The following is a 72,089-nucleotide window of genomic DNA, read 5'->3' as shown; positions in this document are numbered from 1 at the left end:
CACCCTCACATCACATCGGTCACTGAGTGTTCTTGGTTGTTATTCTACTTTTTTTGGCTCTTTGATCTTTGGTCTTTTGGGGACCCATCGCCTAGCTCCCAAATAAATCACACACAGGCTTATTCTTTCTTATGAATGCCTGGCCTTAGCTTGGCTATTGTTAGCCAGTTTTTCTTAAATTATCCCATCTATGTGTTGTCTCTGGGATTTTACCTTTCTCCTACTTTTTTTTTTTTTTTTTTTTTTGATTCTTTGAGACAGGGTTTCTCTGTAACTTTTTGGTTCCTGTCCTGGAACTAGCTCTTGTAGACCAGGCTGGCCTCGAACTCACAGAGATCCGCCTGTCTCTAACTCCTGAGTGCTGGGATTAAAGGTGTGCGCCACCACTGCCCGACCCTTTCTCCTACTTTTATACATTGTGCTTTTACTCTTACTCCATGACTGGCCTTGTGGCTGTGTGGCTGTGTGGCTGTGTGGCTGGGTGGCTGTGTGGCTGGGTGACTGGGTGGCTGTGTGGCTGAGTGACTGGGTGGCTGTGTGGCTGACTGACTGGGTAGCTGTGTGGCTGGGTGGCTGGGTAGCTGGGTGACTGGCTGGCCCTAGCATCTTCCTCTCCTTGTTCTTGCTCCTCCTTCCTCTGTTCTTTTTCTTCTTCCATTTATTCTCTCCACCCACCAGCCCTACCTATCTCTCTCTCCTGCCTAGTTCTTTATTAGACCAATGAGGTGTTTTAGACAGGCAAAGTAATACACCTTCACAGAGTTAAACAAATGCAACATAAAGGAATACAACACATCTTTGCATCATTAAAACAAATATTCCAAGTATAAACAAATGTAACACATTTTAAAATAATATTCTACAATACCTGGGAGTTCCTTTCTGTCTGAAGATCCTGACATCATTTTTCAACTTAAATATACATTAATTTTAAAAATTCACCTCAATTTTAAATGTAGCAAAAGTCTAGATTAAATTGATCTCTTTCCTCATAGACAGGTTTTAAAAGACCTAAGCAGAACATCAACGACATGATGTGCGAGTTGTGATTTAACTTTTGGGAACCAAAGCTTGTTTCTGTGTAAAACTGATGTTCCGAGTCGAGAAGGATTCAAACCACAGACAGGGAGAATAAAGCTGGAGGATCTTCCCTGTCATCCAAACAGCATGTATAAGAGGAAACGTTGCATGTTATTAACTACTAAGTTCAAACCTGTGCTGCAGGACTGGGCATCTGCAGCAGACTAATGACCACACTGAAAAGAAACACAGGCACACACCACAGAAGCACAGCATGCAGGACTCTCCCACTTTCTGCCTCTGTGGGTAGCATGAGCTCTGGCAATAAATGAAAATAAAAAAAAAAAAAAAACTTTTCTCTGTGCATAAAATTTGCATTTGGAAAGCAGAGGGCATTAACATCCTGTCAGCTGACACTCACTACCCACACACCATCTCTTCAGAAGTGTGTTTACCTCCAAAAGAGAAAGTCAAATATGTACAAGCCAAAAAATAGAATGCCAAACATAAGTCCCCTGCCTTGGAGGTTAGACAGTGAATGGCAGGGACAAAGGACATCTTGAAAACAATACCTTGAACTGTTGCCACGGGGACGTAATGAATTCAGCTAACCATTAAAATGTTCTTCTGCAAGAAATGACTTTGTGAAGCTATTCCCTGGGAAGGATGCAGAGTCACGCCCTCCTTCCATCACAGAGAATTTAAAACCCACTCGTGTTACCAGCTAACAGGCGCTGGGAGACGAGGCCTCTGCAGCCAGTATAGCCACTGAGTCCATCACTTTATAATGACAGAACAAGGGGGGAGCCTGTGCCCTCCAGGTTCCATCACATGGCCACAGGGAGGTCGCTAGCTCACAGGGAAGGCAACTGAGCTGGGTAGCCTCCACTGTGGGGACAGGATATTTGTCAGCCGGACTGAAGGCTCCTGGGGCTGGACAGATGGCTCAGTGGGAGAGAGGGCAGAGTGGTCTTCCAGAGGAGCCAAGTGTGGTTCCCAGAAACCCTGTCAAGTAGCCTGTAGGCTGGGTAGGTACTTAGGGGGTAAAGTTCTTACTGCAGGAACATGAAGACTGGAGCCTAGAACCCAGCACACGCATAAAGGTCAAGCAAGCTTGGTGGCCCACCTGGAACCTCCATGTTCAGGGGTGGAGACAGGGGGTCCCCAGGAAGAACCCCAGGGAAAACTAGACCAGCTGATTCTGTGTGTCTCAGGTTCAGCAAAAGACTCAACCTTAGTTTAAAAAAAAAAAAGTGGAGAGCAATGCAATTGCTGACATACACCCCTAAACCTCTGACTCCACAGGCATGCACAGACAGACACACACATACCATGCCCCCACACACGTGAACATGCGTATATGCACACATGCACAGCACACATGAGCCTAGACCAGTGATTCTCAACCTAACTCATGCTGGGACCCTTTAATATAGTTCCTCAGATTGCAGTGACCCCAGCCATAAATTATTTCATTGCTACTTCATAACTGCAATTTTGCTACAGTTGTGAATCATAATGAAAATATTTGATAAGCAGGATATCTGATATTTGACCCCTATGAAAGGGCTGTTCACCCCGCAAAGGGGTTGTGACCCACAGGTTGAGAACCTCTTGCCTACATAAATAATAATAATGACTTTAATAATAATGACCCTTGATCTCAATTTCCTTCAATAAATCTACCCACTTATAGGAGACTAACAGAAATCTGTGTCACCGCCACATTGTTGTAATTATACGTGAACTTTATCTGAGGGCCACAATGTACTAAGGCACATTGTATGGTACAGTTCGACTTTCCTAAGCGTCGCCTGGCCACATCTCCTCACACGTGACATCCCACGTCTGCAGTGGCCTGAGCAGACAAATGGACATCCTCCTCCCAGCGCAGAGAAGGATGTGATGGAGGAAACCTCCTGCCCAACAAACGAGAAATGAAGCCAGGAAGTCCAGCCTGTAGGAGCCACATGTCATCACCCACAGCACGGATGGACATGTGACAAGCGTCGGGGCTGAAGGAAATGAAAATACCAGGCTGGTTCTCTTTCGTTGTCTGCGTATGTTGGAGGTGACTCTGAAACCCTTCCATAACCACACTTCCCAGGAGTCTGGTCTCTGCAAACAGGACGAGATTTGAGTCTTCCTCTGCCTCCAGAAGGAGAGTGAGGATGAACTCAGAAACCCCGCTTTTGGGGTCAGTGCCTAGGCAAAATTATAAGACAGTGGGCAGTGTGATCCAGCATCATCCCCTCGTTCTCCTGACTTGTCTGGGAACGTCCTAGTTTGAACACAGAAAGTCCCATTTTCTAAAAGTCCCTCCGTCCTACACGAGTCATGTCTGTATGCAGCAGTGTTGGAAGAATTCCGTCTTTACGGAGATTCGAGCACACTCAACACCTCCCCACCAAAACAAAAGTTCACCCTGGAGAACCAATGAATTTACTGGGCTTACTTACAGAGCATAGATAAGGGGTTACTCACAGGAGTCAGTGACCCCAAAGAACTTAAAAATCTTCACTCAGCTATAATATGGCTTCACCATAGCTGGAGCCCCCCCCCCCAATTAACTTCCCTCAGCCCCTGTACTTTAGCAACTCCTGAGACACAGGCACCCCAGACCACATGGAATCAGGGCAGAATTGCGTACAAATGGCTTGAAAGAGCAGCTGGAGTCTCAGATGGGAGTCCAGTGGTGGTATGGGAGCCCAGTGGTAGTGTGTTGCTTTTATTGGTTAATGAATAAAGCTGCTTTCGGCCAATGGCATAACAGAGTAAAGCCAGGCGGGAAATCCAAGATGTAGAGAGAGAGTAGGCGGAGTCAAGGAAAAGCTATGTAGCTGCCTGCAGGAGACAAACACACCAGAACCTTGCCAGTAAGCCACAGCCACGTGGCGATACACAGATGAATAGAAATGAGTTAATTTAAGATATAAGAGCCAGAAATACACTTACGCTATCTGCCAAATAGAATTGCAATTAATACAGATTTCTGTGTGACTGTTTCTGGAATCTGGGTGGCCAGGACCAAATGAGCGGCGACCCCTTCCTCCTATTCCTTCCTTCTCTACAGGAGTTTCCACAAGTAGTATCTGCTCCTGATGGCCACTCGCAAACAGGCACAACAGCTGAGCCGATGAAGATGGCAGTAGCTGTGTTGCTCTGAGCACAAGACCCTCATGAGTTCCTGATAACAAGGAAGTGGTTACTGGTGGGCTTGCAGCTGAAAAATCCTGAGAGCTAGAGCATGGCCATTAGTCAAGGAGAGCGCTATATAAACTGCCCCAGAACACAATAAATTCAGCATTCTTGTTTCATGTGACCCACTCTCTGTGTGTTCTCTGCTCCCCAGACCCTTGCCCGACCGTGGTTCCAGGTGGTGCAGGCGCCACAGAGATCATGCTACCACCCTTCTCCCTGCACCCCACATGGAAGTGGAGACACCAAGCTTAAAGATCATGCTACCGACCTCCTCCCCGCGCTACCGACCTCTTCCCCGCACTCCCGATGAAAGTGGAGTCACGTGTCCGCTGCCCTCAGCCACACTTGAGCTTCTAGAACTGGTCGATAATGTGCCTGCGTTCTCAGCATACAAAATCAGTATGAAGATAACCAACGACACTGAGGAAATTTATGATAACTGTCAGGGAAATATGTCCCGTCTGAACGGGAGATGCAGATGCTAAGGTCATGTAGAAGGACTTTAAGACATAATCGATATGGTCTGTTTCAGTATGCTGTGCACTTACCCCTCAAAGCATCGCAGGTGAGCAGAAAAGCCCCTCAGCCCCTCCCTGATGACTGGTGCCTGCTTGTCTCAAATCTCCAAGAGTTGGAAAGTGGCGGGCAGTCTGTTATTCGACCTGGCTCAACAGAAACGGGGGTAATCTCAAACTCAGAACATTTGTTAGATAAGGCTTTGTCTCCAGATTGGGATGGAGAACTTGGGAAGGGGTTGTCCTAGAAGATTCAGGAGATTATAATTCTCATGAGTACCTACTGGAGAAGGGGGCAGAACCGGTCTTTTGCCTTTGCTCCATGCTGACATCTCTTTCTGCACTCTGTTGTATGAACACTGCCTCCTAGTGCCTAGACCGCCTTAGTTTATTACAGAGTGTGAAAGGCTTGTTTTCCAGCAGGACCTCTGAACTTCAGCCGTGATAGCTGCTAGGCCGCTTGGTGGCCTGCTTGCCAAGCATGCGCACAGCTCAGGGTTTGACCTCATCGGTGCTGGTGTGTGATGGTGGAAAACTGAATGTAGGACACACAGGAGTCTCTGTACCCGCTTTGATACATTTCCTGTCAATCTATAATCATTCTTGTTCGCCGTCCTGCCATGTGACAGCATCTGCCACCAAGTCACCAGAGCCAAGTGTGTCCCCCACTTCCTTGAATATTCATGACTTTGAGATAAAGAGGTGTCCTTACTTCAAGTGTTCAGACTCAGGTACTTAATTATACCAACGGAAAGGAAGCTAATGTAGCAAGCGCACAAAATATAAAGAAGTTGTTTCAGGAAGCAGGAAGATGGACAGAGAGGAAGAAATGGGAGACAGTAGGTTGTGTCTATAATTGAAGTAAACCTGTTTATTTTGGGTTTTTTCTTTTATATTTGTTTTTTTGTTTTATTAGATTTTTTTGTTTGGTTGGTTGGTTGGGGGTTTTATTGTTTTGAGAGGGGGTTGGATTTTTTTTGCTTGTTTGTTTTTGAAGGCAGGGTTTCTCTGTGTAGCAGCTCTGGCTGTCCTGGAACTTGTTTTGTAGATCACGCTGGCCTTGAACTCACAGAGATCCGCCTGCCTCTGTCTCTCAAGTACTGGGGGAATTAAAGGCATAAACTACCACCACTTGGCTTGAAGTAAGTTTTTTACAGTTTAAAACAAATCATTATGAGATTTTCATAGTGACACCTAAAAAGAATCTTCATTTTCTACATAATTAAACTATTATTTCTATAAAGGCAGAAAACTTTGTGTAGACTGTATAGACAGTAAAATCGCAGTAATTGATAACAAACAGTGGTCTCTAAGCCAAAATGTTTCAGACCATAGACTTGAGCATTTATTGTGTGAGGGCAAAGTGCAAAGTGTTCAGAATTGAGGCTACATGAAGCTGTGTGGTGTCACAAGGCGAATGTTACCGGAAACAGCTCTGATTCATCATACATTTGACTTGATTTGATTTGATTTTTAGTGGTTGAACATTCAGAAACCTTTGTCTCATGCCAAATTTTTCATAACCTCCACGTTCAGTTTTACAAAGGACTCACTCTGAATGTAAAGACACACACAGGTGAAAAGTAAAAGAACTAAAGTCATTCCACACAATGGGAACCATGGGAGATCAAGGATGATCACAGTCCACAATTATGTTGGGAAAAGATAAGAGGCTACAAAAGCAAGAGGTAAGAATGCTAAAATATAACAATATAAACTCTTTCAACAGAAAATACAGTGATTATAAACATCTATGTACCAAACATCACAGCACCTAAATACATAAAGAAAAAAATGGAATTGAAGACAGAGACAGTAACACCTTCATAATAGGACATTTCAATACCCCAACACTTTCATTAATGAGCAGAAAAAAGTAAGCAGGAGATAACCAGAAAACAGAAAATTGAAACAACACTATAGAGCAAATGAGGCTAGCAGACAGAATGTTCCCTCCGACAGCAGCAGAAAGCATATCTTCTAAGCACACACGGTACTCTCTCCAGACCACGTTAGGCTGCAAAACACGCTTTAACAGATTTAACCATCTTTTCTGTCCATGATAAAGTGAGATTAGGGTGGGAAGTGTAGCGATATTTCATTTGTATTTTAATAAACAAAGCTTGCCTGAAGATCAGAGAGTGAAACAGCTGCCCTGGTCAGCCTTACAGACCAGGCAATGGTGACACACACCTCTAATCCCAGTAGCCACAATAGTTTGCCATAGAAGCCGGGTGGTAGTGGTACATGCCTTTATTCCCAGTCCTAGAGAGGAATATAAGACAGGAAGAGACAGCTCTCAGGCTCAGGATCATTCTCAGGATTCCTGGATGCAGGATTGGCATTTCGGACTGAGGTAGAGGTAAGAGCCGTGGCTGGCTGTTTTGCTTTTCTGACTCTGGGTTTTATTAATTAATATCTGTCTCTGAGTTTTTATTAATTGTGCTAGATGGAAGCGCTAGATATGGCTCACTGGTTAAGCATACTTACCTATTGCTCTCCTAGAGGACCTGGGTTCAGTTCCCACCACCCACACATGATGGCTCACAACCACCTGACACTCGGGTTCCAGGTGATCTGATGCCCCCTTCTGACCTCCAGGGACTCCTGCACACATATGGTACACATATACTCATACAAGGTCACATACATACACATAACTCTTCAATAAATCTTTTTTAAAAAAATAAGTGAAATATGACACTGGAAATCAAAGCTATAGGAAAGCCAGAAATTTTACAAAGAGACAAAAACCAAACAGAAAACTCTTGAGTAGCCCATGACCCCAAAGGAATCGCAAGAGAAAATGTCTGGATGAGAACTGAAACCACAGCAAACTGTGGAGGGTGTCAAAAGCAGTCCTGAGACGGAAGTTCACGGTGCCGATTGCCTCCACAAAAATGAATTTTATAAAGCCAATAAAATAGCTTTATGACTCATGGAACCAAAACAGGAAAAAAGCTAAATCCCAGAGTTAGAAGGGATAAAAAGGAATACTAAAGATCAGAGCATACATAGAGTAAATAGAGGAAATTGTTATTGAACAAATACCATTTACACTATTACCAGAAAAAATCGGTACAAATCTAACAAAATGTGTCCAAAAGGTAAATGAGGAAAACTACAAACTTCTGATGAAAAAAATCAAATAACTAAGTAAATAGAGAAGTATTCCATGTTCATGAATAGGAAGAGTCAATATTATTGATACATCAGTTCTTCTTGACTTAATCTATAGATACAAGGATCCCAGCAAAGGTTTTTGTGGATGTTGGCAGATTTATTGTAAAGTTTACACTCAGCGGTCAAAATTCAGAATAGTAATTACAATACTGAAGAAAGGCTGACATTACCCAAATTTAAGGCTTTCTATAAAGCCATGATAATCAAGATAGTGAGCTATTGGTGAGAAACAGATCAATGGAACAGAATGCAGAGCCTAGAAACAGACATCAGTCAACTAGTCTTTGAGGAAGGGGAAAGGTAATACTTGAGTCTCCTAACAGACGTTACTGAAACCAGAGGCGTTATGGAATATTTGATTTACTGTGAAACTCTGAGACTGTGTTAATAAAATCAACCTTGGATGAGGGGGTAGGGCCAGTGACTAATTGACAAGGATTAGTCATAGAGATCACAGAGGACCTGGTAAGATGGTAGAGAGACACACAGGAAAGAGGAGGGAGAGACTAGAAATTTAAGGCCCTTTTTGGTTTGGGATGGCATGGAGAGATGCTCTCTTGCTGGCTCTCTGGCCGAAAAGGAAGGTCAGCTGGTTGCTTCTCAGCCTCTCTCTGAATTAGCAGGTTTTCACCCCAACATCTGACTCCCAAGTTTTTATTGGTAAATAGAACAACTTAGATAAAAACAACACACTGGATATTCATATGCAACAATAAAAAAACACTGTGGACACAGACCTCATAGACCTCATAGGAAAAAAGTCAAAATTGATTGCATACTTTTTGTTTTGTTTTGTTTTGTTTTGTTTTTTTGGTTTTTTTGTTTTGCTTTGCTTTTCGAGACAGGGTTTCTCTGTGGTTTTTGGAGCCTGTCCTGGAACTAGCTCTTGTAGACCAGGTGGTCTCGAACTCACAGAGATCTGCCTGCCTCTGCCTCCCGAGTGCTGGGATTAAAGGCGTGCGCCACCACTGCCTGGCAACATCATCCATTTATTTATTTATTTATTTATTTATTTATTTATTTATTGGTTTTTCGAGACAGGGTTTCTCTGTGGTTTTGGAGCCTGTCCTGGAACTAGCTCTTGTAGACCAGGCTGGTCTCGAACTCATAGAGATCTGCCTGCCTCTGCCTCCCGAGTGCTGGGATTAAAGGCGTGCGCCACCACTGCCCAGCTTGATTCCATACTTTAATATAAAATGAAAATTACAGAACTCTAGAAGGAGGCTAAGAATGTGGCTCCATCAGCAGAGTGCATGCCTCCATGCAGGAAGCCCTGGCTTCTATCTCCTGTACCTCATAAACCCAGCATGGTGCCACAGGCCTGAAATCCCAGGAGGTAGAGGCTGGAGACTTGGCAGTACAAGGTCATCTTAGCTACATACAAATTTGAGGTTAGATTGGGATCTATAAGAGCCTGTCCCAACAGAATAGTTATTAAAAATCTCTGAGAACATAACTCAGGAGAGAAATCTAGATGCCCTTGGGTTTGCAGATGACTTTTTAGATATACCAGAGAATCTATGAAAGAAAGAATTGATATACTGGTCTTTGCTAAGGTTCAGGTTTCCTGTTTGAAAGAAACTGTCAAGAGAGTGAAGAACAAGCCACTGTGAGAAAACATTTGCAAGAGTCATATCTGATAAAGGACTATTCCTGAGTATAGGCAGGAAAATCAACATGAATATAAATAGCTTGGTTTATAATAGGACAAAGAGTTGACTGGGTGCTCAGAGAAGCTGCATAGCCAGAAAATGACTCTTCCATGTCATTGGGGAAGGACAAGCTAAAACAACAATGAGACTCCAGAACTTCATGTGTATGTGTGAATACAGAATAGAATAGAATAGATACCCATTCCTTTGGGATGGAAGGCAAGGTACAACCCTAAAAATATTAGATGCACATGCTATTTCCCTGTGTATATAGCAGTTAGTTTGCTTCCTGTAGAATAGAAAAATCTATTATTTATTTGAACTAAAAGATTTTGTCATGGGCCAGGCAGTGGTAGCGCACGCCTTTAATCCCAGCACTCGGGAGGCAGAGGCAGGCCGATCTCTATGAGTTCGAGACCAGCCTGGTCTACAAGAGCTAGTTCCAGGACAGGAACAAAAAGCTACTGAGAAACCCTGTCTTGAAAACTCAAAAAAAAAAAAAAAAGATTTTATCAGAATCCTAAATCCTGTAGGACTAAAATGATTATTATAGTTCTAAATTATTTTTTATATTTTCTTAAAAATTCAGGGTGTGGGGTGATGGAGAAAGGTCATTGGTTAATTAATAAAGAAATTGCTTGGCCTCATAGGTTAGAACATAGGTGGGTGGAGTAAACAGAACAGAATGCTGGGAGGAAGAGGAAGTGAGCTCAGATGCAGGGCAGCTCCTCTCAGAGCCAGATGCGATGCAGCCAGCCGCCACGTCAGACATGCTGAATCTTTCCCGGTAAGCGCACCTAGTGGTGCTACGCAGATTATTAGAAATGGGCTAAATTAATACATGAGAATTAGCCTAGAAGAGGCTAAAATAATGGGCCAGGCAGTGTTTAAAAGAATACAGTTTCCATGTAATTATTTCGGGGCATAAGCTAGCCAGGCGGCCAGGAGCCGGGCGGGAATGCAGCCCGCAGCTCCTTCAACAGTGGGGTCTACACATCACAACCTGATAGTTCCCTGAAATAACTATCTTAAAGAAAACCCAATGTAGAAGAAGGCTAATGTGTATATAATTATTTTTTATGTATTTATTTATTATGTTAACATTATTCAGCATACATGAGATTTTGCTTTAAACTTTGTATTTACTTTATGTGTGTAAATATGTGTGCAAACACAAGCATCACAGCACACTTGTGGGGGTCAGAGGACAACTATAGGAGTCGGTTCTCTCCCTCTACCACATGGGTCCTGGGACCTGAACTCAAGGCCCTGGCCTGGGTAGAAGATACCCACGGAGCTGTGTCATCAGCCGCCTTGTTAAACAGCACTCTACCTGGTTACTGTACAAGCCTGATGCCTGCGATTCCCATCCAGCACACCACGTCTATTAACCCTCATCATCCAGCGCATTATTATATCGCTATCCTGCTCCTAAACCATCCGTCCTGGGTACTCTCACTTGCCGTTCTGCAGCTCTTGGAGAACTCTTCTCTGCCCTGCTCTGGACTGCAGAAGGACCCACGTAGAACTTTTCGGCCTGTGACTTCTGCTTGGGGTTGGCAAATTTAATCACTAGTATAAAACTAAATGGAAGGGGAAAGGAAGAGAGACGTGTGTTTGTTCTCTGGTTCCCTACCTGCCATCCAAGGCCACATTTGAAAGGGGACAGCATCTCTCTAACAGCAATAGCTGTTGTGGGGAGCTGAGGGCTGTGTTCCTGCTGCCCCAGCTCCTGGTCGCCTGGCTAGCTTATGCCCCGAAATAACAACACACAAACTGTATTCTTTTAAACACTGCTTGGCCCATTATATCTAGCCTCTTTTCAGCTAGCTCTCGCACCTGGACTAGTCCATTTCTAGTAATGTGTGTAGCACCCCAAGGTGCGCTTACCGGGAAGATTCTAGCCTACGTCCATCCTAGGTCGGAGCTTCATCGCATCTGGCCCAGAGAGAGGAGCTATCAAGTCTGAGCTCACTTCTTCTTCCTCCCAGCATTCTGTTCTGTTTACTCCACCCACCTATGTTATAACCTATGAGGGCCAAGCAGTTTCTTTATTTTTTAATCAATGACCTTCCTCCATCATATAGCACTTGGCACATTCTCATAGCCACTCTCACCTCTGGCCTGTTCTGGCAAGCAGAAGCCATAGTGTCTTGAAAGAAACTGTCAAGAGAGTGAAGAACAAGCCACTGAGAGAAAACATTTGCAAGAGTCATATCTGATAAGGTCTACTGATTTTGGTCCCTATAATGTCTTGCTCACTATTCCTTGTTGGAGTTCTTCATCTGTTGCTGTGGGATAATGCTCTTGTACACTGTAAGATTTGTCACTCGTATGAGTTTAATAAAATGTTGATTGGTCGGTAATCAGGCGAATAGTATAGTTGGAGCAACCAGACTAAGAAAATTCTGAGAAGAAAGGCAGAGAGTCAGTCACCAGCCAGACATAGAGGAAGCAAGATGAGAATGCCTCACTGATAAAAGAATACCAAGTTATGTGGCTGAACCTAGACAAGAACTATGGGTTAATTTAATCTGTAAGAGCTAGTTAGTAATAAACCTGAGCTAATAGGCCAAACAGTTTGTAATTAATATAAGCCTCTGTGTGTTTCTTTGAGACTGAACGGCTGCAGGAACCAGGTGGTACAGAAACTTCCCTTTACAATCTGTTTATCTTTACCCAGCCAACTCTAACTTGGCCTAAGTTGTTATCTGCATGCTTGCTATTTCCTGACAAGCTCACCCAAGACAGTCTGGGCTATATATGGGTGGAATACGGTCTATGTTACCCAGAAAACCAGGATCTGCACCACAAAATGAGCATTTCCATTCATCCATCACTTCATGACCATTTGCATCATGGAAGCCAGAAGAAAAGAACTGCTTGTGTTGTGAGGTATGGCCAGGATACAGTCTACAAGGAGCAGGAGTAGCTGGGAGTCAAGCAGAATGCAGGATCAGGTACTGTCAGAGCAGGCTGGAGCCACATGTGAGAGGTTAATGTTGGCCTCTCTGAAAACTGACCCCGACAAAATAGGCAGGTGCTGTTGGAGCAATTTGCAGAAGAGAGGCTCCCGTGGGGATCAATGGGTCTTAGCCTCAGATGCTCCTAAACTCCCAAAGAAAACTGAATTTCCCAGCAGATCTTTCCCAAACCCAAGACCAAAGAGATACTATTGTTCAATCTTTGTGGAATGCAGGTTAAAGAGCTGTCCCAAATAAAAGCAGTAGTAATAATAATAATAATAATAATAATAATTTAAAAAGCATTCACTAGGGGGCCTGAAGAGATGGCTCTGGAGTTAAGAGCACCAGTAGCTGCTCTTGCAAAGGACCTGTGTTCAATTCCCAGCACTCACATTGTGGCTCACAACTGTCTGTAACTCCAGTTCCAGGAGCTCCAATGCCCTCCTCAGGCAACAGACACTTGTATGGTACACAGACATACACAAAGCCCAAACACCCATAACGTAACTGTTTTAAAACACCATGTGCTGGGGATGTAGCTCAAACAGTAGAGTGATTTTCTAGAATGCACAAAGTCCTGGGCTTGATTGTCAGCATAGCATAAGACAAGTGTTGGTGCTGGAATCCTAGCACTGGGAAGGGTTGGGATTAAGTTTAGAATTATGATTGGCATTCAAGCTTCCTTAGCTATATAGCAAGTTCAGGATCAGATAGACAGACAGACGGGGGTAAAGAAAGGAAAAAGGTGCAATTACCTAGATTTCTAAGGCTACCTCACCCTTCTCCAGCTGGCCCACAGAGGAGGCGAAGGGAGAGGTACCATCTGTCCCGATCCTCCTGCCACAGGCTGGGCATTCAACCCTCTGGACCCCTAAAAAAAGGCTTCTTTTCTGAGTGTACACAGGACCTCAGCAGACTGTGGGATGCTTCGTCATTGTGTCTAGTCTCCAGACCACTGAGGAAGAACCACACAGGTGTACACTGGCACCCATTCAGCAGAAGATGATGAGGTTATAGGACTCACAGTGAACTCTCGTGGCTCCTTCACCTGAGAGCTGCCCTTGGCATTCTTTCTTCTGATCCTTTGGGCTGTTTACACGAGGCCTATACAGATTCAAAGGGCTCTGGGGACAGCAGAGGAGAGAGAGAGACCTTGAGTGCTGCTCTGAGTAAAGGCAGGAGACTGTCCATCATGGACATGATCACAGAAGACAGGTTCAAAGACATGGTGCTTCGCAAACCTCGGTTATCTGGGTACCAGAACAATTATCATTTCAAAAGTAGAGAAACAGAGTCAATAAGGCCAGGGGTGTTGGCCTTCAGTCACCCTGAGATTTCTCAGTGTTTAAAAAAAAATACTGGAAGTTTAATTTCAGAAACACATTTTTTCTTCCTTTTTTTTTAGATTTGTTTCCATGGTTTTGGAAACAGGAAGGAATGTGGGTTTATTACATTTTATTTTAGTGTAACTGTATGTACATGTGGTGTGCTGGAGGGGGTAGGTGCATGCTACGGCAAATGCACGTAGGTCAGAGGGCGACTTACAGAAATCGGTTCCCTCCGTCTATCACTGGAGTACTGAGGCTTGAACTCAAGTCACCAGCTTGGCAGCAATTGCCTCTGCCCACTAAGCCATCTCGCTGGCTGTCGAAGGAGTGTGGTTAGCACTAACTCCTCACCTTGTCTCACAGCAGAAAGGGGTCTGTGAATAGTGTGTAGCTGCAGACCATTTTAAACACTGCAGAAACACATGGAGAGGGGCTTTGCAAACTAGCGTTTGGTAGTGGACCTTTTTTTCTCCCCAGAGGAAATCTTATGGGAAACATGGAGGAGAGGCAGAAGTCTCGAACTTCATCACTTGAGAGCTCAGATGGGGCCTCAGTCCTCTCAGACGCTCTTCTGAGAACGCCTACAATGCTACAGAGCACAGCAGCAAGTCCCTAGTTAAAGAAATGCCATCAGCGGCCAAGATGCCTGCCCCGGACTGACATCTGTCAGGTTGTCACACTGAGTGAGCCCTGTCACCTCTCAGGGACACAGGGGCTCGTCTCTGACCTGTGGTTCCTTTGGCTCTGGAGTTAGATTTTCTCTCAAACACGGGGCAGGTGTTCTCTTTGCTGACTTGCAGCTGCGGGTAAAGGCGGTTGAAATGCAACCTTGCCTGTTGTGGTTCCCTCCCCGAGTGTGAGTCCCACCACCTGGGCCCTCACCATGTGTCTGTTGCTGATCTGTTAGCACACTTTTTTGTGTGTCTCCTCATCTGTCACAGTAGCTATTAGCTGAACACGGGGACAAGGCTCAACAAACCTCGTATCTCTTGTTTGCAATTTCCCTGGAGAAACAAAGGAAAAACATGATTAAAAAAAAAAAAAAAGACACAACTAGATGCTCAATCTACTGAGCAGAGACCAGAGAATGTCAGCAGCCCCAGAGGTCCATGGATGCTGGGCAGTATCGGGCAGAAGAACATTTATCAACTGTCTGAGTCGTCAAGAGTGAAACAGCCTGACACCTGTGATGTTTTAAAATTGCCCAGCAGCTGGCGAGATGGTTCAGCAATTTAAGTGCTTACCATACAAGCACTGGGGATCAGAGTTCAGCCTCCCCACCCCCAGAACCTATGTATATATCTAATTCCAGCCTCAGAAGGCAGAGTGTAGGATGGCCGAAAGACAGCTAGCAAGACTAGCCATATCAGTGAGATCTGGGTTTGATTGAAAGGTCTTTCCTTGATGACTAAGGTAGATGAGTAAGGGAGGATGATTGCAGACACCAACACGAAGCCTCACACGCTTCACATGTGTGCACACTTGCATACGTGTCTGCATTTACATATGCTCACACGCATGCAAAAACATATCTTTACACATAGGCACACCAAATGCGCGCATGCATGCGCATGCACACACACACACAAATAGAAAAGAGAATAAAATAATAAAAATTAAAATCACCCAACAAAACAAAATGTAGGAAGAACAATAAGACAAGAAATGGGAAATGTTGCCCACTATCAGCTCTAGGTGGGCACAGGGATGTTTGCTGTTCTCTCTATTTGGAGTATATCTGAAGGGTTCTGTCACCTAAGGCTGTTTGTTGTCAGTTCACATATGCGATGCCCACCTTAGGCACTGGGCATATTCTCCCATGTGCACTTTGTATTAAAGCAAAGGGCCACAGAAACTGTGTCACTTACCAAAGGGTAATAGAGAAGTTCTTGTCCCTGACTCTGAGAAAAGCCTGTGGAGAGATGGGGGCAGAACAGGGTTTCAACTTCTAGGCACCTGGAAGCTCTCCAGGAGTGGGAAGACCGGGTGAAAACACCCCGAGAGAATGCCAGGACAGACGCTCTGAGGGAACAGGCTCATGACTCAGACACGCACTTCATTATCCAGTTAATACTAACCAATTATCCTGCCTCTTAATCAGCTCTGGGTAAAGCAATAAGGGGCAGATCGATGGGGCTCAGAATCAGGTATTAACCAGAGTGATGAGGTACGTGAGTATTGGGGCTGTGATTTGGGACTTGGTGCCCTCTAGTGACTTGCTCCTCAGAGAGGTCCAAACATGAGCAGGAGATGACAAGGACAGAGCAGGCTGGGCTGGTGACAAATGAGGCAGGAGATCTGGCTTCCCAGTTCTAGAAGAGCCAGGGTCCTTTCCTTCTCTTGCTCTTAGGTGCTGGGCACAAAGATCATTGGCTGACCAGCTGGTGAGCCAGCTGCTGGGCCAGAGGCTGGGGTTCAGAGTTGCCCTAGACTCATAAACACCTCTCAGAGCTCTGAGGAAAATCAGTCACTACAAGAGACGATCAGTAATGTGAGTTCAGAAGAAGTCTGTACCAAGTTGGGACATCTGCGTACAGCTGTGAAGGAAGGGGAAGACTCAGGCATACTAGGGAGGGCTACCCGGAGAAAGGTGGGCACACATAAGATTTGTCTGTATTGGAGGTGGGGTGGCAGGCTTTTTTGGAAGAGAGCATCAAAGAAGGTTCTAGAAGATGGTAAAAGACATTGACTTCTGGTGTGAGTGTCAGGCTAACGGTAACACAGAGAGCAGCTTTCTGATCAGTGCACACTATTGCATGTGGGGAACCAATTTCCTACACCTCCCCAGCCCATACCCTGCCCCCAGTCTTTGAAGTCTGCCCCCCGCCAAGGTGGGCAACAGTGAAGTCTAGTCCTTGCTCTGTGGCTTTGAGGCCAGCAATAAACTTGTTTTGCCCATTGAAAGCTGGGCCTATAGATAAGGTTAGAGATACGGGTTTGCATTGGGGCTTACATGTGTGTAACCCATCACTGCCGTGACAGAGGTGGACCTGCACAGGCTGTTGGTTCATGGAAGATGCAGACCCTGCCCAAGAGACCCTCAGTCTTAATGAGAATTTTCCCCAGTTACTGCAGCCAAGGCTGGACAGCACAGCCATGTCCAGCTTTGGCCAGCTAATCTCTAGCCACAACACATTCAATCCGTACATCTAGATGTCCTGTCAATGCATGTGCTCAATAAATCTGTATGTATGCACATGTTTGTGCACATGGAAGGCATATGTGTGTGTCCACACATACATGAGGAGTCTGGAGGCCAATGTCAGGTGTTAATCAGGTCACATGCTGTAAGGACAAGGTTGACTCACAAAAGTCGTTGCCTAGTTTCTACCTGTGTTGCAGCACACATCTGCCCACATGGTCACACACCCTTCCACATCGCACACACACAACAAATAGCATTGATAACTTCAAAAAGATTTTTGTAATCCCAACCCTGGGGAGGCAGAAGCAGGCAGATCTCTGTGAGTTCAAGGCCAGCCTGGTCTGCAGAGTGAGTTCCAGGACAGCCAGGACTGTTACACAAAGAAATCCTGCTTCAAAATCAATTTTTTTAAGAAAAAAAAGTAAGTATTCTAAGTTGCCAAACTGTGACACCTTAGACCACACATAAACACAACTGCCAAATCTAAATGATTGGATTTTTACATTTTTATTTATTATTTATTTATTATTTTATATGTATGGGTGCTTGACCTGCATGTCTCTCTGTGCATCATGTGTGTGCAAGGCCTAAGGATGCCAGAAGAGGGTTCAGATCCCCTAGGATGGAAGTTATAGGCAGCTGTGGGCCACCATGCCTGTGCTAAGAATTGAACCTGGGCCCCCTGGAGGGGACAGTGGCACAGGTCTCATGACTGTCCACAACTGTGATGGGGACAGGGGTAAAATATGAACATTTCAGTTCCAAGACCTTATCTCTCCTTCACAACGGCCAGTTCTAGGTTGATTTAATCTGAACTTCCCTGACCAAAGAGTTGGGACTAGGGTGAGGGAGAGAAAGGGCAGTGAGGAGGAACAGGGAAGAGAGAAAGAGCCAGAAAAGGAAAGAAAAAAGTAAAGAGCAGAGAAAGAGAGGGATTCTCCAGGGCTAGTGTTCAAGCCCAACCCTTCTCTATCTATCTATCTATCTATCTATCTATCTATCTATCTATCTATCTATCTATCTATCTATCTTCCTATCTCACTTTCTGCCTCCTCCCTTTCTCGGGGAGCAAGCACAAATGAACCCAGAGGACTTTAAGCCCTTGGTATGGCCACAGTTTACAGCTGGCTCCATGACACCTGTCTACCACCCTGACAAAGAATCTCTGCCAAAGATGGAACCCAAAATTTTTCCCTAGTGAAGCAAAAAAAAGTCTCAAGAAGCAATTTGACAAATTCTTCTAACTTTGAGAACACGTCTGTCTTTTTCTATGTCTATAGCAAAGCAGACATCATCAAAATGCAAATCATATTCTTGTACTTTTCTGTGAAAGTGTTTTCCTAAGCCCCTTCTGCAGCCCCACGCCGATCATCAACATCCTTCCAACTGTGAACCTTTTCTCATGACAGCCCCCGCTTCTAAAATCCTTCTCTCTGGTCCCTGACTCCAGCACAGCCCACCCTGGGCCTTGGTCCACCCAGCCTCGCTCTCACTCTGCCCTAGGAGAGAATCAGACTACACCAGGGCTGACCAAGGTAAAGGCTTTTTATCGCCACAAGCAAGAACATCTTGTTCTGATGACAGAGTCCTGATCTGTCAGACAGAAATATCCCAGTTTGAGACGTTAAACCTAGCAAGGCAGAAAATGAGAAAGATGCTAAGCCAGATTGCCAGAAAAGCATTTGTCAGAAACCAATATAGCTACAATCCCTGGGGTACAAGGTCAGGAGTATGAGAAGCTAGGCATTGTTGTGCACAAGCAAAACTCAGGCCCTCCCTGATCCAAGCAAAGCTACTGCCACAGGCCAGACACATCTCAGCTACTGACCCGGGAAAGGTGGACCGCGAGGCTGCATGCAGCGCCACCTGGTGGTTGTTTGGTGATCTGCCGGGTCACCCAGCCTGAAGTCCACATCAGTCTGAAGCCGTGTATTCCTTCCCACACCTGCTCTCCCTTGCTCATTTGTCAAGATGTCACGGAGCCTAGGTGTGAAAAAAAAAACTAAAACATAAAAACCTAATTCAATTTCAAATAAAGCAATGTACTCACTTTCTTCGCCATGTGGAGGTCACAAGACCTCAAGTGAAAATAGGGCAAAAATGTCAGGGCTTCCAGCTTCTCCAGACCCTGAGGTGCCCTAGGGATAGACAGTGGGTGGGTCTCAGTAGTGACCTGTCCCTCGAGATAGAGACGCCCACAGGTAAATATAAAATAGAGACTGAGGTCAGAGCCTCGGGAGTAAGGAGTTGAAACCAGGCATCCAAGCTTCGCTTTGTCCTTTAGCTGGGTCAGGAGTGACCAGGTGTCTGAATGCTACTGGGGAAACTGAGGTCCCCTTTGGGGGTTCTTAGTCTCATTAATAAAAGAATGTAGAAGCAGAATGTGGACTACCCTGTAGTTGGGGTCCTGGATTGAATTAAACGGAGTACGCGGTCGGAGCACCTTGTTCGTCTCTGCTTCCCGACTAAGAATGCAATGGGAACGGCTGCCTCATGATCCTGCCGCTGCTAAGCCAGGAGCCGAAAGAAACCTGTCTTCCTTTAAGCTGATGTCGCCAGGGATTTTATCACAGCGAAGGCAAGGGGCTATTTGCCCCTGCCTCCTGGAATACGTGCATTTTCCTTTTCTGGGACTACACGATTAGCTGTAACCCGGTATAGTGATCCCTTCGCTTCCAATTTTACAATTCCGTTTAATCTCCCCCCCACCCCCGCAAAAAAAAAAAAAAATCTGCAGGGTTCTCACCCTAAACCTTGCAGGGCACTCGTCCTAAACCATGCAGGGCGCTTGCCTTAAATCATGCAAGCAGTCTGTCCTGTAAGTGCATCTCTCAAAGATGCTGCTGCCCTGAGTCCTAAAGCAAAACACAACCACCACATGTGACATTCACAGGGCCCTTCGTCTGACTGCAGACCTCCTCACCCTCACTCTGGCCCTAGAGCTGCCCATCAGCCTCCAACGACAGGGGTAGAATGGCACAAAGCCCTGTCTGCTTGTATTCAGGAGCATTTAAGAATCTCCACCCCCACACCCACCCCCCACCCCTGCTAAACCACCAACCAGTGTGCTGGACCTAGAACTACTTTACATTCTAAAAAGAAAAAATACAGAACATAGTCGAGCAGCCCAGATCCCTGCCTGAACAAGTGTGGCTGACCCCGTGACCTCGTAAACAAGTGGAGGCAGAATGGTGCACACCTATTAGCCCAAGACTGGAGTGGTTGCGGCTGGAGAATCACAAATCTGACATCGAATGGCTATAGAACAAGACCTCGGCTCAAACAAAATGTGAAGTTAACAAATGCATTGCCTCCTGTCCACTGCAATGCACCACCAGCAAACTGATCCTAGGATCCACCAGAGGACTCTGCGGTGCTGCCGGTGTGATTCCAAATGCTCGGAGCGCCACCTGCTGCTCAGAATGTGGAAAGTCTGGTTTGTCCTTTATCTTCAGAATAACAAAATCAGGGTCTCTGCAATTTCTAAGTGGTTTGAGGGTGTTTGCTGTCACGATAATCCAAACATAAGTTAACACAAATGCATGCCAAGTTATCAGATCAATAATGGGATAGAACTAGGTCCCATTATCAGGTTTATTTTGCACCTCAGGAGATGCTGGGAGATTCTGCCAGAGGTGAGCCAGCATCTTAAGGATTCAGGTACAAGCTGCACACATTATAGAAAGGGTTGTAAGAACGGAACCAAAGTGTATCAACCGTGTCGCACACATACCTAGTTCAGAAGGACCTGGGACAGAATAGTCAGGGTCGTGTTCACCATGCAAAAGACGTTGTAAGAACACAAACCATCACCCAGTCCATTGAGCTGGCATGGATCATAGATGTGACTTTGTGTGAAGCTAATTTGTGATTTTCTTTTGTCCATATGATGGCCCATGGGTGACAGGGCTAAGAAATGTGCACCTGTTGCCGGGCAGTAGTGATGCACGCCTTTAATCCCAGCACTTGGGAAGCAGAGGCAGGTGGATCTCTATGAGTTCGAGGTCAACCTGGTCTACAAAGCAAGTTCCAGGATAGCCAGGGTTACTCTGTGAAACCCGGTCTCAAAATACCAAACAACAACAAAAAAAAATGCAAGAAAGAAAAAGAAAAGAAATGTGTCTCTGGTATTGCTGCAATGTTTAACATTACAGTTTAATGTTTAACATGCATTTACAATCTACAAGATGGTTTCATTCTTTCTGGTTTGTTTCCCTGTCCTTCTGGCTCTATGTCTCTCTCTCTCTCTCTCTCTCTCTCTGTCTCTGTCTCTCTCTCTCTCTCTCTCACTGTTGTGCAGCCATTTCCTCTGAATTTAAACAATCCACCTAGGGGCCAGAAACCCTACAACATTCTGTCTCTATGTCTCTGTCTCTTTGTCTCTGTCTCTCTCCCTCTATTTCTGTGCGTATCACTCCGTTTCTCTCCCTCTCTCTGTCTCTGTGTGTGTCTCTCTGTCTCTGTCTCTCTTTGTCTCTCTCACACACACATACACTGCTATTTGGTGGGTGTTTGAATGGATGGATGATGGATGGATGGATGGATGGATGGATGGATGGATGAATAGATGAGGTCCATATAGAGGAAGTCTTGGTTCTTGTTGCTGTGATTTTAGAAAACAAAATGCCCTGATAAGAGCAATGCAAGGGGAAACTGGGTTATTTTAGCTCCCAGTTCAAGGCACAGGCCATCATGGTGGGAAAGTCAACGCAGCAGCAGCTTAAAGCAGGCGCTCCCCCACACCCACAGTCAGGACAGAGAGGGAGCAGTCCCACCACTCGGGTCTCCTCCTCCCATTTCACATCCCAGGATCCCAACCAGGGAAGTAGTGCTGCCCACAGTGCGTGGATCTTCTCACCTCAACTGATTATCACGATACCCACCCACAAGAATGCCCAGAGGCCATCTCCAGATGAAACTAGGGTCTGTTAATTGGCAATCAACATTAATCATCCTCAATGGTTTACTAGACCCTTCTTTCTCCAAAGGGAGTGCTTACATGACTCACCATTAGTCTGCTGGGGTTGATTATGCTGTGTCTCATGACAAACAATCCAAGTTTCCATGGCTCATAATCACAACCCTCTGTTGCTCTCTTCAATCATTCGGAAGGTCAGATAGGGCCACTCCATTCCTGTATATGGGCCAGCTTCTGGTCCCTTCCAGGGGTCTATCTTCTTTAACTGGGAATTCCCGGGGCATTCACTTTTTGTGGCAGGCGGAAACAGAACTGGGGCCAAGCTGGACAGGCAAATAAACCCACAGCTGCCGGTCACTGACTTAGGTGCCTGAATCCCATTGGTAAATCAAAGCATATGACTACCTACTTGTGGCAGGAAGGGGTGGTCTCCCAGAAGCTAGAGGAATCTGGAGCAAGTATGGCAAGACAGGTAGGGATGTAGATAAACCATAGACTCTACCACAGATTAAAACTGGGTGGTAGGGTTGGTTGGTTGGTTGGTTGGTTGGTTGGTTGGTTGGTTGGTTGGTTGAGTCACATGGATGTCCCTAAGCTGCCAGCTCCAAGCTTCCTGATGCTTATATTGTTTTCACAGCGAAAGAGGCTGACTGGTGCTGGCAGCAGGTCAGTGGGTGTGGACACTTTCCATTGGGGAGTGATATTGGGGGTGTGGTGGGTAGTGTCACCCTGACTTCTGTTCCTCTTTCTGGGTCATACCCTACCAGCTGCCATTTCAAGTGACACTCGGGTGAGGTGTCCTGGATATGGGCTGTCCTGCAGTGTGTGGGGGGGAGGGATGAGAGTGCCCGTCCGAGGCAGGTGACCGCTGGGCTTACACAGTGATGATTCCCAGGGAGAAGACCGGGGTGTGTGGTCAGACCAGCACTTCCGTGGAGATGTGTGTCCAAGAGGACGGCTGCTGGTCCTGCTCTGTAATCCAAGCACGGGGAGACTGAGAAAGCAGGGTTATCACGAGTGGAGGCCAGTCTGGGCTATACAGTGGGTTCCAAGCCAGCCTGGGCTATAGAGTAGAGACCTTGTCTCTAAAGGAAAGGAAAAGAGACAGAGACACTGAAAGAGAAGAGGCAAAAGACAAGGAAGGAGACAAGAAAGGGGAGGGAGGACGAGATGTTAGGAGAAAGAAAGCAGGAGAGAAAAATAGAGGGAAAAAGGAAGGAAAGGAGGTGGGGGGAGAGAGGAGGGAAGAGAAGAGGAAAAGAGAGGAAAATGGAAAAGGAAAAATATGAAGCCAGAAAGTGTGGTTCACCTTACAGGAGATAAATTGGCCCCTTGCTTGTCAAAGGGATAGTCAAACTGAGAAAAGCCTGGTGTTCAACCCTTGAGCAGTGCTTATGGGGCTGAGAGAATCGGGCCATGCAGTTCAAAGTGTCCACCTGGCAGGCGCAAAGCCAAAGCCCATTTTATCCCAGGCAAATCCACTCTGCTGGCTTTGCTCAACCTTCTATTATCTCCTAACGATGAGTTCCCCTTTATGGGAGCGATGAAGCCAGGAGCACAGCAAAAGGAATCACTCTCTTGAGGCTGAAGGCTGTGGGAGAATGCTCTTGTACACTGTAAAGATTTGTCACTTGTATTGGTTTTAATAAACCACTGATTGGTCAGTAGCCAGGGCAACCAGACTAGGAGAATTCTGGGAAGAAGAAAGGAAAAGACGCAGTTGCCAGCCAGATGTAAAGGAAACAAGACAAGAATGCCTTATTACTGGGAAAAGGTACCAAACCACATGGGTAAGCATGGAGAATTATGGGTAAATTTAATTCATAAGAGCTAATTAATAATAAACCTGAGCTAATAGAACAAAAAGTTTATGATTAATATAAGCCTTTGTGTGTTTATTTGGAACTGAACAGCTGCGGAACCAGGTGGGACAGAAACTTGCATCTACAGCTGAAGGTTTGACTTCGGGTGTTTGATGATAGAAACAGATTCACTCATCTCTTTGGGGAAGGATGCTCTTATAGTTTTGTTTTGTTTTAAGTGTTTTTTGAAAAAAAAAGTTGGGCCCATTCCCACTCTCTTCCCTAGCACTCCTCTGAAGAGGCTTCTCTCTCTCTCTCTCTCTCTCTCTCTCTTCTCTTCTCTCTCTCTCTTCTCTTCTCTTCTCTCTCTCTTCTCTCTCTCTTCTTTCTCTCTTCTCTCTCTCTCTTCTCTCTCTCTCTCTTCTCTCTCTTCTCTCTCTCTTCTCTCTCTTCTCTCTCTCTTCTCTCTCTCTCTTCTCTCTCTCCTCTCTCTCTCTCTTCTCTCTCTCTCCTCTCTCTCTCTTCTGTCTCTCTTCTGTCTCTCTTCTCTCTCTTCTCTCTCTCTTCTCTCTCTCTCTTCTCTCTCTCTTCTTTCTCTCTCTTCTCTCTCTCTCTTTCTCTCTCCTCTCTCTTTCTTTTTCTCTGTCTGTCTTCCCACAAAGCCACTCTGCGCTCCCCTTCTCTCTCCCTTTTCTTCCTGTATCCCCCCCAATAAAACCCTCTACATGAAAAAGAATTTGGGGGAAAAGAGCTGGGTGGTGGTAATGCACAGGCCTTTAATCCCAGCACTTGGAAGGCAGAGACAGGTGGATCTCTTTGAGTTCAAGGCCAGCCTGGTCTACAGAGGGAATTCCAAGACAGGCTCCAAAGCTACAGAGAAACCTTGTCTCAAAAAAAAAAAAAAAAAAGTTTTTGCTTCTTTTCTGAAAGAGTACAAAAGTGAGGACCAGCCAGGTACCACAGCTGGGAAGAGCTGAGCCCCACAGGGGTGCAGAGACGATATGTCTGTGCTGTGTGCCAATGTTACTTCTGTTGTGATTTTTCAAGTCTTTTGACCACGCCTCTGCTGCCACAGGATTCAGTGTAATCCAGCAGGCGACCTGAGATGATGACTCAGTCTGTAAGGCCCTTACCTTGCAAGCCTGAGATCCTAAACTCAATACCTGTGTGAAAGTTGGGCAATGGAGTGCTGTGATCCCACTGCCTGGGGCTCACTGACTAGCCGCCTACCCTCTTTGGTGATTTCCAGGCCAGTGTCTCAAAACACAGGATGGATGGTACCTGAGGAATGGCACCTAAGGGTGCCCTCGACCCCCACATACCTGTGCACCTGCACACACACAAGGGAAACACACACCTGTGGTGAGGACCATTACCTCTACCTGCAGTCACAGACCACAGCCTGGTCATCTCCATGATGCAGGAAACAGGGGTACTAGAACTATCACAAGGCCTTCAGGGCGAGTCTGTGCCTCTCTGGTAATGGGGTAGTAATTCCTGGTTTCTCCTCCTCCAGTTCCTCCTCCTCTCCATCCCTAGCGGGAATCAAAGCTTCAGCTCCTCAGTGAAAGGAATGCAACAAGAGCAGAAGGGAGGGACAAGACCAGGGGGTGGGGCCGCTCTGCACAGCCTTAGGTCCGCCTCCAACAGCTAAGATTGGTTTTGTAAACTAAATAATGATGAGCAAACCAGGCCCCTCCTCACCCCAGTTTCTCCATCTGTAAAGTAGGGTGGGAATTGGTAACAAAAAACATACAGTCCTTGCTCCAAAAAGAATAAGAAATTATTTATTCTGAGCCAAACAAGAGTGATCACGGCCTGGCAGCACACATTCATGTTGCCCTAAATGATGAATCATCCTGGAAATTGTGATATGATTTTTTTATTATTATCACCAAATAAAACAAAGTCACAAATCAATGAATTTGCCAAATATACTGGTGATAGAATTAAGTAGGTGGCTGATGGCAAGGCAGGGATGTCTTTTCGGTGGGCTCTGGACGCTGTTCCATCTTAGTTTGGGGGTTAGTAGAAGCTAGCAGTCGGCTGAGTTAATATGTTCTAACAGCTTTATCTGTTAGGTCAGATATAGTTTGGTGACACATAACTATTAAGGGGAATAAAGAAACCCAAGATAATTTTTGGCTCTCGGTCTGTACATTCCAATTTTCCATAATCATGAAATTCTAACCAACCAGCCTGCAGATGCTTCCCAAAAAAGTGCTGTTGTTTTTTTTTTTTTCATGGAATTTCAGCTCATAGAACTACACTTACTGACTGGTCTCTGCTGTTCTGAGACGAAAATAAGATTTTCCCACAACTGTCAAAGGTTAAAACACAGCTGTGTTGAACTCTATTCCCCAGCTCTCCCCACCACCATCACCACCACTACTGAACAGGGCAGTTCGTTCTCTATTCCTCAGAGTATGCTTTATTGAAATAGAAAAGCCAGGATTCACCTCATTCTTCATATGGGGGGAGCTCTCACAATGGAAAGCACACTCATGTAGCCCACTATGAACTTGACTACAAGGAGGAAACAGAACTCATTGCTATTATCAAAATTCTTCATTCTTGGCAATTCTTACCCAAAAAGTATTAAAGACTTTAGATATACAAATCTAAAAATATCATAGAGCAATTAACAGTAGGACTTGCTTTTAAACCACTCTTTAAAATATGCCAGGTGTCTCTTCTCTTTCTCTAGTCCTTGGAGAGAGGGCTTGCATGGTCTTCTTGTAGATGCCCGCCCTCTTCTGTGTCAACAAGGAGAGAAGGTTGGCTAGGTGCCCCAGACATGACTATGACACCTGCCCTGCAACCTTCCTGTGTTGGCTCTGGAACCGACCCTCGCTGCTGGGGGACTCGTCCTTCTGTGGGTTCACTGTGCTGTGTCCTGCCATCTCAATCCAGGGATGCTGAAGGACCTGGTGGGCTGTGTACCGCTTCTTGGGGTCCACCACCAGCAAATGTCTCACCAGATCTTTGGCAGCTGTGGAAGACAGAGAGATTGGGGAAAGAGTAATGGGTACAGGTGGCTTTATGGTATTCTTTCCTTTCAAGCCATGAAGTGGAAGCCCACACATACATCAGCACCGTGGGAATGCTAGCAAGCTTTCCTTGTTTGGAATAGAAGGACAGGAGTTGGAAACACCCCAGACATGTTCCAACCACTCATAACCCCCAGCACTAGAGATGAAGTTAAAGCTAAAGTAGGAGGCTGGAGTACTTGAGTCCGAGCTAGCCCGGGCGAGCTACATAGTGAGTTCCCAGATAGTCTGGGCTGCAGAGTGAGGTCCTGTCTGAAAAAACATAATTTAAATAAAAGAAAAAGAAAAGAAATAAAAAAGAACAGGAGAAAGAGAAAGGGGAAGGAAATAAGAGCCAGGGAAGGGAAAAGAAGAAAAAGGAGGAGAAAAGGGGAGGGGAGAGGAAGGGAAGGGAGGATAAAAAGCTGCAGACAAAAGGAAAAGGGGAGGAAAGAAAGAGGAAAGGGGAGGGAAGAGGAAATGGGAAAGAAAGAATAGGGAAAGAGAGATCCGGCTAGTGGTGCTGAATAAATGAAACCTTACTTTTTGACCCTTAGAATTAGCCAAGGGTGAACAGGGCTAGATAGCGCAGCTGTAGCAGACAGCTGCTTGCTTTTTCCAGGCCCACTCCTGACACCCATACATCCAGGCCAAGGAAACAGAGCGGGTACCACATCTACACACTTTAAATTTTTATAGCAAACTAACCAAGTTTTAAATAAAACATGTTCACTTTTCCTAAGCTGATAAATATTTCTGCTTACTGACAAAACTGAAAACCATGCAAAGAAACCTAAGCAGCCGTTAGCACTAACTCAACTGAATTTCACTTTCCACTCAAGTCCATGCTAAGCCTAGAGAGATGAGGACTCTGTTGGAAGTCAGACCCCACCTCCTACCCCACCCCTACTCCCTTATCCCCCACCTCCCACCCCCTTGCCCCCCATCTCCCACCCCACACCCACACCCATACCCTTCCACCTCCCACCCAACTCCCACCCCACCTCCTTATCCCCAACACCCCTTACCCCCCACCACGGGCCACAAGGGAAAAGCCTCACAGATCCGGCCCTGCCCCACTGCAGTCTCCTGTGGATGATTGATAGTCCACATCCAGCTGCTGTAAAGAGACTCCCAGCAGCTGCAACCCTCTGTCCTCACTAAGGGAGCCCAGCCCCTTCTCCCCTGCCTGGGAATCAGAGGCAACAGGAATGTAGGCACATAGCATAGCTTACATATTAACTAAGCCTGCTTCCACAGGGTCCAGAACCACTGCTACCCCCCACCCCTCTCAGAAACCTTTAAATAAAGAGACCTCCTTTGTCTGGTAGAACTTGAAGACTCTTGCTTCAGCCCTCCACCGTGCCATGCTCGTCCGTCTGTAGCACTCACGAGGCTCAGCCTATACTGTATTCCCCGAGAGTAGAAAAATTACCACTTACAAATGTATTGGAGTGGATTGAGGCCGTAGAAGAATATGGGTACCATGCTCAAGAGCTTAAACGCACCAGACTGAGAAAAGGGTGCAATACCCTGACTTAAACCCAGAAAGAGGACACCCAGCACTGCACTGGCAAGAGTCCCCATCAACCTGTGATACCTGGTATATGAATCAAGGACCAACAGGCAGAGTACTCCCAGGTACCCCTGGGGCTTCAGTTCAGCTCCGCCCCCACTGCTGATACAGCCTACCCAACTGTTACAAACCTATGGTGGCATTTCAATTGTATTTTAATAAAGACTGTCTGAAGATCAGAGAGTAAAACAGCCCCACTGGTCAGCCTTACAGACCAGGCTATGGCAACACACGCCTTTAATCCCAGTAGCCACACTAGTTGCCATAGAAATCAGGTGGTACACACCTTTAATCATGGTGGTGCACACCGTTAATCCCAGCCCTAGAGAGGATTATTAAACAGGAGGAAACAGCTCTCAACACACAGCCTCATTCTGAGATTCCAGGAGGCAGGATAACCGTTTCAGACTGAGGTCGAGGTAAGAGCCAGTGGCTGGCTGTTTTGCTTTTCAGGCCTTCAGGTTGAACCCCAATTTCTCTCTCTGAGTTTTCATTAATCGTGCTTCCCAAACCCATCCTCCTGATTTCCTGTCTGGCCCTGCCACCCACCTGCCTGCCAGCTCTGTCCTAAGCCTGTCCTTTAACTCTCAGCCAAAGTCAACCCTACCACTTCACTCTCAAACCCCGTGAGTGACGGCAGCCTGGCTGACAATGGCAGTGAGCGGCATGGCCTGGCACTGGCGACCTTGCAACTGTCTCTAATTTGGGGTCCTTATCTTATCAGTGTAGAGTCTACTTAATTTCTTTCTGGCCATTTCTGAAACCTCTTGAAATTCTGCTGTATCTCTTTTTGGCCGTTTGTATCTATTCAATAGCATGTGTGTGCATGCATGTGTGTGTGGATATACATGTTTATCCTGTGACATATGATATAAGAACTAATAGTAGTAATTAAGACTGGAATAAAAGAACCTGTATTAACATTGGTCCAATTATCAATCTGGCAAATTCCTACCATTAACATTATTTTATGAATTTATCGTTACTCAATAAGTTCTGCCTTCGTGGAGAGACACAAGTGTACACTTTTATCTATGCTGCTCACATAGCCTTCTCAGAACAACGTCTTTCCCAGGAAAAGCTAATACAACACACCCAGGAGAATCCACAGACTGGAGGGCCCCATCTCAACTGAGAGCCCTCCCAGTCTCTCATCTATGCGTGAGGACAATTGATACATCACATGAAGTTTCACCCACACCCTCCAAACACCTCTCCACACCACTCTCTGAAAGAGTAAGAAGAGGCCCACGGCCCTCCTTCCCATCACAGGGAGCCCCCAAATCTCACCATCAGAGATGCTGTCCCAGTAAGGAGCGAGGAACTCGAACTGGCCCAGTTGGATGATGTTGAAGAGCTCATCCTGGTCCCTCTCTGGACTTCGGAAAGGCGGGAAGCCACACAAGAGGATGTAGAGGATCACACCGGCAGCCCACATGTCTACCTCCAGGCCATAACCTGCAAGAACACAGTGGCAGGAAACCCCAGACAGGAGGGTCAAGGGTGACAAACTGTCTCTTGAGCTGTGCAGCAACAGCAACAAAAGCAAAAACTCCTGCTCCCTTAAGCTGCCTTTGCCGGATATTTTGTCAGAATGAAAAGAAGTAGCAAACATGACCACTGATTGTAATATGACTTATTGGAGATGAGATGATGTGCAAAGTAATTGTCCTCGTTAGAGTTAACTGTCAACTTTTACATAGCCTACAGTTCCCTGAGAAGGGAGTCTCAGTTGAACGTAGCCTGTGATCAGTATCTATAGAGAATCATCTTGATTACTAATTGATGCAGATAAAAGGGTCAAGCCCACTATGGGCAGTACCATCCCTAGGCTTGAGCTGAATAGGAAAGCTAGATACCCATGAACCTATGAGCAGGCCATCAAGCATCATTCTGCCTTGGCTTCTATTGTTTTCCTGGTTGCAAGGTCCCTGGTTGGAATAGCAAGCAGTCTGTCTTCAGGTTCCTGCCTTGCATACCCACCCTGATGTCCCTAAGTGATTGAGAGTGACCTGGAAGTGCAAGATGAAAGAAGCCTTTTCCTCCCCTAAGTGGCTTTTTGGGTCATGGTGTTTGCCCCAGGAGCAGAACAGAACTAGAACAATGATGCCCGGTCAAGGCTTGTATGTACCTCACTTATCTGACCACAAATGGCCATGGACACATTTTCAAGCACTTTCTGACTTCTCACCCTTAGGAAATGAACACAACTGGTAGCTTTAAATGGACATTAGAAGTTCATTTCCTAAGTTCAGAACAAGCTTATCAAGTTGCAAATCAATAAGAGACTGAAGAGAATAAAAGTCCCTGACGGCCAGCTCAGTGATGATTGTCCAACACTCAAGTACTGTTAACTCTTGGGAACAGAGTCTTCTGCCCTGCCCTTCTCTTACAACTTTCCCTTGGCCTCTACAGCTTGTTCTTTTCTAATCCAGTTCCATGTTCCATGTAGCCCAGCCCCTACTGACTGCCTTCCCTCCTGCAGGCAGGACTCATGGTTTGTCCGAGCTCAACTGTCCTTGTCGTGGCACCGTTGCAGATCCACCAGCCCACCAGTTTAGTCATCAGACTGAAGAGCCAATACAACACATTTATCCATTTATCCAGGACTTCCCATCGTTGCCAATAGGACAATAGTGTGGGTCTATACTGATATCTTTCTATATACCAATGTCTCTAAAGTGATGTAATCTATACTGATATCTCTATACTGGTGTCTATATATTAATGTCTCTAAACTGATGTAGTCTATACCGACATACTGATGTCTCTATTCTAATGTGATCTCTGTTTTAGTTGGTGTGCTTTCTCTAGAAGCGTATGCTAATTTGATTTGTCTCTCATCTAATTCATCTTTGCTTTCAGTGTTCTCTTCTATGACTGTTATCACATTTCAGTGGTCATGACACCTGTCATTCAAAATCTAAACATTTCTTGTTCGGGATGTCTACTTGACTCTCTACATCCAGTAAGACTAGTCTTCTCAAGTCTCCACACACACACTCCCCAGCCTCATACATGCTTTGTGTCCTCATCACAGCTTCCAGGTACCTGTGTTGATGAGGAGCTACCCATTCCACCTGTGACCGAGCTTTCAGCCTGCCCAGAGCCTCTCTCGGCCAGGAGGTAAATTCGCTTCACAAGGGAGCAACTGTCAGGCTATGTGCCACATATTTTCTGTTTATATGCTCTGCAAAGTATGTTGCCACAGTAGTTCGTTTGATCCTCACAAATGAGGAATGAATATTCATGGAGTTTGATATGAGATCCCTTTTGCCTTTAGATGGAGGTTAGTGGAGGAATTTTTTACCATTTTGCATAAGAAATGTTTCCATTTTTCTCCCCTAGTGGTAGACCTGGGTACAAATGGCCTTCTCTGAACAGATTCTCTCCTTGTTCTCTTTTATCTCATTGTCCTGCCTACACACACACACACACACACACACACACACGCATACATACACAAATAAATTTTTTAGAAAGCATGAGTTTCAACTGAGAATTTTTTAACTGCTCTTTGTTGGAAAACACTGAGAAAAGCATTTGTTGGTTGTTGAGCCTTAGTACCAAAGAGTAGAGAGAAATACTTACCTTTTTCAGAAAGAATTTCAGGAGCTACATATGTGGGTGTCCCACACACAGTAAATATAGGCCTCACCACGTGTTTTGCCAGGCCAAAATCAGCCAGCTTCAAGGTGGTTGTCTTGTCTTCATTTCGCTGAACCTATAAGGAAATCAAAACATCCAAACCATCAAACTGCAACTGAGACAAAGAGGGATTTTGAGTCAGCGTGCAACCAGGCCAAAGCAGCAATAACCCATGGAAGCTTACAGGGTATCCCAGGACAGACACATCTAGCTGAACCTCAATGCAACCGCTCACATTTTCAACCAAAGAACCAGATTTGGGTTCACTCTGCCATGGAGGACAGCACCATCGCATTATCAGATGAGATGCTCAAATTCATGGATCAAAACCCAGTTTCTCAGCTGCACTGGGCACATGTGTATGTCCAACAGCCTCCTGCGAGTTGGACACCATGCTGGACAGTGTAGATGGACACTATTTCTGTAGGGAAGCACTGCATTATAACAAGGATCAGTGATGCTTTGAGCATAGATTATTTAAGAACAAGAAAAGGTCTGGAGGGGCATTGAGATGGCTCAGTGGGTAAAGGTGCTTGCCATCAAAACTAATGACCTGAGTTCAATTCTCAAGCCCGACATGGTAGAAAGTGAGAGAAATTGACTCCAGCCCACACATATGATGTGGCACACACTCCCACCCCACTTCAAATAAAGAAACATATGTTACACCCCACATGACACAAACCATGAGTGTTCAAACCTAGTACTATCTTCCTACAACTTCAAGATGCATGGTACTTCACCACAGTAGAAGCTGGTTCCATCTGAACTAAAAATAAGATAACCAGACCCAAATTCAAACTCTGGCCTTCTTCAATATTAGTAAGCACATACAAAGATCAGCTTTGTAGAATATTACTTTAACTAGGCAAAGATGTGTTACATTTGCATTTGCACAATATTACTTTAACTGTGTTTCTTTGGGACCTGAACACAGATCTCCTGTGCTCCTATCAGCACCTATGGGTGGAGCCCAAGGGGGAATGGTGGGTCTCCCTGTGTCTGAGTCATGGTGGCAGCCAGCAGTATAGGATGGAGCAGTCCTCCTGTCTTTCCTTGCTAGGTAGACAGATAGTTGAGGTTTTGAAGAATGCATCCCTACCTTGTAAAATCTCCTGTTAAACATGCAACTGAAATGGCAGGATAGTGCCTATGGTTCAGAAGACTGGGATCGAGTGAACTCTCTGGCCCCACAGGTAGAGGCATGACTTTCTGAACCACCCAGACAATTATAAAATCATGATATCTAGTCATAAAATTCCTGACAAAGAATAAGAAAATACTAATGTGGCCTCCCAGAATTTATCCATGGGCCTGTCAATCACCTGGGCAGGAAAACCCTTCACAGAAAACTGTCTATTCTAGAGAATTTTGAAATAGGGAAAAGCCTGCCTAAGATGTAGGCAATAAAAGTCTGCACAGTGGTCTGCTTGACCACTGACTACTCTCCACACTTGGAAGTGTGTCTAACACCAACTGGCCCTTTGGGGCTCTGGTCTCCTGAAAACATTCCACTTTACTGTAATAAACACTACCATCTCCACACTGCACTCTGTGCACAGCCTCAAAATTCTTTCTCTGGAGATTCCAAAGGAGAAGAGCGATCCTGATGACATCCTGATGATGTCATATTTCCCCACACGTGGTTCCGCCAGTGAACTCACATCTCTGCAAGTCGTGAGCATTGTGTCTTAGTTGCTGAGTCTGGGTCAAGACTGACAGACGAGAGGAAGCAAGGACAGAGGGAAAGGCTGGAAACCCTTCCCAACAAGCCTGCCATCTGGGAAGAAGCATGCCCAGGAAGAGAGCTCTCCACAGGTCCCGAACTGCCCATCACTGAAGCCACAGAGCTTCTGACTCTTATCCAACTATGGCTCATTTTCATTCTCTACAGATTTTCTTCCTTGGTCAGTGCTGTTTCTGTCCCTGTCATGTGTCCAGGGTCAGGATCCTTGTTCTGAGGACCTGGAAATCCCAGTGGGTGGCCTGCAGACCCCCACCTAGGCTGCTACACATCATTATCTCCTAAACTAACCTGGCCAAGAAGAAACCATAGCTGCATATCCTAGGACAGTTCTGCCCACCCTACACTCAGACAGATGCAGCCTGAAAGAAGCAAGAAAATAATTTAGGCTAAAAAGTTCTAGTTAGGAAGGAAAGGAAAACAAAATATTGTTGGTGCCTGGGATCGCCAGATGGACTGTGTACATTCATCATATTTCCTAGGTAATTGTTGAGAAAAATGTTCCCCTCAAAAATATTTGCAAATATTTCCAGTCAAATGATCAGCATTAAAAGTATCTGGCCAATTAAATAACAAAATAAAATGGATATCAACAAAATAAAATGGATATCAAAACTTAACTGGAAACTCCCAATTTCAAAGCTTAGCCCACTGGACCAGTAGAAACCACATGAAATGTTCTGGGAACTCAGACTTTTATTTGAAGTTGCGCTGTGTTCAATGTCCTGATCATGTTCTCAGAACATCACATCAGTTTTTAGATGATTGTATGGGTCTGTCTAAAACATAGCACACTGCTCTTTTCTCTTCACGGCTAAGCTTTTCCTACCTGGAACACCAACCGGTGCTGAGAAGGACCAGTGTGGTTAAGACTCCAGCTTCCACAGTCAGGGTTTCCTCAATAACCCCAGAGTTGTCTATTATTATTTTATTATGTATCTATTTGTGAGAGGTGGTACATGGGCACGCATGTGTGTAGATACAAGTACACATGCACACATGAGGACACTGGCTGTCCTCCCCCCCCCACCTTATTTAATGAAACAGAATCTCTGACTGAACCTGAAGCTTCAGCTAGGCTGGTTGTCCAGCATGTTCCTGGTTCCTACCTGTCTCCATTCTCCTTCACGGCAATTACAGGTACACAGTCATAATCAGATTTCATGTGGGTGCCAGGGATTTGAACTCAGGTCTTCTTGCTTTCATGGTAAGCACTGTTACCCACTGACCTGTCTCCTCAGACCTCTAAAAAGCTGTCATTCACTTCACTATATGAATGTCTTTGTTCCACTCAAGAGTATGCAGCGCATGAGTGCTTTTGGTTTGGTTTTGTAACAGGTACTTTAATTCTTTGCTTCAGAACACTTCCTTTCTCGCCATCTGGTCAGACCTCCACCCAAACAGGAAATCAATCTAATACATCTTCCTACCAGATACTTGTTCACCTTAGATCCATCTGTGCTGACCCAGAAGTCCATCCCAACCTGCTTTCTTAACATCCTTCTCTGGGGTGACAATGAATGAGGACACGTTCCTTCCAAAGATGGGAAGCAAGGAGAAAGACACCCCCCCACACACACACACACACGCCTACTTGCTTCCTGAATTCTCTAAGCTTGACCCCAGGACTCCTCACAAGTCCTTATGGGACTTGGCTTCTGGTGTAGGAGGTGATACAAAGGGTTCTCATTTGACCAAGCAGCCAAAGACCCCATTAAACGTCCACTTCAATACCTCTGCCTCCAGGCCTTTCTGACTTTCCTGGGTGTGGAAGCCAGCCTGTCCTGAATCACTTGTCCATGTCTCAACTAACCCCTAACCCACATCTCCAGGTTTATCTAAACTGCTCTTCTTGGCCATGTTCTTGCTGGGTTGGTCCAGGCCCTCTGCCTGCTAGGATGCTAAGAGGCGGCTGCACACAGCATGAATGACAGACCGGGTTGTCTGTGTCTATGCCCTCCTTTCCAACCACACCAGAGTGTCCTTTGAACCCAGGCATCTGCACTAGTAATACAAGCGACAGATGACCACACTTGTGCCCCCAAAGCCTCACGACCAAAACCTCAAGAGACTTTAAACATTTAGACAGGGTATCACGTAGACCAAGCTCTGTAGCTCGGGATGACTTTGAACTTCTGATTTTCCCACTTCCAGACCCCAAGTGCTAGGATTATAGACGTGGGATTATAGGCGTGTACTCCGTGACTAACTAATGCAGGGCTGGGGATCAAACCCAGGGCCTTGTGCTACATTCCTCTCCTTCGAGAGATATCTTTATTTTTGTAATCAATTCGCCTCCACTCTGCATTCCATAGCACCTCAGTTTAAACATGGTTATACAATCTGACATAGGCACACACATGTCCTCAATCCCAACACTCAGGAGGATATGGTATTCCTGCCAGCTTCCACTGTACAGCAAAGAATACCCTAGCTCAAAAACAAAACATCTTAATAAATAAAATTAAAACTGCACTTTTAGTCTCTGAACAGAAGAGGGCAGCAGAGTACAGCCCAACATCAAGGCGCCCTTCACCCTAGGCTTCTAGTAGGCTTGTGTATCTCTGCTAAATTCCTGCTTGAACCTTCATGGTCCTTTGGATCATTTCCCTCCAGAGTACATTTTCAACTAATATGGACTGGGACAATCTTAAAAACCACATTATATCAAAATGCCAATGCCGCAAACATAAAGGTACCATAATTCTTGAACCATGATCTTTACAGCCACACTGTTAACAATAGCCAGGACGTGGAACCAGCCTAGACGCCCATCAGCAGAAGGATGGGTAAGGAGATGTGGCGCTTGAACACGATGGAACTCCATGCAGTCATGGAGAAGAACAATGTCCCGGCAGGTCGGACAAGAAAAGACTAGAACTGGACGTTATTGCGTTAAGCAAAGCCACCTGGACTCAAAAACAAAGGCCACATGTCTTCTCAAACACAGATCCTAAACTATATTTTCTATATGTGTGTATATAGAGAGACTGAGTATGGGTCATTCTAGAAAAAAGACCCTTGAGAGGAGGAGAAGGGGCTTCACGGGATGGGGAGCAAGGATGGAGGAGATAAAAGAGTAATAAAATGCCCAAGGGGAAGGGATCAGCAAGTAGGCAGAGGTTCTAGGCCAGGGTATGGGAAAGGATGATGAGCAAACACAAAGGGTGTGTGAAAATGCCCTAATGAAACTCACCACTTTGTACCCCAATTTAATTTTTTTTAATCATCTTCTAGCCAGGGAAACAAACTCAGCTTTAATCTGAATGTGTTAGGGAGCACAACAGCCCGGAGCATTGCAGCCTGGAGAACTGCAGCCCAGAATTCTGCAGCCCAGAGGACTGCAGCACAGAGATCTGCAGCCCAGAGCTCTGCAACCCAGAGGACTGTAACCCGGAGGACTGAAACCCAGGCAGCCCAGAGCACTGCAGCCTAGCGCACACCCAGCATCTGGCTCAGAGGGGTGGCCTATTGAGGGAGGACAGTTAGACATGAGTGTTTCCTGGGTTGGATCTGATAGCTTCGATATTCACCTCACCATATTCATGTCACCACTGTGTCGTTTGAGAGGATGAGAATCAACTCCAGATAAGGAACAATGACTTCTCCCTCACCCTGTTCCTCTCTCAGAGATTAGTTCCCCAGCCCACAGAATGGCTCCATTATCACATGTGTCAAATCTCCCAACTTAGAAAACACAGCCCATATCTGCACATCCCTTCAGCTCCTGTTTCTGTTCAACGTTGTGATCTCCTTCACACAGAGAGAGAGAGAGACAGAGACCCCCTTGAAATAGACGTCTGTATGTACCACATACAGTTTTTTCGCCGCCCATGATACCCTGAACTCAGTCACACTCACGTTCCTGTAAGTGCCATGGAGTCTCCTTGAAAAGAAGACCTCACACTGACTCGCTGCAGATCGGAACCCCAGAGCCCTTCTCCTCACCCACCATCCCAACCCACTCACAGGTCAGGGCACCACCCTCAAGGTGACCGCCTGTCCTTATTCACCTCTACTGAGCCACCCGAAACCAACCTCAGTGTCTCCTGCTCAAGTCCAACAAGGAGCTAACCATGGCCCTGGCCGCAGACTCCTCCCTGGCTTACATAACCGCCAACAGACAGGACTTTGAGAAGAAGATGAAACCCATCTTCCTACAAGAGATGGAGCCTAGGGGGAACTAGATCTTGGAAACTCGTGGAAGAGATTTGCTGAGCTGCTTTCTCCAACTAAAAGAATTTTGAGAAATACGATCTTAGAACCTCAAAGGCCTCACCAGAACACATTCTGCTAGGAAGGTGAGAACAAGATATTGCCAGTATTTTCCCTAAGAAAATGACCTGAACTAAAGGCCTATTTCATTTCACTTCCTTCTATTTCCATATTATTAATAATATATAACATTATTATAATATCAGAAATATATAATATTCCATATTATTGTTGAAATCCATGTTTCTTGGATTTAATAAAATCTAGCCTAATGAGATATTCTGCATAGTTATTACCAGTTTTTAAAACTGCTAATATCTGGACATTAATAAGAAAACAGGGGCATATGTCTAGCTTCTCACTAAGGAGAAAAGAGTTAGCGCTGGCAGAAGAAATGCCTTGTGGATCAGGGAGAATTACTACCACAGAGTCCTTGTCTATCACAGCAGAAGTGAGAGGAAAAAAGAATGCAAGGAATTAAGGTCAACAAAATTACAGAAGAGGAAGAGCAGGCAAGGGACCTCTTATATCCTTATTATTCTAGACGTTCCTTATCACCTCAGGGGCACATTTCAGTGCACAATCCGCACCCAGTCATTAGACAGCTAGACAAATCTACGCCATCCCAAGACATCAGAAGAGAACCCGTCTTTGTCTTCACCCAAGCTGTGACCTGTCCCCACCACACAGCCACCATTTCTCCGGCTCTGAGCACTCAGAGCTGTAGTCCCTGGGCTGGGGAACAGTGATGAGATCCAGAAAAACAACACTCCATACACCAACTGGAGGGACAATTGGTCACAACCATCTCATTCCTCCCAAAGCCATTCCAGAGCAACACTGACTCTCCATCCCCCTCCCACTGCAACAGATGCTTCCAAAATGATTCTGCTCCAGCCTAGAGTCTCTTCCATTGCTCCCATGCTCGCCCAGCTGTCTTGGCCAACTATATCCATCCTGGGTGAGTTGGTCTAACCGCCATCTCTTGTCAGGCTCCTGTGTCTTCCTCCGTTTCTCTCCAGGATTCAGTCAACACTATCCCAACCCCTCCAGGAATCCCATACCGGCAGAAGAAGCCATTAACATGGCTATTTCTGCAAGCTGGAAATTCTCATAATTAAAACTTCGCTTGCAAGATCCCAGGAGTCTAAAGCACCCTAAGGGGAGAAGAAGTCTAATATCAGGAAATGAGATCAGTGGGATCCGATGAACCTGGCAACACGGGCCCGAAACGCTACTCCGGGGCCTAATTAGCAGATGTAAATATTTCTGTTGATTAAAACATCATGATAAGCAGCTACGTTTATTAAGAGCTCTAAGTATGCTCAGAAAGTGTCTGCAAAAGCAGCTGCAGTTACAATCCACTGCTCAGTCAGAAGCTGATGCTAAAATGGTCATTTTCCCAGGTTTAGCAAAGACAGGTCTAACAGAGACCCAGCAGCCATCCTTTAAAGGAAGGAAGCATTCACATGACAACATGTTTAGGTAAGCAAAGAACACTAACTGATGGACGGTGATCACCATGACAACAATGATGAATATTGAATCTTGGAAAACCAAACCAATTTGCAACATAATTATCCTAACAACACACTTGGAAATGAGACCCAGAAAACCAGCAGTCGTCAAATCCAGCATTAGCTTCATCTTTGTCTGAAGAAGAAGAAGAAAAAAAAAAGCCTGGCACTGGATAACATTTAGACTCCTGACATGATATGTCAAACTTTACTTAGCTAGAAAAAGGACAAACATGTTTCATGAATGTGATAGACATACCTGTTCAATGAGGGCCTACTGACAAACCACCCAGGAAGAGCAGGGCATTATCTCTTCCAAAATAGATGACTCACATATAGCTTTCTGATATTTTTGAATCCATACACGTATACATGTACACATGCACACACACACACATACAGAGAGAGAGAGAGAGAGAGAGAGAGAGAGAGAGAGAGAGAGAGAGTTTTATTTGGAGAAAATAAAATAGGCTTTTTAAAAATCATAAGAAGTCCTGAATGTCAATTCAATTGGTAATAATGAACAAATCGTGTCTTTGAGATGTAAAATTATAGCTATTTGCTTGTGCAAGCTTTGTACACACACACACACACACACAAGACATGAACATGGCAGGGAGAGAAACTGGGAGACTGGTTGGGAAAAAATGAGTGAGCAGCATCAGGAGAGGATGGACACTTATGGGAGATGAACCTGCTCATAACATATTCTGCACATGTATGCTAATGTGAACATTTTTAAAAAGAAAACTTACAGCTAAACTGCAGTTTGTCATCACACACACACACACACACACACTGCTGCCTCAAAGCACTGAAACGTGTCAGCTTTATTTAATTCCACGAGGAACGGTGCCTGCCTGGACTTACATAGATATGTATCCACGCTGAGCAGATCACCTTTACCGTATCTACTGCCCAGAGCAACTTCACATGCCCAACCAGCCGCAGAGCTCACTCTCCAGTGAGACACTGACGGCAAATCCACCCCCCCTTCACACTGTGAGAACAACCTGAGCCCCAGACCGATTCCAGACACTGTTAGAAAATACAAGGTAAGTCAATTGTCCCCAAGTGAAAACAGTCCTGGGGGACACCTGATCTCACGTGTGTAAACTATGGCTGTGTATAACTGATAGAATGCATCAGTAGACATGTGTAGGAAATGTCCAGCCCACAGGACCTACCCAGGGCTCTCATAGGAATCTCTCCTGCTTAAAGGAGTCAGTGAAAACAGAAAGAGCAGGGCTCTGGACATCATGCATAGAAAATGCCTCAGTCAGACCCGAAAGACAGAGACAAGAAAAATGGGTGAGCAGCAGTGCCTGTAACTCAGTTTGTAGAGGCTTGCCTAGCACACATGAACTCCTGGATTTGTAGCTGGTTGCCTAGCACACAAACTCTGGCGGTAGATCCCCAGAAGCACTTGGGAGATGTAGGCAGGAAGATCAGATGTTCAAGGTCATCTTCAGGCTACACAGCAAACTGAAGGCAAGTCTGGCATACACAAGTGACACATTAGCCAAAAAACCTGATAATAATAATAAAGATTTTTTTTTTAAGCATTAGAGAAGGGACAAGGACAAGCGATATAAAAATTCAATTTCTCTGGTGAAGACTAATTCGGACCATGCAGGCAACCAGCCAGATTGTTCTTGCAATTCTATTAAAGTTGGTAAAAACATGAGTGCCTGGGTTAATGGTCAACATAAGCCTCATTTCACTGGAAAGCGAGCTTTACTCATTCTGCCTGCAGCCTGCTCATAGGGGCAGTTCACAGACACAGTTCTGCGGCCCTACACATTAAAGGAAACATGCTAAATTCCTGACCCCTTTCCCCCGTCCAACAAACAAGTGGCTTATTGGCATAGCTGTCTCCATGTACTATTGCCTTGTCTCTGAGTGCACCTTCAGGATAAGTGCCTGGGAATCACAGGCCTTTAGATGCTGACCTCAATGGTATCAGCAGCCAAAGGAGTGCTTGTTGTTTCCCAGGCAGCATGCAATGATGGTGTCCAACTAACGTCTGTTAACTGTCTCTGCCGGATGGCAAAATCGTTCTCAGGTTCATAGTGGAGTCTGAACAAAATTGCGCCTGTCTTTCCAGCAAAGAAGGAAGAATTGAAAGGAGATGTCGAGCCATGGAGACAACTATGTTGACTAAACACTTGTGCAAGCCTCATGATGTGAGTTCACTCTCTGGAAACCATGTAAAAAGCCAGATTCAGGGGTGTGTATGTGCAATCCCAGCATTCCTACAAGAAGGTGGGAACAGAGACAGGAGAAGTTCCCAGAAGCTCCAGGGCCAGTAACCTTGGAGGATACAGAAACAGTAACAAGAAAGACTGTGTACTCTTAGCCACTGAGTCATGTCTCTAGCCCCCTAATAATTTTCCTAAAATGAGAGATATGGAAAATATCAGGTGTGATCAGAACCTGTCGGGTGTGACCAGAACCTGTCGGGTGTGATCAGAACCTGTCAGGTGTGATCACAGATGTCAGGAACAGGGAGCTGTGCAGCCCAATCTCAGATCGGGATATGACTACCTGTCCAGCGGGCAAAGCTGTGGAAACAGACTCTCAGTTGGGCAAGGACCAGTAGTCCACATGACAGTGTAGGAATTTTCAAAATTCATGCAGTGGGCAGGTTCTTTTCTCTCTCACTATATTGGTGATTCTTTGGGTGGATTTTAGTTTCAGTCACATGTGCAATGGCTCTAATTTTCCCTGGAAATTCTGTTCTTTCTTGAATATTTTCCCCTAAGATTCAACAGGGGGTGAACACTTCTCAAGTCTCTTATCTGAGCACTAACTATAAACCCCAAGCCTGGGAACTTTTCTGACTCAAGAGAGACAGTTAGATACATATGAGCAAACTAACCACGCTGAGGCTGTGAGCAGTTCTGGAATGGAGAATAGGGCACGCATACACACAATGGGGGGGGGGAACCTCAGGAATGCACAAAGGACCACGCCTCACAGTTCTGGAGTGGAGAATAGGGCATGCATACACACAAGGGGGGGGGGACCTCAGGAATGCACAAAGGACCACGCCTCACAGTTCTGGAATGGAGAATAGGGCATGCATACACACAAGGGGAGGGACCTCAGGAATGCACAAAGGGCCAGCTCTTGAGAGTACGTTCCCTGCACAGTAAGCATAGAATCACTGGTAAGATCTGGTATGCTCCCAGAGGAAAAACTAACTATAGTGCAAAATGTGGGGTGGAGAGATCCATCTTTACCATACACAGGAGCTTGCATTGGTGGGAGAAGTCTGGTATAATGGAATCGGGAAAGAGGGCTTAGTCAAAGTCTGCCTTTTACAGAGAGACTGAGACATGGGGCCCTCTTTTTTTTTTTTTCCGAGACAGGGTTTCTCCGTAGCTTTTTGGTTCCTGTCCTGGAACTAGCTCTTGTAAACCAGGCTGGCCTCGAACTCACAGAGATCCACCTGTCTCTACCTCCCGAGTGCTGGGATTAAAGGCGTGCGCCACCACTGCCCAGCTGGGGCCCTCTTGTAGAAAAGGAAACTCTATAAAAATATATCTTGCAGACATTAAAAAAATTACCTGGGTTTGAAAATGTTGTCCTTAAAGCATTGTTCCCATGTCTATTACTTTTTAACTTTGTAATCGCAAGTAGCTGTCAGCTGACAGTGTGCAGCCAGAGCAAATGTGTCTGGCTCCATATTTAGTTAGGCCTGCAAAAATGCTAAACTATATGTCTAGAATAAAGTTATGCAGGGGGTGGGAAGGTGTACTGGGGATACATAAAGGGAACAATGGGGGTTTTCATAGTGATCACTATGTATTCCTTAAATTATGATGTATTTCTTAAAGTCAAAAATAGAAGCCAATAATAAAGCTGTTTATGTAACCCTGGTAAGAAAAACTCTTGATAAGTATAAATAAAGAAGGCCTGAGCTATTCGGAGCCACATAAGTGCAACTCACTTGCTGATCAGAAGTTTTCCTCGTGCCGATGCCCCTTCCCCACCTCAGGACCTGAACCCAAGCCAAGGCTAGACCAAGAAAATGAGACAAAGATTCCAGATGGTGACAGCGTGAGATTTGTTGTCCTGACCACGACTCCTAGGGGCAGACTTATAAGACATGCCGAGTTCATTAGCTCACTGCAGAAAGAGAGAACGCACTTGTCTGGGATCCTGGTCTGACTCAGAGAGCACCCAAAACACTCAGAAGGTTGGAACTGTGTTGGGTGATTGGGGAGAGTTCACAAAAACAGGGTTTGACTTTGGGATGGACAGGGTCCGGATGAAGTCGTTCTATGGTGTCTCGCAGTTGAGATAGGGCATTGGCCTGTAGGTGGCGGCACACACCTTTAATCTCAGCTCTCAGAAAGCATCTGAGTTCATGGCCAGGCTGGTCTACAGAGCGAGTTGGTCTACAGGGCTACACAGAGAAAAACAAACAACAAAAAAGATAGGCCATTAAAAAGACCATGCTAGTCCTTGAAATAACCAACGGTGACCTTCAAGTCCTGATCCTCCTGCCTCTTCCGCCTAAGTGCTGGGGTCACAGGTGTGTAGCACCACACCTAGCTGTCTATGACTGGGTGTCCTGATTCCCACCCAGGAATGGAAGGATGAAGTAACATGTAGCGCACCACGCCTGTCTGTGCTCTATGTGCTACCACACAGTTCGTGAATCGGGCAAGGGGCTGAAGATTGAAACACACAAAGATTCACAGACAGAGAGACATGGGTCATCCTTGATGTCAGAATCCCTGAAACAGGAATGCCCCAAGAATGCCCCCTTTATTGTATACAGCAGCAGCGTATATAAGGATCCTTAACTGATAGCCATGCCCCAGCCAAACCCACCAGAAACCACTCCCCTGCCATCAGGAACGCCTGAGGGTCTTGAGCTCAGAGCAGCTTCAGGCTGTCTCACAGCAGAGGAAAACAAGTTGTTACAAGAAATTCAGGATCTGGGGGTTCACAGCTCCCAACAGCAACAGCCTCTGATAGGCATCACAGGGACATGTAACCACATTCACAGCTTAAACGATGCTTTCCGACATTATGACAAAGGGATTTGTTTTTGTCTTGATCCACCCAAGATGCAGAGTGGCCCTATGGGAAGTATGTGTACTGTGACGTTTTTATGTTTAACAGGAGAGTGCCACAGCCAGGGAATCGTGTGCTGGCTCCTTCATGGCGGGGCTGCTTTTCTCGTGTCTGTTCTCACTCAGCCTCCCAAGACACTGCTGTTAGTGTTCTTTTCTTATTAAATCAGGAAACTGGAGCTCAAAAAATGGCCCATTGAGTTCCATCGCTGGAAGCGAAGTACAGGTAAAAAGTGCGAATCGATTCCATAAAGTTGTTCTCTGACCTCTACATGTGGTGCCATTTCATGCATACCCCATCCCCCCCCCTCTCTCTCTCTCTCACACACACACACACACACACACACACATATGTGCATACACACATATGCACACACATTGATATTAATATTAATAAATAATTTTAAATGTATTTGGTTGCTTAATAATGTATATATGTGAGTATATTGTCTGTGTGTGCATGCATACATGTGTTCAGTTTAAAATTGGTATTGGATCCCTTGGAGCTGCAGTTACAGGCAGTTGTGAGGTGCCAAGCATGGGTGCTTGGTCCTCTAGCAACAAGTGTCCTTAATCACTGAGCCATCTCTCCAGCACAAGTAAAAAAAAAAATTAAATAAATCAGGAAACTATGTGTTATGCAGCTATTTTCTTCTAATCAAAACCTTCAATCTTAGGTCAAAGAGGAAGACTCTTAAGATTCATGAAGCTTAGAAAGTTACAAGACACAGGAAGTCCGTTTTCCCTCCCATTCCTTCCACCCCCACCCCTCCCCAAGGTTTTATGAAAAGTGGCAAACACTTGCTAGAGGAGAAGAGACTCTCTGTGGAGCCGCCCTAGGCTGAGCAGAGCTCCACAGTGTAGCTAGAGGAGAAGAGACTCTCTGCGGAGCCACCCTAGGCTGAGCAGAGCCCCAGGGTGTAGCTGGGGTGAGTGAGTCTTCACCATCGCCCCTGCTGGGATGAGCTGGGATACAGCTGCCTTTTAACTTCCCACAATCCTCTAGGTAGCTTCTCAGTCACACTCCTCTAAGTAACGCTAACAAAATCATTGATCCACTAAGCTAAACTTGGTGGGAATCATTTCTTTGCCTGTCACTTGTGCCCTGTCTGGACTGCACAGGCTTTTGTTCATGTCTCCCTAGGAAAAGTCACACAACACTGAGGTCCAGAAAGGACAAGGACTTCATCTAGAGAAAGAAACCAAGAAAACCAGGAAGCAAATTTGGGGGATTTTATGTCAATTTGACACAAACTAAAGTCAGCCTAGAGGAGTGAACCTCAAATAAGAAAGTGTCTCCATTAGATCAGGCTGTAGGCAAGCCTGAAAGGCATTTTCTTAATCAGTGATTGATGGGAGAGCATGCAGTCCATAGCAGATGATGCACCCCTGGGCTGATGGTCCTGAGTTCTATAAGAAAGCAAGTTGAGCGAGTCATGGGGAGCAAACCAGTAAGCAGTATCCCTCCATGGCCTCTGCATCAGCGCCTGCCTCCCTCCGGGTTCCTGCCCTGTTTGAGTTCCTGTCCTGCCTTCCTGCCGTGATGAACTGTGATCCAGAAGCAAAAGCCAAATTAAGCGCTTTCCTCCCCAGTTTGCTTTTGGCGGTGGTGTTTCATCACAGCATAGAAGCCAGGAGCCTCATGCAATGCTCACACAGGTCTCTCCAGCTCTGCAGACTGGAAACTCCTTGGCAAAGCATTGTTCTCAAAGAGGACTCAAGGAGGGGGTCAGATGGTAGCTGCAAAGCTTGAGGGAGAAGCCACCACTGGCAGACACTCATTGCCTGTGCCAGAGGATGTGCAAATGTTCCAGAAATTAAGTCACATGGTCACCATCTCCTAGGGAAGAGGAAACATTTCCTGACTTATTTAAATCAAAAGGCTTATATTTCCGTAACAATCAAAACAAATTCACTCAGCAATTTAGGAGCTATAACCAAAGTTTTAAGTACTGAAATTAAGCACATTAAAGTAGCATAATTCTCTAACATAAAGGTAACACAGGGTGGGCAGCTACTGTTCCTTCCAGCCTACATTTTATAACCCTCTCCGCTAACAGCCAAACTCCCCACTTACCAGAAGGTTTTCCGGTTTCAGATCCCGGTGGACGATCTTCTTGTCGTGCATGTGAACGAGGGCCTTGCACAAGTCTGTGATCATGAGTGCGGCATCGTGCTCTGGAAACTTGACACTTTCGATGATGGCATCAAAAAGGTCCCCTCCCTGAACGTACTCCATGATCAGGAAGATCTCAACTTCCGTTTCATAGACCTCGTGCAGTTTCACTATGTTGGGATGAGAGAGACTCTGAATGATTAAGATCTCACTGTCAACTATGTCCTCCTTACCCTTCAACTTGGACTTGTCAATAATCTTCATGGCGAAAGCCTGCTTGGTCTCGCGGTGTTTGCACTCTTTCACGACGGCGAAGTTTCCGTCCCCAATGACCCTTCCGATGTCATAGTGCTTCTCCACATCAGCTGAGATGATGCCCAGCGGCCGCAGCTTCCGGCCACTGGGCCGGTCTGGCTTACTCTCTTCCAGCTTCGTCTTTGGCTCCTTTTCTAGCACTGTCCTCCTTCCTCCTGACATACCCGGCTTCTTCCCGTGGTCCGCTTCCTTCTCCTCCCCTCGGGTCCTGGGGAGCTGTGGGGGTTCAGCCTGATGCTCCCTCAGGAGCCAGGCCCCATGCTTGTTCCTGCATGTGTGCCTGGAGTCTTTCCTCGCATCCACCAGCCCGTCCTGTATGGCTGGTGGACCTTCCGCGAGGTCCTTCTGGGTCCTAGCTGCTCCTTGAGGGTGACTTTCCTGAGGTTCCGAGCATTTGTTCTCTTTCTTGTCTGAGTGGTTGCTGGGTCTCCTCAGCTCCTGAGGGGGATTCCTGGGGCTGCTCTGATGGTTCTCGCCCTTCCACCCTTCCTCTCCATCCGTGGAGTTTGCCTCGGAAGCCCTCCTGCAGCTCTTGGTCCTCACCAGCTTCTCGGAATCCCACTTCTGACCCCTCCCCAGGTCCAGCTCACTGATCCCCAGAGGGCACGGCTCTCTCTGCAGGCCCAGTTGCAGCTCTCTTTCTCGCTTACACTTCTCACACCTGACGATCCCCCCCGAAGTCTTTTCAATCTCCAGCCCCAGATGCTTCTCCCCACCTGCATGAGTCTCCTCCAAAGTGGCTTCCGTGGGTGGTGGCAGGGCACCAGGTTCTGGCTCCTGTTTCCCTCTTACCCACTTCTGGGCCCTCACCTTGTCTTCCAGGGCCAGCTCCGTAGGGGTCTTGCCCTGATGCCTGGTGACTGCCCTGTTTCCCATAACCTCATTACAGTTCCCCACCTCCCCACAGCGGTGGCCTCCTTTCAGAAGCTTGCTGGGAAGTCTGCTCCTCAGCCTTGGGGAGGGGGCTCTGCTGTGTGGGGCCAAGGCCAGGGCCCGGTTCTTGGGATACAGCTCCTCCATAGCCAACTGGATGCTCTTCAGGGTGAGAGGCTCCTTGCCCATAGCTATGAAAGCATCGCCCTCCCTGAAGAAGTCAGACACGCTCTTGACTTCCCGGCCCTTCAGGGTGAAGAGCTTCCGCACACGGTCATTTTTCCATCGTGGAGAGCCCAGGGCTTCAGAGATGTCTGCTAGGAGCTGCTCAAAGGTCTGCACGGACCGCCTGTTGAGGAGCAGGGTGGCCTTGCGGAGGGGCTGCCCACCCAGCTTCACCACCGTCACCACCCTGGGCTTCAGCGGGCTGTGCTCAGCACGGACTGAGTGAAGGCCACTCTGAGGACTGAACAGGGGCATGACGGCACCGCGAGGCCCCAGGACAGGTTTCTCCAGAGGTCCTCGCCCAGGAGGTAGCCAGGAGCCTTGCAGCTTTCTCTCAGAAATCTTCGAGCTTAAACATTTTAGAGACTGGTCACATGGTCCTCGGTGGCCTGCAACAGGAAAAAGACAAAGGAGGCTAGGTAAAGTGGGTTTAAAGAATCCTTTGGACTTCATCAAACTTGAATGATGAAGGACCTGGAAGTGTAACTCAGTCACAGAGCAACTGACCTGCACATGAGAGGACTTGGGCTCTATGTCCCAGCCATAAATAGGTAGACAGATAGACATATCCATTATATTATATGTAATATATATTCTACTGTCACTGTTTAACTATATGAAATGACGGAGCCTTTAAGCATTGTGTCTTAGTTTCAGTCTCCTCCATGAGAAAATGGGACCTGGAACTGAATCAGCAGAAGGCTGAGGTGGCTCTTTTGCAGGGACCTCCCCTGAGCCAGGCCACACTTGGGACCTTCTAGAGTCAGAATCTGGTCCATTGAACACAAGTTAAAGCCCCAAACTGTCTACCTAGGATGCAAGATGAAGCTAAAACATTCCAGAGCTTTAAGGGTCTCTGATATTCCCCATCCTTTGTCCAGCTATATTTTCAACTCCTACAAGGAAGGCAGTAGGAGAAGAGGGCATGCCCAGGATGTCTCTCCTGGAGTGACCCCTAACCATGTTTACAGATGCGGGCAAAGTATTTGTGCTTCCATTTTCTTCATCTATACAATAGGAAGGGTGACATTTTCCTCCCGGTTTTGCAGAGTAAATAGGAAAGTGATGAACAAATACCAATATTAACAAATATTAACAAAATACTGACACTTATCAGAACTTACTTTATAATCTTAGTATTGGCTTTGTGTTATCATTTCATGCAGTTGAGGTACAAGTCTGTAGCGGATGTGTGTGGGGGGAAGGGGCAGGGTTAAAGTTCTAATTGAGAGTTTGCAGAAAATGTTGCTGTGAAGATTTGATTTCAATCCATATAAAGAAACCTCATTCTATAGGTTTTTCTTCTCTTGTTTAAAGTAAGATGTATCTTAGTGTTACAAAGTGCAATTAACAGGAACAGTGTACAAAGCCCTGGATTATTCTATCCCAGAATCAAAAAGAAAAGGGAAAAAGGGTGGTACAGTACCACAAGCTTGTGACCCGAGCACTGGGGAAGTTGAGGCATAAAAACTGCCGTGCGTGAGACTGAGTGAGGCTAGAGCCTGAGTTCCAGGCTAGCAGGCTACAAAATGAGACCTTGTCTCCAATAAACAAGTCAGGCACAACAGCACACGCCTTTAATCATAGCACTCATGGGTCAGAGACAGGTAGATCTCTGTGAGTCTAAGGCCATCCTGGTCTACACAGTGAGCTCCAGGCCAGATGAGGGATACATAGTGAAATGCTGTCTCAAAAAAAAGTGTGGTTGGAGAAATGGCTCAGGGGTTAAGAGTACTGACTGCCCTTCCAGAAGATTCTAGGTGCTGGATTGCAGGATTCAACATACATACTTCCTTGGCCACCAGGCAGGCACATGGTGTACATATAGCCATGCAGGAAAACACTCACACATAAAATAAAATAATAATAATATTAGTTTTAAAGGGTTAATAGTGGGGCTGGGTCAGGAGAAATGACCCAGTGATTAAGAGCACAAACTGGTCTTGCAGAGGACCTGAGTTCGGTTTCCAGCACCCCTGTCACCCTTGCCACCCACCTGTGAGTCCAACTCCAGGGAATACAATTCCTTCTTCTGGCCTCTCGTGTGCCAGTATTCACATTTGCACAAACTCACACCCACACACAAAGATTTTGAAATAAAAGAAAAATACTTTTCAAGTAACTACAAAAGTTCAAACTTTCAAAGTGATTACCTGTGAGCGTATTTGAATCCACCACAGCAGAAATCTCACTCATGCAGAGATGGACAGCTTGGCCCACATGTCCACACAGAATGTGTTTTGTTTTTTTAATTATAACATACAATCTGTTCTGAGACGATTTCTATCCAGGCACGTTGTCGATCAGATGACAGAGTAGTAGCTGGCGCTGATCTTCCCACATGCCAGGAATTTATGAGCTTGACAATCACAGTTACAGTTAAGAGATTTATTTATGGACATCTGTTGTTCTCCTCGCAGTCACCCTGCCTCGGTCATAGGCAGTGGAACACCGATCTGAACTCCCTGTGTTGCAGACCTGAAGAAGGCTAGGAGGAAGGTGACCAAGAATGTACGTGTATGTGTGAAGGGTTGATAAAAATAAGGACATTGTCCTTATTTTTTATGCTCTTTATGTGGGGTAGAACCTTGATTCAGACTTATCAAACTCTTGGTTGAGAAGTCAAAGTCTAGGAACAAAAAATGCTTATCTCAGCGAATATCCCATAAAGAGCTTTCCCAAGTAGGAGTAGAGAAAAGACAGGGTAACTCAAAGGATCAAATACAGGCTAGGATCAGAGGCCACCCCCCAGGAAGCCAAGAGGCAGATTGAATACAAATACAAGAAGAGTTTCAAGAATGCTTGAAGGACAGGCGTTGACTTGAGCCTTCAGCACTAAATGGGGTGAAGACCCACAGTAGTGAGGTGCAGGATCCTGCCACGGAGTTGCACAGGTTGTCCATGTGGTCCTGAGGTTACTACAAATAAATGCAAAACTCCAGGGGGAGCAGAAAATGCCAGTTATTTGAAGAAATAATCAGTCTCTATCTGACAGTGTCTAACCAAGGGACAAGACAAGCCTCAGCTGGGGAAGAACAGGATTGGGAGGTGAAAAAATAGGAAGCCCTGAAGCAGCCCTGAGAAGCTAAATTCCCAGTCCTGCCTTCAAAATCCATGGGCTTTGCAAGAGAAGCATCCTCTATTCCAGGGAGGAAGAGAAGAAGGGTCCTCAGAGGACAACCAGGCAGTCAAAAATCCATAAATACACTGGCGAAGGTGGGCATTCATTATGGAAGGAGGCTTAGAAAGGCCCCAGAGAGAGGGCAGTGTGAAGTGGTGCTCATGAAACAGGACCAACACTGGGTGGTCTCCGCACCGGTGAGCAGCTTAGGAGAATGAAGATATGAGCCATAATAGGACCTGCGTCCTCAAGAGCAAAAACATTGCAAGTGCACAGTATGGGTCTTGATGGGCAGTTTGACCCCAGGGTACCCAGGCCTGGGTGGAAGAGGATGGATTGTCAGGATAGCTATACTTAGACATCTTCAGAAGACTCTGCCCAAAGTTTTCATGGATCCCAGGAAGTTAGAAGAGCGAGCTGATGGGACCACATCTCGGAACCAAGAAGACAAACCCAGGACACAGTCAAATGGGATATAAATACAGAACAGTTCGGTTTTCACAACAAAGCATCAATTATGCCCAGTCCACTACCCAGACACCCAGCTCACTGGAAACAACATAGTCTGAAGGAAGACAGAGAACTCAGCCCCTCACCCTCCCACTAACACTGGCGCTTACAGAGTTCTGGCTACAGCAAGGAACTAGGGAGCCCCAGGGAAAATGCAGCTGTGTTGGTGACTGTATTTGTTGCTTTTCTTGGAGCTCTGACAGGAGACATGACAGAAGTGACTTACAGAATAGAAGGTTTATTTGGGCTCTGGGATACGGTCTGGAAGCAGGACGGGGAGGAAGCTGGTTATATTCCATCCATAGCCAGAAAGGAGAAAGAGACAAAGACTGGTGTCCAATCTTGTAGTGATATTTCATCTGTATTTAATTAAAATGCCTAGAGTTCAGAGAGTAAAACAGCTGCACTGATCAACCTTACAGACCAGGCAGTGGTGACACACACCTTTAATCACAGTAGCCACACTAGTTTGCCATAAAACTGGGCGGTAGTGGTGCACGCCTTTAATCCCAGCCCTAGAGAGGAATATAAAACAGGAGGAGACAGCTCTCACACACAGTCTCATTCTGAGATTCTTGGAGGCAGGATTGTCATTTCGGACTGAGGTAGAGGTAAGAGCTAGTGACTGACTGTTTTGCTTTTCTGACCTTCAGATTGAACCAATTTCTGCCTCTGAGTTTTTATTAATCGTGCTACACAATCTGCTCTTTTTGTCAGCCCAGGACTCCTGCCCACGGCCTGGTGCCACTACAGTTCCTGCGGGTTGTCCCATCTCAGCCTGATTTGGAGACGTCCTCGAGAACACACTCCTAGATTTGCCTCCCAGGCGACTCTAGACCCAGTCAAGTTGACAATCAAGATCAGCCATTGCACACCTTCTGTCACAAGCAACAGTGTCACTATTCGGAGCAGCAAGCGTTGTCATTGAGCAGACCACCTACTGAATGGACTGGGGCTGGAGGGAGAAAGACTTTGTGATCAAACACTCACCTTCCGCAAGGAAAGCCATCAAGGACAATGAGACAACAGCAGTCCAATTGCTCTAAGTTGGGACAAACTTCATTTTGTGACTGCAGCCTCCAGTATAGAACCAGAAGACCTCCATTAAATACTAAATCCACCCGAGTCTCATTAGCTGAGAGCATGCAGTAACATGCTACAATCCCTTTGGGTTTCAGTTTTTCTGCCTGCCTGCCTGCTATTTTGTCATTTTGGAAGAGAAAAGTTCATTGAGAAAATGCCTTCATCAAACTGGCCCATAGGCATATCTGGGTGGCATTTTCTGGATTGTTGACTAATGTAAGAGGGCCCAAGGCCACTGTGGAAGGTGCCACCCCTGGGCAGATGTGATGTGGGAAGGTCATATGTCAATCTGTTGATTTCATTGGTTAATAAAGAAACTGCCTTGGCCCATTTGATAGGCCAGCCCTTAAGTGGGTGGAGTAGACAGAACAGAATGCTGGGAAGAAGGGAAGTGAGCTCAGACACCATGCCTCTCCTCTCCAGGGCAGACGTGATGAAGCTCCAGCCCAAGAATTTTTCCCGATAAGACACCACTTCGTGGTGCTACACAGATTATTAAAAATGGGTTAGCAAGATATGAGAGTTAGCCAAGAAGAGGCTAGATATAATGGGCCAGGCAGTATTTATATGAATACAGTTTGTGTGTTGTTATTTCGGGGCAAAAGCTAGCCAGGCGGCTGAGAGCCGGACGCAGCCCCAGCTCTCACTACACAGATGGGCCTGGGCTGTTTAAGAAAAATAGCTGAAAGTGAGCCTAGGAGCAAGGCAGTAAGTAGCATTCCCCTGTGGTACCTATCTCTGCATTCCTGCTCTGATTTCCTTCAATGATGGACTATGATCAGGCCATGTAAACCAAATAAACCCTCTCCTTCCCAAGTCGCTCTTGGTCATGGTATGTATCACAGCAATAGAAAGACAAGTAGGACAGCCCCAAACAGCCACAATGTCTCATTCACACTGAGGAAACCAGCATCCTGCTTGGCCCGGATGGGCTCTTCAATGGTACAGGATTTTCCACATTTGGGGATGCAGAGGCAGACAGATCTCTGTGAGTTCAAGGCCAGCCTGGTCTACAGAGTGAGTTCCAGGACAGCCAGGGCTGTTACACAGTGAAACCCTATCTCTAATATAAACAAAAAAAAAAAAAAAGGAAATTGGTGTTTTAAAATACCCTGTAATAGCCAATACAAAATAAAAAAAATAAAAAGTTACCGCACCTAATAGAGAATTATTAACTTGCTCTCCCTAACAGGGAAATTCCCCTTAATATATGTTCCCTGTTATTGGCCTTTCAGTTCCTGGTGATTTCCCCAGATGAATTGCTGCAGCCTGCAGATTCGGCACTGATACTATTCACTGAGGAGGCAGAGATGGGGGGACTGGAAGAAATTTCCCTTTGCACCGAGTCACTTGTTCTGGGCATTTTCCAGACACTGTTTGGGAACAAACTCACTCTGCTCACTTGTGGGTATGCAATCAGAGAAACATCTGTGAAGTCACACGTGATAATGCAAACACCCCAAGGAGAGTTTCCTAAGTGAATTTTAAAACTGGAACATGGCACAAAAAGCTGCAGAAATGCTTCCGTTCTGTACTTCAGGAACCCAGCCAGCATCCACAGGATGCAAACTGGAGTCACCGACGAAGAAAACCAAAGTGCCATGATGCTTTGTATACACTGTCATCACTGGTGACACTCCAGGCTCTCCCACACGGCGTCACCTTTGAGCTTTACTGCCTTCGTGACCAACCATGACTGAGACACCCAAAGGGAGATTAAGTTTGTTTCTCTGCTATTGTCTTGGAAGTGTCTCTACTTTGCATTGGTTTTATCGGCTGACCCACCGGCAACCATGTCCCTAAGTGCCTGCCAGCAGAGTCCCAGCACCTGACCAGGTCTCTGTGAGTGGCACCTGCCAGTCTTTATTCTGTCTGACTAGTTTTTCCTATACTGTTTATGACAGCCACAGGAGAAGGGCTGTGGCCTCCATATTGCCTCCAGTATTCCAGGGTCCTTCTTTAAGTACAGGATCTCATGTAGCTCAGACTAGTCTTGAACTCCCTACATAGCTGAAGATGATCTTGAAGCCCTGATCCTCCTGCCTCTACCTCCCAAGTGCTGGGATTACAGGTGTGTGCCACCATGCATCACTTCCGGAGCATCTCTGAGTGAGCATACCTTCCTTGCTTTAAAGGTCTATCCCTGGCACCTTTCAAAATGCCTGTCCCTTCTCCCTAGACCTACTCGCTCACTCTCAGCTGGTGCCCGGTTCCCACCCATCGCACACCACAGTGCCACTTCCAACTCTGCCACAGTTACTGCCTGAAACTCCTCCCCCTCCTGCAGCCAGAAAGCAGGCTTCTGTGTTCTGGAGGTCCCAGGACCTCGGGAGACAGCCTAAAGACACCCGAGGACAAATAAAAAGATACTCTAGGACAAAAACAAATGGAGGTACCCAGGCTCTTAGCTCTCCCCTCCTGTGTCTGCTGCCTCCTTGAGTACCTATGTTAATGATTAAGCCAGCAGCTTGCTGGTTAATTCCCAATTAGCTGTGTCCTGTAGTCCAGGCCTTCCTGCATGTCAGAGTGCACAGAAACCACCTGAAACTTGTTAAGTGTACACTGGTATCTGACCAGTCTTCTGGGGGTGGGCCCCAGAATTCGCATTTTTCAATAACCAATGTTACTGGTCCCTGCCCCACATTCTGAGTAGCAAGGATAGAGAGTCAAAATCCAGGGTCTCCTAGGAGTGTTGCTTGTCTGCAAGTGTTTATTTTATAGTGAGGAACTTGTGATATTATCAAAACATGCCATGGAGAACTGGGACAAGGGATGTAACCCATGGTTACCTTCCATAGGGAACAGTCAACAGGCCAGACTTGGGTGTACACCTTTATTGGCACCAGTTGTCACAAGAGCCGGAAGGCTAGGGAATAGCAGGGAAGGCATTTTTGTGCCCAGGCTCCTGAGTTCCTGGGAGAAGAGCACAGGTTCTGTGTCTGGAGAGGGAACAGAAATTGGGGTGTAGGTAGGCTAGTAGGGTACCAGCACTCATGAGGTCCTGTGTTCTCTCCCTGGTACTACATAATCTGGATGTGGGGTGCACATCTGGAATACGGAACTTGGGAAATAAAGGCGGGAGAATTCAAAGTTTAGTCATCCTCCAGTACATAGTTTAAGGCCCCAACTCAAAGAAAAATAATGGGGGACAACATGGCATTTAACCCTGTTGGTCCAAGAACCTCTGAGCTACAGGGAGAAGCTGGGGAAGGGGCTACATTTCCAAAGCTTGTGTGAGCTCTGGGCCCCAGGTGACCAGGTACACGTGAGAAGAACCACCCCTGCCTGCCACCAGGCACAGAACCAGCAGAAACCTGAAAGAGATGGTGACAACAGGAAGTCAACAGAGGGAGGGGTCAGAAGTTGCATAGCAACTGGGGGAAGAGGAGGAACCACAGGAGACCTAAGCGGTTCAATGCTCTGTGAACTGACGTTGCAGGTAGAGGGCCTGTGTGAGTGGAAGATTGCTGGGACTCAGCACACTGGGCATTGCTATGAACATGGCCCCGTTTGCTCCCGGAGCTGGCAGTAATGGTGACCCTTCTCTCCTGCTCCCTTTCCTCCAGATGGGCATTCTGGCCATTGCCTGGCATGCTCTCCCCAGCTCCTCTTTCCTCTCACTGGTTCTGAAGAGGCCTAAACTCTACCTGAACAGTCTCTTGGCCAGCGTTCTTCTTGCCAGTCCACCACGTCCGTCACATTGTCTCTCTCTAGGACACTTGAGGAGGCTGGCCTGCTTTGAGTCTGCATGGGCTATCTCTGGGGACAGCTGCTCTTTCCTTCCTGTCCTTGGGTTTAGTGTTTCCTGCCAGTTCACCTACAACTATGTCCCTGAGGCTTTGTCACCCACTGCATGAAATCCCAAAAGGGTGGAGTTTCCATGCCCTGTGGCTTCTTTCTTTGGCCTGAATTGTTAAACCTAACTCGAGCAGAGGAGATCTTAGTAGCTTGGCTGAGTGCTATGTAAGAAAGGCTAATCGGTAGATCCTTTCGGAATCGGTAGATCCTTTCGGAATCGGTAGACCCTTTCGGAAGGACCACCTTGTGCCCGCTTCTCTTCCAGCCTTCTAGATGCTAGACCACCCCTGACTTGGGCCATCTGGTTACTCCAGATTCCCCGGGCCACCCGGGCCACTGGTCAGTGTCGGACAGCACTTCAGACACCCCAGGCTGGAGGGAGACTTAGCACACTTCTCCCTGTTAGGGTCTAAAGGTAAGATAGAGCCCAGAGATCCCTGTGTTTGAACAACTGGGCCCCCAGAGAGATCCTGTTTGGGAAACTGCAGAACCTTTAGGAGGTGGAGCCCAAGGGAGGAAGCGGCTCCTTGAGAGGCCATGTCCTCTCTCCCTGTTCTGCTGAGATATGAGCAAGGGCCTGTGGCATGCCCCTGCTGCCAAGAAGCCACCTATCTCCACACCTTCTCTGGCACAGTGGATTCTATCTGCTCAAACCGTGAGCCAAAACAAACTTTGCTTCCCCTGAAGTTACTTTCTGTCAGATGTTTGATGACATAGAAAAGTAAGAAGTACATTCCCTATAGGGCTACAGAAAGCACTAGAAAGGCAAAGTCCCAGGGTTGGACTGGTCAGTGGGTCACCGACTCCACAGTAGGGCATCTGCCCAACATACCTATGGCCATGAAGTTTATCTACAGCACCATTAAAATAAAATAAAAATAAAATTTAAAAAAAAAACCTTAAAGATTTCTCTGTGAAGCCCTGGCTGTCCTGGAACTTACTTTGCAGACAAGGCTGTCCTTGAACTCAGAGATTTGCCTGCCTTTGCCTCTGGGGTTAAAGGCGTGCATCATAACTGCCCAGCTGCAATTTTTTTTTTAAAGAGCAAACTCACATGTCTTCGTTTCCTCAGTTCTGTTTGGATGGGTTAGATGGATACAAAGACACCTGCACCATCAGTCAGTACCTGCACCTGGGACTTCCCTGGGTCGTGTGTGTATCTGAACAGAGAGAGTCCCCCTCCCTGTTACTGTACAGAACAGAAGAGTGACGTCACCTGAAGATTCTTTAAATGGTCACTTTTTTAGAGTGGAATGTGGTGGTGTACACCTGTAATCCCAGTCCTCAGGATATTGGGGCAGGGGGATTGCCATGACTTGGAGGCTAGTCTAAGCTACATGGTGAGTTCAAACCCTTGCCCCCCAAACCCTCTTTTAAGTGATGTTGACTTCCTAGTAAGACCACATCAGTGAACCACAAATAGCTGAATAGTAAGCAATTAAAATAATTTTAAGAAGGGTGTTTCAAAAATATATAGTTTTATGGGGATGGAAAAATTGGTCAGTGGCTAGGAACACCTGATGTTCTTGGCGAGGAGTAGAGTTCAGATCCGCGCATCCACAGCGGCTGCTCAGGAACACTGTAACTCCAGTCCAGAGGGTCCAGTGCCCTCCTCTGGTCTCTACCTACAGAGACCTGCACACATGTGCCCATACCACCACACATGCATATAATTTTTTTTTTTTTGTTTTTTGAGACAGGGTTTCTCTGTGGTTTTGGAGCCTGTCCTGGAGCTAGCTCTTGTAGACCAGGCTGGTCTCGAACTCAGAGATCCGCCTGCCTCTGCCTCCCAAGTGCTGGGATTAAAGGCGTGCACCACCACCGCCCGGCCTGCATACAATTTAAAAATAAATATTTTAAATATAGATTTTATTCATATTCATGAGAAATGAATGGTTCATTTGGGAAATAGTGGAGCTGGTTGCAAAATAAATCATAGGTAAATGTTTTGAATGATTTCGTGCCAATTAATAATACAAATGAAATGTATGAATTCCATGGAAGACAAATATTGCCTCGCTACACTGTGCTGTTATTGGAGACTTGGGTACACCAGATTGGCAAGACACTTCTCATAAATATTCAATAACATGGTGGTTTATGTGATCCACTTGACTTTCTGGTAAAAATCCCTAAGAAGGCTTGTGTTGAAATAGAAATCCTTTGTCAACAAAAGTAAAGTCACAAATCCAGTCTCAGGAGGACTATGTAGGGTGCAAAGGCTGTCTGAATACAAATATTTGTATATGAAAGCACCTATCAATAGGCAAGCAGCCCCTGATAAATATACAACCACAGCTGCAGCCAGTGAGCAGACAGCAGTCACCACGCAGGCCATCAGCCGGCACTGAAGCAACTCTTCCTGGAGCCTGAGTCGTTTTGAACAAGAGTTCTGGTGCATTAGGTTGTCCTTTTTAACATGACATTAAAGCAAACTTTCAGGGTCTGCAGAGATAATGGAACAGGTGGCCCAGTGGTGGTGGCACCTACCTTTAATCCCAGCAGAGGCGTGCAGATCTCTGTGAGTTCAAGGCCAGCCTGGTCTACAAGAGCTAGTTCCAGGACAGGCTCCAAAGCTACAGAGAAATTCTGTCTTACAAAAAAAAGCAGAAAATGGAACAGATACTAGACTCAGTAGTGGGCATCAACGCCTCAGCAAAACAACCAGAGCTCAGCTTTGCCCTAGCTGTAAAGTCAGTCAGCATCCCACAGGGCAAAACACAGTCACACCCTGTTCCCAGAGCTGGTGATAAACAGGTGAGCGTCCTGATGTCCCTGCAGACAGACTGAAAAAAAAAAAAAAAAAACTCTCTAAAGTGGATGAAGAGTCCAAACAAAAGAGATTGTCGGCATAAAGCAGACTAAGAGAAAGCATTTTTTCCACCGTGGGCGGGATTCAGATTAGGTGTGGTTTTTCTCTAACCTGAAGAAGGAAAAGGGTGATGGACACTCGACACAGCATCAGGTGTCCACAGAGCGCCCACTCAGAGAAGCAGGGGCTGGGAGAGCATCACAGATGCTGGCAGGGTCCAGCATCCCCCCTCTGTGGCACACCCTGTAAAGACGGGAGTGAGGTGCCAGCCATAAGCTCTGGTGTGTGCAGCAAGCAATCAGGACACTGTGACCACAGTGTCACCGAGGCAGGCTGCTTCCCTGCAAGAAGAACAGTTCCGCCACAGAGCCCACACCACTCTCTGAGGGCATCAAACACAGATGACCTCAGAACCTCCAGTCGCCTCTGGCAGCTCCTGACTTCCCTAGGGAGTGATGGCTAAGTTTCTTTAGAAAATCTTTCAATACTGTTTCTTGCCATGTGGCAAAAGAAGAAGAAGAAGGGAAAGGGGAAGGAAGGGGAAGGGAAAGAAGAAGGAAAAGAAGGAGAAGAAGAAGAAGAAGAAGAAGAAGAAGAAGAAGAAGAAGAAGAAGAAGAAGAAGAGGAGGAGGAGGAGGAGGAGGAGGAGGAGGAGGAGGAGGAGGAGGAGGAGGAGGAGGAGGAGGAGGAGGAGGAGGAGGAGGAGGAGGAGGAGGAGGAGGAGGAGGAAGAAGAAGAAGAAGAAACATGGCTTGCAAGAGTGGAGTCTACTAAATAAATGGATTTGCATACCAAGTTATTGCCAGGACTGAGGTGCATAGCAGAGTACAGGCATTAGATGAGGGAAGCCATAGGTGGTATTAAGGCAAACAGCCTGCAGCCTGAGTCTGTAACCTTCAGAATGTGCCAGGCAAGCATGTCGATCACATACATGGGGTTTTCTACCTTTTTGTCCTCTCTCTCTCTCTCCCTCCCTCCCTCCCTCCTTCCCTCCTTCCTCTTCCTCCTCCTCCTTTTGAGACAGGGTCTCTTTGTGCAGCCCTGGCTACCCTGGATCTTCCTATGTAGACCAGGCTGACCTCAGACTCAGAGAGATCACTGTACCCCAGCCTCCTGACCTCTGGGATTAAAGGTGTGGGCCACCATGCCCAGCTATTCTGACCCACATTTTATCTAAAACTTCTCAGTCAGTTTTCTGCAGGTCCAGCATGCCTCTGACTGGTGACAAGGCCCCCGTCTCCAGGTAGGCACTATCTCTAACCCCTGTTCCTGCTGTGTTGGCACTGAGGGCCCCTCTATGCCCGTTTTCCCATGCATTACCTTCTGCTGCCTGACCTTGCTCCGTTCACCCGTGAGTCCCACACAGATGCTCCACATTCACACCCAGCCTGATCAATGATGGTTGACAGGGAGGCCAGAGAAACACAAAAAAGCTGCCCCAAAACGACAATTCCTAGGTGTCAGGCATGCCCTGGAGTTCTCCACAGACTCACTGAGAGGTGACCCCACATGTGATTGTTCCCCCCTTACATACATGTGCACCTATAAAGATGTGTGTGTGAACATGCCAGTGACGGATCTCCCAGAGCTCACCAGAGTGCCTTTTGACCGTTTATTTCATAGACCCCTCCTTTGCTCAGGTCCTCCAGAGACCCCACGCCCCACTCTGAGTCATCGCTAAGAAGACACATCATCCACCCCAGCACCAACCCTCTGTACAGTCCCAACGGAGGAACTGAGATGCTCTGACATCTGCCCTGGCCCCTCCAACTCTAATACCACAGTTACCATGACGTTGCTGTGTTGACCACACTGGCATGGAGTAGACACTCAGTAATTACGTGTGAGTGAATGAGTGGCTAGTTCGTGGCAGTTATCAGTGGTTGTCCTGGTAACCTAATTTTAAAAGTATTATCCTAGAAAGAGATATCGTCGAGAAAATGGAAAGAATGAAGAACATGTACGGAAGAAAGTGACTAAACTAAGAAAGTGTCATGCCTATGACTGGCTGTATTAGAGGAAGGTAGTTAATCGCAGGTTGAAGAAACAACGCCAATCTCCAGATGGACACGGCTCATGCGTCAGGAAGGCCGAGTTTCTGAGAGTTACTCCAGGCAACATGGGAAATGTAAAACTTTCCTGTTTCCCCATAAAATGAGCAGATACTCAGTGCTCTACTCCATCCTGCAAAAAGTCCACCCTTGGTGATCTCTGTGTGTGTCTGTGTGCGATGTGTGTATCCACGTGTGAATATGTGTGCCTGTGTGTGTGAGAAAGAGCGATCCAGCATCTTCCTAATCACTCTCCACTTTATTTCTTATGTGTAATTATTATGTGTGTTCACTCACACACAATAGTGTACAGTCGTGCTAATGTGTGAGTCTGGAAGTCAGAAAATGTGAAGCTGGCCCTCTCCTTCACCTTCACAGGGATTCCGGGGGTCAAACTCAGGTCACCAGGCTCAAGACAAAAGTGCCCCTACCAGAGGAGCCTTCTCATCTTTCTCTCACTGAAGGGGAACTTACTGCCTGGCTAGACTAGCTGGCCAGCCAGCCCCAGGGATCTCCCTGCCCTCTCCCCAGCAAGGGATTAAAAGTCTATGTCGTCACATCTGACTTTTAACCTGGGTACTAAAGACTATACTTTCAGGGATCATTTCTATAGTTCGTAACCTGGGTACTGCAGATCTGAACTCAGATCCTCCTGCTTGGCAAACACTTGGCCCACTGAGCCTTCTTTCTCTCCCTAACTGTTGCCACACTCCTAAGAGCTCTTAAGAACCCGCACACGGTGCCTTTGTCCCAGCCAGCCTCCTGGAGTCCGGGGAGGAAGCCCAGCCTGCTTCTACACCTACCCCTGCACCTCCACCAACATGCTTCACTGCTTGGTACTGGCCATGAAGAAAATATAAGCAAGTAAACAGAGGGAAGCCGGGCAGATGTGCTTGTTTTGCTTTATAACAGACCAAACGGTTTAGAAAGCAGGAAGCAACCATCACAGATAGCTGGGACAGAGGACCCTAGACTGTCAGCGGGCTCCCAGAGTCCCTCCTTGTGAGCATGGTGACTGTCTTCCTCTCAGGGTCAACATCTTCAGAAAACAGCCTCTTCGGGAGCAGAGAAAGCTCTACAGCTGTCTGCTCTGGGCATAAGACAATCAGGTCATCAAAAGTCTAACTTAATAAAGCAGTGCTCAAGGCAAAGCACCAAGTGACTTCCCCAGCCAAACCCAGCAAATTTCCACCCACAAACTGGGACTTTCTCTTAAGTCAGATGCTGAGGCCTCTGCAAGCCTCGGGCTGCAGGTGTCCCCAAATCCCAAAATATAAAAGGAGCTGATGCTAATATACTCAACTTCTTTCTGTTTCCTTTCTATTTTTGAAGTAGAACCTATCGTTTTGGTTTTCTCAACATGTGCACAGGTTAAGAACATGACTTGGGACATGATGTCCTTACACTTGCTTTTATGTTAACCAGTCCGGCCTGCCAGGCCCGTCTTTAGCATCAGCGCAGAGGCGGCTACCTCTGGCACCATCTGCTGTTACCCAGGCTATGTTATTACTGACAAGTGCCAGTTGTCTGCAAGAAGCCTTTGATGTGCGGACTACTGGAGTCTCCGACCAGACACACGTGAGTTTTATACATGTGAGAAATTGTGTCTCAAAGAGAAAATGCATGCTGAACCCAAGCTGTTTGTCTTAACAACGTCTATAACCCTATACTTGGCTGTGAGAGCAGGACCCTGTGATGCCCAGAGTCTCTGTGAGAGTGGGACCCTGTGACACCCAGGGCCTCTGTGAGAGAGGGACCCTGTGACACCCAGGGCCTCTGTGAGTCTCCTTGCTGGCTCCCTCGCTCCCTCCCTCCCTCGCTCCCTCGCTCCCTAGCTTCCTCCCTCCCTCCCTCCCTTCCTCCCTCCGTCCATAAATGCACTTCAACTCTAGGATATGCCTATTTAATTATTCTGAGCTACTTTGAAAAAGCAAATTGAGCTCATGAAATCATTTTATATGCTTTCTTGCTGCAAAATATAAGGTAAAAATACTTAGTGACATATGTTTCTTATACGTTAATTTCAATGTATAATGGAAACTTGATATACATGCCAGCTTCCCTCCAGAAACTTCAATAAGTTTGCTGTGTGTGTGTGTGTGTTAAATCAACTTTTGAAAATGCCTGGGGAGAGCTTTAACCAGAAATGTGTTGATTAGTGTAAGGACTAGTATAAAACTGTGAGAAGAGGGTTTGGGGAGAGGGGCTTGCTTGGTAAAGTGCTTTCTGCATGAGTCTAATGCCCTGAGTTCAATCCTCAGCACCCATGCAAAAAAAAATAAAATAAAATAAACAGCCTGCTTGAAACCCCAGCACTGGGGGGACCATAAGGCAGAGATCCATTGCCGCCAACCGAGCTTGACAAGTTCCAAGCCAAATGAGAAACACTGTCTCAAAAACAAATTGCTGAGCTACTGAGGAACAACACTCAAGGTAGTCCTCTGGTATGAACACACACACACACACACACACACACACACACACTGTGAGAGGTATTGGAAGAGTCGTGTGACCCACAGCCACGGAAGAAGGTAAAACCCTAAGAAGCCAAACCCACTCTAAACAGCAACCAGCTCCTCCCCTTTGTAATCGGTAGGTCCGAGGCTATGTAAACACTGCATAAGTTCTGGGGAGAACAGGAGGAGGTGAGGGGTAGAGGAGTTAGGCTCATAAGACAGTGGGGTTTCCCAAGCTTTCCCCACCTTCCTGGAGAGTCCCACAGGAGCCCATGCCTGTGGGATCTGCTTCTCTGCAGAAGCTCCATGAGTGGGAAACACAGATAAGGGACACATTGCCTGTACCGAGGGAGAGTACAGTCTCTCGGGAGGTAGGTGTGCATCTGATCAAAGGGCATGCATGAGGAGGACATGTGTACATGCGTGTAGATGTGGAAGCCAGAAGTTAATAGCAGGTGTTCTCCTCTATCATTTCCCACCTTATTTTCTCTCTCATTGAAGCTGAAGGTCAACTTCAGCTAAACTGGATGGCCAAGGAGACCTGAGGATCCTCCCGTGCCCATCTCCCCAGGGCTAGGATTGCTGGCATGTGCCACTGTGCACAGCTTCTTACATGACTGCCAGAGACCCAAACTCAGGTCCCTATACTTGCACAGCAAGTAGTTTAATCTCTCTAGCCCGGTCACAAGAACCCGATGCCAGTGCCGACAGCTCTGATTCTGTAGGGTACAGGCATCTTCAGTGTCTCTCAAGAGTTGACAGATGTTTTGATTTCATAATTATCAATACTGCGAATGCCATTTTGCATAAATACATAGTAAAGAGGTGACAACAATATGTTTGGGACCATTTTGAAACTGTTAGAAATTCTGCCCTAATCCCAAGTCAAAATTCATTGACTCATTCTTTATGAAACTCAAGCCAGAATTTTAAACAACTATTATTAAAGTCAATCATTCTGAAACATTACAAATATTACTAATTTTATACTTGCATGTTGATGAATGGCAACATGAAAACATTAAAAACCGTCAGAAGTCTTTTCTAATTGAATCATTGTGCTTTTATAAGTGCAGGAAACTTTGTATAAACAGGGATGAAAATACTACAGTTCATAAAATACACTGGTCTTAAATCAGAGCCAAGGTGTTTTACCCAAGATTCCTTGGGGTTAAAGAGTATGGCAGCACACAAAGGGCAAAGTGCAATGAAATCACGTGAGGAGACACCATGAGCACTGGCGGAAACACCTCCGGCTCATTATGTACTTGGCCTTTGAATTAATTTTTGGTTGTGTGTTCAGAAACCTTTCTGTTGCCAAGTGTTTTGTGACCCCCAGCCCCACATTCGGTTATACAAGCCCATGTGGGTCACACCCCCCGTTTAAGAATCTGCAGCATGCACTACAGAGATCTGGTCACAAGGGTACTTTCTCAGAAACTCAAGGAAATAACGAAACTCGAGCCTCCAAATAGCTACCACTGCATGCTATAATTTAATATGGAATCAAAGACGATTGCAAGCTAAGCAGGCAAGCCAGAATCATTTTTATTCAATGTAGGGACAATGGACTAATGATTTAGAAACAGGATGAATTTAGGTAAATTTCAAAACTAGCACCAAGCTGCCCTGCCAGTGATTAAGGACAGCACAGAAAGCCATTCGCTTTTTTCATCTTAACACCCCCGAAGAGTCGTTTAGAAGCGAGAACCGGTCGGACATGAGGATGTAATTTACTTGGTAGAGGCTTACTTAATGCTCACAAAGCCTTCTGTAACTCCAGCGCTCAGGAGGTGGAGGCGAGAGGATCAGAAGTTCAAAGTCACCCTTGACTTTATAGCTGGTTGGAAGCCAGTCTGGTCTATATGAGATCATGTCTCAAAAAGAGTAAATGAATAGATAAAAAGTACAAAATTTTTAAAAGTGAAAGTGTGAGTCAAGAGTCCTCACCAAGAATAGCGAGGTAGAAAGCACAAGGACTTTGGTAGAGGCCCCTTAGAGGGTCCCCCTGATGGCCAGAGGCAGACAAGCAAGTGCTTCCATTAATAAATGCCCAGAAGCTGAGGGCTCACAGCAGGAGGTTTCGCTCTAATGAATCCCAGTGTGACTACAAGGCTTCCTCTATATCAGCTCCTCCAGCTGAGGAACTCGGTCCCCAGAATCACCAGAGCGACAGAACAGAGTAGAGAAAGTACCCTGGCTTTTAACTGCCCAGCCTGGGAGATGGCAAACAGGACTCCCACCCACACAGTCGCTGCTCACACAAACCCAAATAAACCCCAGAGTGGACCCTCCCCAAAGCAGAAGCTGGGAAAAGATTTGAATGGAGTTGGGGTTACCATGCTAAGAATCCCCGGAAATTGTGGACATGGCTGTCCTGCCTGGAGGAGACAGGTGACACGGACACTGAAAACTGAGTCCCTCTGGCAGCTGGGGATGGCTCCGATGCTCAGGAACTGCCCAGTGCTTCAGGACCGCACTAAAGATGGACCAATCAAACCCCTGCTACCGGAGAAAGCCCTCTAACAAGGCCAAGGTGGATTGCCAAGGACAGAGGAGGTGTGCTCAGGGACCATGGGCAGAGACAACGGCATCAGCTGAGAAGGGAGAACACACGGGCATCTGCCGAGACCAACTGTCTCTGCCACACAGAAACTGAATCTCCAGAGAGCTCTGGCTGCAGACCCGAGAAACCAAAACAACACCCACAAGAAGCTCAACCAACTTCATCTAAGCTATCCTGGCACAGCCACTCCTAAAATCTCAGTCAACCTCGAGGCCCAAAGACGCTTCCTGTAGAGTCCAGCAGGAGCGGTGCCTGAGGGATCTACTCCACTGAAGAGGTTCATGCTCAGCCCCCTTGAGGATCCACACTCTCCTGGGAAGGAATGACCATGGACCTTGTATTAAAAGTGTGATCCCCAAACAAGAAACACCTACAAGAGTTTAGGAGCTAGTACAAAAGGCAGCATCTCAGACATGAAGACATTCTGAACCCAAATCTCCATTTTTACCTACATCACCAGATGGCTCAAATACCCAAAGCTGCTTTAAAGTCTGGTACAGCCAAACAATCTTCTCTGCCTAAACATGTCAGTAATTTCAATTGGTTTTGGTTGTAGTATCTGGTAAGCATTGTACATCATGGTCACATCAGAATAGTTGTAACGTACCCACCCTACCAATAAAAGAAAGAAGCTCAGAGTGGGTTGGTCACAGGCTCTTGTGGCCTTGATGTCTCAAAGCCAGGATTCACAGGCAGGTCTGAAGGACTCAAGAGCCCTCAGTCTGTAACCACACAGACCTGGAACCTTGTCATCTGCAAATTTCTGAAAATACTTAGCCTTGAGGGTAGCACAGGCAGTTCTAGAGAGTTCCCTTCGTGCCACCACTGACCCAGCACTTCTCTCCCTTCTCTCTTCCTGCCCACAGGATGATGCTCCCACACATGCCACTGTCCCTAGGAGACGGCCTCTCATCCCCAAGTAAGAACTTTACAAGCTTGCTCAATAACCTTTTGACGAGTTCATGAAAATATCTCCCCTTTAATCATGGAACATGCTGAGGGAAGTTGAAGGGCTCTCATTATGGAAAGGAAGGTAAAGACTTTGGATTCCCAGAGAAATTCAAAGTCTTGCCAGGGATCTCTGGGAAGCCTAGGATAACTAGGAATGAAACCCAAAGCCCCTCCCCAATTCCCAGGATCCATATCTTCATCCTCTTCCTCCACCTTTCTGGATTTCTGACCTACACTACCTGTGCAGTTCACAGAAACACCCCTTTCAAATGACTCCCCCATAGACACCTCAAAAGGGGCTCTGGCAGCTGGGTGGTGATGGCGCAGGCTCAAATCCCAGCACTCTGGAGGCAGAAGCAGGCAGATCTCTGTGAGTTCAAGGCCAGCCTGGTCCATAAATTGAGTCCAAGACATCTAAGGCTGTTACACAGAGAAAAGCTGTCTTGAAAAAAAAATGAGGGGGGTGTGTCTACCACCATGCAGGATGAATTTAGATGTTGGCAGGCAGCCACCTGGGAAAATGGGGAGACTTGGGGCATGAACACCCTCGACCCCAAGGAAGGAACATTCAACAATCAAAGGCCTCCAAGGAAGCAGCTCTCTCAGCTGTACCCCCTGGAACACTTGTATATACTGCCAAAGACACACGGATGACGGCCATGGCATTGTGGCTTGCCATGTCTGGGCACCAAGACCCATGGGCCTGGACAGGCACTTTCTGCGAACTTATCCAAAGGCACCCTAGAGGGCCCAGGCTGCCTGCTGCTGCTTGAGCAGAGACCAGGCTGGGGAAGGCAGCCACTCACCCCAGAGAGGCACCACTGTAACTGAAGCTGTGAGACTCAGGTTCACCCGGCGCTTTCCCTTCCCCTTGCTGCATTTAGAAAGACACGAAGGCCTTTATTTGCTCAGCTTGTCCAGGGAAAAGCAAAATATTTGCCTGAAACAGTAAGGGAAACATAAGAGAGCAATTTCTCTTGGACTGGGAAATGGGAGAGTTTCACACACACACACACACACACACACATGCACACACAAACACGCACATACATACATTCACATACAAACACGCACATACATACATTTTCACAAACATACACACACATACAAACACAGAGAGAGAGAGAGAGACATAGAGAGAAATGAGAAGTTGGACAGCCCAGCAACTCTCCACTTTGTTTTTGTTTCTCTGAGCCCCAAGTCCAAGGGCTGTGCCCCCTAGAACACTTGTATGTACTTCCAAAGGCACACTGATGACAGCCGCGGCACTGCAGCTTGCCAGTCCTCATCTGGGCACCAAGACCCGTGGGCCTGGACAGGCACTTTCTGTGAATTTATCCAAAGGCACCCTAGAGGACCCAGGCTGCCCGCTGCTGCTTGAGCAGATGGGGGAGGAAACACATTGCCTGAGAAGGCTGTCAGATACGGAGATACAGATTTGTAATCCCAGCACTCAAGAGGTGGAGGCAGAAGGATCATGAATTCAAGACCAGCGTGCTTTACACAAGATCCTGCCCTCAAAAGTTAACACAGGAAGAAAAAAATGGGGAGAAGGAAAGAGGGAAGAGAAAGAAAGAGAAGCAAAGGGAGTGTGTGCTCGTTGGGTTTTGTCAAGTTGACTCAAGCCAGGTCACTTGAGAAGAGGGAACCTCAGTTGAGAGATGTCTCCATCACACTGGCCTATGGGCAAGTCGATGAGCATTTTCTTGATTAATGATTGATGTGGGAGGATCCAGCTCACTGTGGGCAGTGCCACCCCTGGACAAGTCAACCTGGATTGTATCCAAAAAGCAAGCTGACCAAGCCATGGGCAGCAAACCAGAACACAGCATTCTTCTACAGCCTCTGCTTCAATCTCTGCCTCCAGGTTCCTAGACTGCCTTCCCTTCCTGGTGGACTGCAACCAGCAAGCTCAAATAAACCCTTTCCTCCCCAAGGTGCTTTGGTTAAGGTGTTCACACCAGCAGCAGAAGGCAAACTAGGCCAGGAGGGAAATGACTCCCCGTCTTGAGATTGAATTTTTCTGTTTGTTTGCTTTGTTTTGTTGTTGTTCCTTGGAATCAGATACTGAGGAACAATTCCTAGGACAGTAAGTTAGTGTGTTAGCATGTTAGCAGTTGTTCACAGGAAAGAATGGATGACAAATGAGCCAAGAACCCAACGCAAGCCAAGCAAGGCCAGCCAAGAGCCTGGCGATCAACCTAATGGAAGGCCACAGGAACTTTGGTAAGCAAAGGGTATCATGCCTCACTCGCCGTCCTAGTGAAGAGCCTGGGAGCTAGATAATGTTCTCTTGAAGATTCCCCAGTTCCTCGTCAGGGGCTGCCCCAGGGAGACATACAATTCCACCCAGTCCTTGCTCTGAGCTTGTACAAGCAAAGCAGTGCAAAGGTCCCTTCCACAGGCAGAGGGGATTACCCCTGGGAAACGAGTACTCAGGGCACAGACAGGCAAGCATAGCAGGGCTCGCCATAAAAGGACCATGCTCCAAAACCTTTAGCACTAAATGAAAAGAGACTTGGAGAGTATAACTCAGAAATCACATCTGCCTCTCTCTCTCTGCTCTTTCTCCTGTGGCATCATTAACAATACAATGCATACCAACAAGCTTTGCTGAACTTGGGCTGTAGGTAAACCAGCACTCCAGCCCTGCTTACCTCCCCGGGGTTCTGCTTTCTGCTGTCTGCCCCCGGGGATAATGTGTGTCTGCCTATAGCTCTGGGTACCCCATTTCCTTGTGACCCTTAGCGCAACACCAACTCAGCAGATTACCCCTGTATCCACAGACCTCCCTCTGCAGCCGCTACCACACTCATCACAGGGCAGATCTCCACAACACCGCCACCATGTGATATAAAAGTTGTTGACGATGGGACCTGGCTTCCACTGGACAGCCACCACCAAGTATAAGGAAGAGGATGGTCTGGACTTGGAAGGAGTGAGGTGGAAAAATGACTCACTGTCGGGAGCAAACAAGCTAATTCTCTCCACAACTTCTCACCCCCATTCCCAGCAGGCAGATACTCTGGGAAGGTGTCCCCAGACGCCTCTGCCCAGCTTGGGTGCAGCCTTATCCTTTCTCCACCACACCTCGCCCCCAGAGTCAGACGTGGAAAGGAGCGAAAAACGTGGCTCTATATTTGAAATGAATTGATGGTTCGGTTTCTCCCGCTCTGATTTATCCTGCTGGTGCCCAAATGCTCTGCCTGTAGTGTGTTTTTCCTCATCCCCCTTTGTTATTCCGTGTCTGTCTCTCTAGCTAGCTCAGCACTCCGGAGAGCAGGGTTCTAGAAACTAGTCCACCACTCTGGGGTGATCCTAGGCAAGGCGGTGGCTTCGTCAAAACAGAGATTCTTTCAAGAAAGGATGGAATGAGGGAGGTCCCTAGGTGACTTAGCGCCTGGCACACGAAGACAATCAATCATTGACAGCTCCCTCCGCGGGTTTTCCTCCTGCAGCCTTGCAGCACCTGCTCAGTGTGTTTTTCCAGGAATGGCGCTCTGGCTGCTTAGAAAGGGGAGCAGCTCCAGCCGCTGTCACCCCCTTGCAAGTGAGTTTCCCTGTGGTGTAGAGGGGTTGCACAAGTGCACATATGCACACAACACACGCACGCATGCACCGACGCATGCACAGCGCAGCCCCGTGGGGTCTACCTCTGTTGCCCCTTCGCTCCAGAGTGGGGTTCCAACCGACAGTCGCCAGGGGCACTTACCGGGAGTGAAAGGCTCAGGGCGGGTGGGTGCCGGAGGGGCCGGGGTCGCGGGCGGTGGTGGCGGGCGCAGGGCGGGCGCGGCTGGCATGGCTGGCGACCTGGCTGCAGGTGGCAGCTCCGGGACGTGGCCCGACGGCGGCCAAGCGGACACTGGAAGGCTCCGGGACTACAGTCTGTACCAAGAAGCTTGCGTCTCCTGTTCGCTTTTGTAGGCACAGGCGGCAGCCACAGTGCAAAGACAAGTCTCCCGGCGCAAGCTTGACAACTGCGCGCCGCCCCGCCACCCTCCAGCCCCGCCCCGCCCCGCCCCACCTCGCCCTAGGCCGCCTGTGGGCGGTGGAGTTGGCTGTGAATTTGGTCAAGCAGGACCCTGGAGGAGCGCTCTCAAGACAGTCAGGACCCCAAGAGACCTCCCTCTCCCATCTCCTTCCCTCCTCCCTTCTCTCTCCCTCCTTCCTCTCCTTCCTTCCCCCTTTCCCTCCGCAAGGCTGTTCCAGCCAAGGAACTTGGAGACAGGTTTTGACCTGTGTCTCAACAGTGTTCTCAGTTGGTGACACCCAAGTCAAGGAGACCTGGAACCGCAGTAACCCTGCTTCTCCAGGCCGGCGGTACAGAGATCAGACTGTAGGAACTCCACCAAAGCATCCTTCCTGCACTCAGAAAGTTAGGACACAGTGGTCCAAACTCACAAGTTGAGAGACACACTGTAGAAGGTCTTCCCATCTTGTGGCTACTGATGCCATGGAAGGCCTTTTGTGAAATCGCCCCTCTCAGCAGCACATACCGAAGTGCTGGAGTTTCAGTAACAGATCGCATTTTCTCCTTAGGGGCCGTTCACAGCCACTCTTTCTGGCCCTGTTCTTTATATTTAGGGAAAGAGCAGATAAGAGTCAAGCAAACTGAGCTTGAGAGATCAGATGGTGTGTTTTCTGCCTGTCACAGCAACAGTCG

The 72,089-nt window shown here is 46.7% G+C and overlaps 1 protein-coding gene across 1 annotated transcript; it reads right to left on the bottom strand.

Annotated features, from left to right (window-relative positions):
* Positions 1–25,572: 25,572 nt before the first annotated feature.
* Dclk3 (doublecortin like kinase 3) lies at positions 25,573–71,346 on the bottom strand. Its single transcript, XM_057767814.1, has 5 exons — positions 71,139–71,346; positions 46,627–48,467; positions 31,927–32,059; positions 29,626–29,793; positions 25,573–26,722 (listed from the first exon to the last, which is right to left on the bottom strand). Exons 1-5 carry the CDS (start codon positions 71,224–71,226, stop codon positions 26,532–26,534), a joined length of 2,421 nt encoding a protein of 806 aa, XP_057623797.1. The 5' UTR covers positions 71,227–71,346; the 3' UTR covers positions 25,573–26,531.
* Between the last annotated feature and the right edge of the window lie 743 nt (positions 71,347–72,089).

The sequence above is a fragment of the Chionomys nivalis genome, chromosome 4 (genome assembly GCF_950005125.1).
Source record: "Chionomys nivalis chromosome 4, mChiNiv1.1, whole genome shotgun sequence".
In the NCBI taxonomy this organism is placed as follows: Eukaryota; Metazoa; Chordata; class Mammalia; order Rodentia; family Cricetidae; genus Chionomys; species Chionomys nivalis.
The sequence above is the reverse complement of the archived record's forward strand: the minus strand, read 5'-3'. Positions and strand labels throughout refer to the sequence as shown.

What these genes read in the sequence shown, in the direction of transcription:
- Dclk3 (XM_057767814.1), bottom strand. Translation starts at nt 71,226, where the DNA reads ATGCCAGCCGCGCCCGCCCTGCGCCCGCCACCACCGCCCGCGACCCCG. An exon ending in TGAAACCGGAAAACCTTCTG is followed by an intron (nt 32,060 to 46,626) that starts GTAAGTGGGGAG and finishes ATTTCCTTATAG; the next exon opens with GTTCAGCGAAATGAAGACAA. An exon ending in TGAAATTCTTTCTGAAAAAG is followed by an intron (nt 29,794 to 31,926) that starts GTAAGTATTTCT and finishes GTGTTCTTGCAG; the next exon opens with GTTATGGCCTGGAGGTAGAC.